This window comes from Mya arenaria, chromosome 8, assembly GCF_026914265.1.
Source record: "Mya arenaria isolate MELC-2E11 chromosome 8, ASM2691426v1".
Taxonomy (NCBI): Eukaryota; Metazoa; Mollusca; class Bivalvia; order Myida; family Myidae; genus Mya; species Mya arenaria.
Window position 1 is genome coordinate 30788467 of NC_069129.1, and position 63826 is coordinate 30852292.

General features: G+C 35.3%; 2 protein-coding genes across 2 annotated transcripts; one reads left to right on the forward strand and one right to left on the reverse strand.

The window, feature by feature from the left end:
- The first annotated feature begins 898 nt into the window (after positions 1-898).
- Positions 899-13093, forward strand: LOC128242270 (3-ketodihydrosphingosine reductase-like). Its single transcript, XM_052959361.1, has 9 exons — positions 899-1045; positions 1430-1519; positions 1767-1886; positions 2358-2453; positions 2737-2928; positions 3697-3783; positions 4029-4112; positions 4939-5040; positions 9205-13093. The coding sequence occupies exons 1-9, from the start codon at positions 941-943 to the stop codon at positions 9316-9318; spliced, it is 990 nt and encodes a 329-aa protein (XP_052815321.1). The 5' UTR covers positions 899-940; the 3' UTR covers positions 9319-13093.
- Positions 13094-22275: 9182 nt separating this feature from the next.
- Positions 22276-24216, reverse strand: LOC128244123 (uncharacterized). The gene has a single exon (XM_052962139.1). The coding sequence runs from the start codon at positions 24214-24216 to the stop codon at positions 22276-22278; it is 1941 nt and encodes a 646-aa protein (XP_052818099.1).
- Positions 24217-63826: the final 39610 nt, after the last annotated feature.

Below are 63826 nucleotides of genomic sequence, written 5' to 3' on the forward strand. Positions count from 1 at the left end.
GCCCGGATAAGATCAAAAGGGTTCATTGTCCATGTACTGTGTAACTTAATTCAATTAACGAGATCAATAACTAAATAATTATGGGTGGCCAGGGCGGCGACGGCATTTTCGTTCGTCAATACATTTTTTAGAAGTTTTTTTTTAAATAATAATCGGCACTTTGCTGCGGATAAGTATATTGCTGCACGAGCAACACCTTCGCCGACCACAAAATAAGCATTTTATATAATACCACAAACTACGAAGCCATAAGATCTTTTGAGATTAATCATGTTAACAATCATGCCGCCTTACGAGCTGACTTATCCGCGTGATACTGGACACTCAGCGAACAAGTGGATAAAGAGATGTTACCAACCCCAACATCCCCCGCCCCCTAAGCACCGCTTTATCAGAAACATTGAATGATTGTCTAAATGTGTTTTAAAAACTGGCATGCGCCGCTCCCTGCAACAATATATATATATATAGTCAGTTTACACTTGAACTGCGGATAAATATGAATACAACTGTTGAGTGCGACCTTGACCTTTTTGACGTGCTGACCTCAATAAAACAATGGGTAATCTAATGGTCAATGGTAGCCTTCCACTGAAGTTTCATGGTTTTACTATTTGAAACCCTTCTAGAGTTATTGGGCGAACCGACATTGTCTGCTGGACCCGGACCGACATCCAGATCAACAGACATTTGCATGTCTATGAATTGACCATTTTTTAAAATTATATATAAATATATATCAGTTTAATGTAACAGACGCAAGTTTTTCATTGTGTTAGAGGGAAAATAACAATCGCATATAGTCACAACTGGTCGGAATTTACACAAAATTCTTGGGCGGCTGTCCCCACTTTTTTCTGCGGCAATATTTTCTTTGAGGTAAAATCGTAGATTTTGTAACGAGCACTACTAAATTTGACAACAGGTGTTTGTTTTCAGAATGTTTTGGCTAATTCTCTTTTCTAGTGTGTTTGTTTTTGGCCTTGCAATACTTGCCAAGACATTTGCTTCGAAAACTGCAAAGCTTGACGGACGACATGTTGTTGTAAGTACGGATAATGACATACTCTGTTTTAGAATTACATTCGGATTTGCAATATTTCGGATATAATCATATATTGCTTGCCACAGAGTTAAGATTTTGTAATGGGTGTATGATGAATTATGGTAGTTTATATGACACTTGATAATTTAAATTAGGTGATTTGGAAGCAAATCATTCAGTCGCTGAGTTTATGTTTGCAAAATAAAGTACATTACCTGGAGACGCCCACTAAAGCATCTTGTTAAAAATATATCTTCCCTGAATTATGTGAAAACTCAAAAGTTTACACCATTTGAGAAAAAAAAACAAATCCAATTTATCAATATTGTGTTTTTTATTCTCAATATTGTATTGTAATACTATTTGTGCCGATTTTCCCCTCAGATAACCGGAGGTTCAAGTGGCATTGGGAAATCAATGGCTATACAGGCTGCTCAAATGGGAGCTAGTGTAACAATAATGGCAAGAAATAAGGTAAGTTTTGTTGAAGATAAATTTTGGAAATGTACTTTTTTATTTAAATTAAACATACAAAATTTATACAGCTTAAACCAAGCATGATAAATTACACAATGTTAGTTAGCTTAACTGATAAACTGTTGCCTATTTATAAATGGTGCTTAATCAATTATTTGTTAAGACATTTTATGATATGAGAAAGGTTTTGAATCATAAAAGTATTCTTTTTACATAATTGATCATGTTCTGACATACTTTACAGGAAAAGCTTGATGAAGCTAGGACAGAGATTCAGGGCCACTTGAAGGCAAACATGAAGGTGGAGACTATATCAGTTGATCTGTCCACCAGTTATGATGCTGTCAAGTCCGCAATGCAGCAGGTATACTGTATTTCTTTTCGTGCATAACGTATCTTGGCAGTAATGAGTTTCATATCGCAAACAAACTATTAAGTAGTTCTTTTTCCATCAAAATTAATACTTTGTTTGATGTCAGTACCTCAGAGCTTTTTGAAAAAAAAGATCATAAATTTTATAAAGCAAATTCATCTGCTTCATGTAGTGGACAAACTCAACAGCTCTGTGTTTGTGTTCACAAGGTACATAAAGATATACTTGCCAAGGCTACATGGGAATCATGGGTACCTCATACATGTATATAATGTATTCAGACAAACAATTCATCTTTTTGATAGGGATTATACAACTTGACTCTTTCGTTGTTTGAGACTGAGTGTTTAAATTTTAGTCAGTAAATATAGTTTTATATACATCTACTGATAAGCTATTGAACTTGTTTTATTCCTTGATTTTCATGAAATGTATAAATCAGATGACTGACTTCTTTTTCAGGCTGAGGGAAAATGTGGTCCAGTGTTTATGTTGGTCAATTCAGCTGGTTCATCTGTCAGTGAAGCATTTGTAGATCTCAAACCTGCAGACTTTCCAGTAAGTCATCAATTGTTTATAATTGGATTTCAATATCTAATATAAATATATAATGTTAAAAAGCATGATACATGTGATATTCTCTTTAATGGACTGATATGAGTTGCTTATAGGTTTTGTAAAAAGAAAAAGTATTGTTGAAGGGATTAGTAGATTAACTCAGTTGTGAGTTCAAGCATTACTATTTGAAATCAGTCACCTAAAATATATATTTGCTCTTAACCCATTTAACCCACATAAATAATTCACTATATTAAATGAGTTATTCTTTTGTTCTGTGCAGAAAATGATGGAGATGAACTACTACAGTGCAGTCTACGCCACCAAGGCAGTAGTCGATTCAATGGTTGGGCAGCAAGCTGGGCGTATTGTGTTTCTATCAAGCCAGGCAGGACAGATTGGACTGTTTGGATTCACAGCCTACAGCGGGGCAAAGTTTGCCCTCAGAGGCATGGCAGAGGCTTTACAAATGGAGGTTTGATTTTTAAAGATGCACTCATACTCCCACATAAGATTTACAACAATTAATACTATTGTTTTAATATTCCAAAAAGGATGAATAAATGTCGAAAACAATTGTTTTAATGAAGGATACCTATTTTAATTTGAAAGAAATGTGCATAAAACACGGTAGTTCTACCTTATGAGACTAAAGTAGATCACACTAAATCTTTTAGCAATCACAAATCATTTAATATTTTTGCGTTTTCATCTATTAAATACACAGTCTTGTTATCAGTAATTAATATTTTCCATATACGCATGATTTAGTAAGTAGTTAAAGGTTTGTCAGTTAAAATTTATGTTTGTGTATGTATTGAAGAGAATTTGCATTGAGTTGTCTATTAATGAAAAGAATATAACCCATATGTAAGGCACTTTGTATGGTTTCCTATGTCCTCAAATGGACTTTGGCATGTATTTGGTATACCTGGTAACTAAAAATTGTTATAGCTTATTGTGCAAGGTATTGTCATAGCCTTGTAGTGTTTGGCGTCACAAGTGTGCAAAATCTTGGCCATGACTCATAAATATTTCAGGATATTTAAATGAATTTTGGTACACGTGTCCTAAGACAAAATGCACATGTATAACAAGGTCCACTACTAGTGCTTAAAGAATTGTTGATTTGTGCCTCTTATTCAACAGAAAGCAACAATGGGTGAGCATAGACAATATGCTGTCACTCCGGATCTAGGCACAGTTATTGTTACAAGTATTATTAAACAAATAACATTTTCAGTTGAGGCCCCACAACATATTTGTCACAGTGTCCTTCCCACCTGACACAGATACTCCAGGATTTCAGAAAGAACTGCAGGCAGGAAAGGTAACAAGTCATTAAAAGGACCATTCATTTATCAGCTTTTATAGGGTCAAACATAAATATTTTGATTAATGTGGAAAAAGTACTCGTAACAATTGTAAGTTTAGAAATTGTCTACTTTTTATGTTTGGAATAGAAACAGCAAAACAATCGTCCTTTAGGATAATTTATGTGATTTGCTTATTACATCATTTTAATATGATTATGTGCAAATAGGATCAATATTCTTATGTTGTTTGTATTTTCAGCCAAAAGAGACAGTTTTGATATCTGAAACGGCTGGGCTGTTCAAAGCTGATGAAGTTGCTCGCACAATATTGACTGACTCTCTGGTATGGGTAAAGGGAGATAATATGATTTGTTTTCTTAATCATTTAAAAATGATTATTACCCTTGATCTGATTTTCAAACTTTTGAATGATTTTAAAGGCTAAAATTTGCATCTCCGGGTGGTGTGTAAAATATTGATTTTGTCTTAGCCTTTGGGATTTTTTGCATTGTCAATGGCAGCTGTGGCAGTCATGACCCATCCTTGGCCATTACTTAACATACTGTAAAGATTCACAAACTTAGAATACATATGGCCTGTGAAATAGCGATTTGTGTTGCAAGGCTCATAACTCCTACTATAGTTGACTTTTATAGACTTGTTGAGTTGTGCCCCCTCAGGTGAACTGAGGACAATGGACAAGTTTTGATGTCAGCTATCTCGTTGTTATTTACATTTTCCAAATGTTACAAAATCACCAGTTGACCAATAAAAGGATTATAATTATTTCGTAAATATATAATAGTATATGGTTGCATTCTCTAAATAGTTTACAGAAAAACCTCTCAAAAACCTAGAGAATATGAAGAATTCTGATCACTACATTTTTTAAGCTATATCTTAAACGACCTTGCTAATTGATACTCTTAAATCATTTAAAAGTGTGTGTCTATTACCTTAAAGTTTCATTTTTCAGTCAGTTTGCATTTGATTTTCCAGGGGTATTATTACATGACTTGTAAATCTCTCCATTGCTCATAAATATTTTTATCAAAGTGGTTTGGGGTCTGTGGTTTGTCAGTTTGATTTGATTTTTTTATTTAACTTGATATATATTCATGATTGCTTCCCATGACCTGTAAGTAAACATGATAGTCTGTGTATTTCAGCATGGGAAGTTTATGAGCTATGTTGGTCTGGATGGCTGGATGTTAGCCAGTATCACTGCTGGAATGTCTCAAGCTTCTTCATTGGTTGAAGTCATTACCCAGGTAAACTATAATAGATATCTCTATTAAAGATAAATCATTGATGGAAATTGTGATAATGTGAAAAGTATTTTTAGCTCGACTATTCGAAGAATTAGGAGAGCTATACTACTCATCCAAGCGTCGGCGTCACACCTTGGTTAAGGTTTTGCATATAAGCACCTTTAAGTCATTATCTCATTAAATACATGATGTATTGCATTGAAACTTAAGATATGTATTCCCAACTATCTAACCTACTAAATTAATGAAGTTAGATAACACTTATTTGAATTTAATGCAAATAATGGTCTTTATTATTTGGCTTAGAAATTCTGGTTAATGTTTTGCATGTAAGCACACATAGGTTAATAACTCAGCAACTACTTGATATATTGCATTGAGACTTTATACAATGGTACTCAACCATCCAACTTACTTAATTACCCAAGTAAGATAACTCTAGTTTGCATTTATTGCAAATAATTGCCTTTTATTATTCAACTTAGAAATTCTGGTTAAGGTTTTGCATTTTACCACATTTTAGTCAATATCTCAGCAAATACATCATGTATTGCATTGAAACTTTAGATATGTATTCCCAACTATCTAACCTACTTAATTAATGAAGTAAGATAACACTTTATGAATATAATGCAAATTATGGGCCTTTATTATTTGACTTTGAAATTCTGGTTAAGGTTTTGCGTGTAAGCACACATAGGTTAATATCTCAGCAACTACTGGATGTATTGCACTGAGACTTTATACAATGGTACTCAACTATCCAATCTACTCAAATAACCAAGTGAGATAACTCTTGTTTGCATTAAATTCAAATTATGGCCCTTTTTTATTCAACATAGAAATTCAAATACATCATGTATTGCATTGAAACTTAATACACAGGCTCCCAACCATTTAACCTTCTTAATAAATCAGGAAAGATAACTCCATCTTGCATATTATATAATTTTGCCCCTTATTATGCGACTTAGGAATTCTGGTTAAGGTTTTGCATGTATGCACACATAGTCTAATATATCAACAACTACTTCATGTATTGCATTGAGACTTTATGCAATGGTACTCAACCACCCAATCTACTTGAATGACCAAGTTAGATAACTGTATTTTGCAAATAATGACCCTTTATGATTGGACTTAAAAATTCTGGTTAAAATTTTGCATGTAACAACATTTATGTTAATATCTCGGCAAATACATCATGTATAACATTGAAATCTATCTAATCTAACATTGATCCATGTTTCGCCAAAACTTTTTAATCCACTGAAAAGTGGCGGAATAGTCGAGCGCGCTGTCTCTGTGACAGCTCTTATTTATATGAAAATTGATTAAAGTAAACCTTGAGTGAATTCAAATGTGAAAGCCTGTTACAGGGGTTGCTGGTGCAAGAATCTTCATTACAAGATATAAGATTCTTTATTACAAGATATAAGAATCTTTATTACATGATATAAGAATCTTTTTTACAAGATACAAGAATCTTTATTACAAGATATGAGATTTTTTATTACAAGATATAAGAATCTTTTTACAAGATACACTAATCTTTATTACAAGATATAAGAATCTTTATTACAAGATATAAGAATCTTTATTACAAGATATAAGAATATTTTTGACAAGATACAAGAATATTTTTGACAAGATACAAGAATCTTTATTACAAGATATAAGAATCTTTATTACAAGATATAAGAATCCTTATTACAATATATAAGAATCTTTATTACAAGATATAAGAATATTTATTACAGGATATAAGAATCTTTATTACAAGATATGAGAATCTTTATTACAAGATAAAAGAATCTGTATTACAAGATTTAAGAATCTGTATTACAATATATAAGAATCTTTATCACAAGATTCAAGAATCTTTATTTAAAGTCAGGTATATGTTAACAAGAAACATTAGCTCAACGAGCTATTTTCCGACATAAATAACAAACATAAATAACACATCAAAACAAAACAAAGAGCTGGTGACATATCTGTAAGATCTGAACTGAGTAATTAGTACCTAATGCAAAAATGAGAGTCCAATTTACCCGATTGAAATTCCATTGATTCTCAAGATTGATACATTTTCCTGCTGACTGCAAACCTTCATGTTTCATTTGATTTTCAAGTGATTTAATCGTATTAAAAATCTATATATAAACATGACATAACATAAATATGAGTGATAAACCTTAAACTTGTAACTAAATAAAGCATTTATGGAAAATATTGATTACTGATTTATAACAAGATTGTAACCATGTATTTAATATCCGAAAACACACAAATATTAAATTACTGGTGGGTCCTAAAAGATTTACAATGATCAACTATGGTCTCATAAGGTAGAAATTCCATGTTTTCTGCACCTTTCTTTCAAATTAAACACGGTATTCTTCATAAGAACCATTGTTAGCTCACCTGAGCACATTTATGACTGTATCTTTATGAAACTTAGTCAGAATGTTAATATTAATGATCTCTAGGTCAAGGTTGAATCTGGGTCATGTGCGGTCAAAAACAAGGTCACGAGGTCAAATCGAAGGAAAAGCTTGTTAACAATCTAGAGGTCACATTTATAACTGTATCTTCATGAAAGTTGGTCAGAATGTCTATATTGATAAGCTTTAGGCCAAGTTCGAATCTGGGTCATGTGCGGTCAAAAACTAGGTCACCAGGTCAAATAATAAAAAAGCATGTTAACACTCTAGATGACCATATGTTCATGGAACTTGATCAGAATATTATTTTTGATGATCTTTAGGTAGAGTTTGAAACTGGGTAATCAGAGGTCAAAAACCAGGCCACTAGGTCAAATCATAGAAAAACTTTGAAAACACTGTAGAGGTTACATTCTCTCTTTGATCACCATGAAACTATGCCAGAATGTTTGTGTTTAACGAAGTCTGTCAAGTTTGAAACTGGGTAACCTGAGTTCAAAAACTAGGTCACAAAGTCAAATCATAGAAAACATTGTTAAAACACTGTTGAGGCCATATTTTCTACTTTATCTGTATGAAACCTGGTCAGAATGTACTGTGACAGCAAGGTAAGGTTTGCAACTGGGTCATCCGTGATATTAAAAAAAAATCTGTGATAATAAAGAAAAAACTTGGTCACTAGGAAGGATCTAAGTAATAGATTTTTTTAATTCCAGCAGGTATAAATGTTTTGATTCCATACCTCATGATTATATGCAGATTTATTGAAAATATACTCTGTAATTTAATAAAAAAGTCCTTCCATGATGTAGTCAAAAGTATGTATAATAAGTATTCAATGTTTCGTGCATTTTCATGTAGAACAAGTGTTTTAATCACACTCACTGCTAAAATACATTCTGAATTAAATGAAACAATTTTCATGTTTATACTCCAACCATAACAAGAACAGAAAATAAAAAATGTACAAACAAAGACAAGTATGCAACCTTTCTAAGGTAGCAGACCACCAGACTGACATTTCAAATTCTCTAAAACTGTAATATCCTCAACTTTAATATTTAACATGTAGCATTGAAAACTAGTCCTAAATTTGTTTTAATTAAGTCCCCTCTCATTGCACTTTCCATCTCCCTGAAAAAAAAAACAATTATTCCCTCCCCCTGTCACAACTGGCCTCGCCCTGAAAACACTTATTTCACCTGAATTGGATCAGGTGAGCGATACAGGGCCTTCAGGGCCCTCTTGTTTTTGATATTTTTTCATCCTTCTTGGTAAATTAAAACAATTGTATTATTGTGGTACTGTTATTTAGGAGTAAGAGTGCTTAAATGTTAAGATTTAATTTATTCACAGTTTTATTCAGTCACCTAATATGGCGTGATTAAAAGGAATATGATACAATTTGTTCAGCAATATTAAAATCATTAGGTGGAATATACCTTAAGATAGATGTAAATAATATGTTTAAGTATAATGGGGTCATTTTATCAATGATCGTACAACAAAATATCATAAGTTTAGTTTATTATTTAGTGGTTGTCACAATTGGAATTGAATATTTTAATTGCTAAAACATATACACTTTGCACAAACTTACATATCAAGCTTTTAATTCTTAAAATATATTGTACACCTACTCAGATATAATAATTCGAAAAAGTGATCGTACGGTACATGTCTTGATAAGCTCATTGCTATTATAAATATATTTCAGGTGCTGTTGATGGGGATACTGCGCCTAGTCGGGCTGTTCTACCTTTCCAGTTTTGATAAGATTGTGCTGCGCTGTAAACAAGAAAAAGATGCGGGCAAACAGAAGTCCTCATAGCTGAGACAAATTTTAGAATATTCTTAATTTTAGTTTATACTTATTTATATTTACTTTAGTTGTGTCTTCATATATGTTTGTATCAAAATTAGAATTTCTTAAGAGTATTTTCATTAAAGATGTAATGTCCAGTAAATGGTGTTACTTTAAGATATATTTATTTATAAGTTGAAAAAAGTATAGTTCAAGGAATCCTATCAACATTGTTAAGCTAGTTATTTTGTTGCCACAATGGTGCACGTTAGGGGTACTTTTTTAACATTTGGACATAAAAGGGTGAAGGTATTTGAGTTCATGTTCTTTTATGTTTGTGTGTGTTTCTTATTATTTATCATCGTTACTTTTATTATCCCCCGCCTATGAAATAGGGAGGGGGATATTGAAATGGCGTTGTCCTTCCGTCCTTCCTTCCGTCCTTCCTTCCGTCTGTCCGTCCGTCCGTCCGTCACCTGCGTTTTCTCAGTAACTAGCCGGTATAATTTCATGAAACTTAAAATAAATATGAACCACTATACTGGAATGATGCCCGTCCAAAAAAAAATTTGATTGGTCAATTGTCCTTGGAGTTATGCCATTTCTCAGTCACTAGCTGGCAGAATTTCATGAAACTTAAAATAAATATGAATTACTATACTGGGATGATGCCTGTTCATTTTTTTTTTGATTGGTCAATTGTACTTGGAGTTATTGCCCTTGGTTTTTTGAAAAACTTTCATTTACAGCCATTTCTCAGTAACTAGTTGGTAGAAATTCTTGAAACTTGAAATAAATATGAACCAACATACTGCGATGATGCCTGTTTATTTATATTTTGGATTGTGTAATTTCTATATGAATTATTTTCCCTTGATTTATTAAAAGATCCATGTTTGCAGCCTTTTCTATGCAACTAGCTGGTAGAATTTCATGACACTTGGAATAAATAAGAACCAACATACTGTGATGATGCCTGTCTATTTTTCTTTTGGATTGGTCAATTTTCCTTAGAGTTATTGCCCTTGATTTAATTTTATAAAAAATGATTGTTTGCAGCCGTTTCTCAGTAAAACCAATGTGCTTATCTTATTCTTTCTGAGATTTTTTTTAACCTTCAAGCACAAACAAGCCATCAAGCACAAACAAGCCATCGTTGGCGGGGGATATCTTTTCACTGAAAATGCTTGTTTAGCATTTGGACATTCATTTTGTTCCCCTTAACGCCACAAATACACTGAAGCATACCAATGTAAAACAATATTAGTTGGGCAATAACTCCAAAGTAACAATAAGTTGTTCAATAATTGAACAAAAGTTACATATAAATGATTTAGTAGCCAATTCCTTTAAATATTAATAACACTATTTTTCCACGAAACACTGATGCAGATCGACTTCTGTCAATTTTCATCGCCATTTTGGTTTACAGATAGATAGTGACATTTTTTTTTTTGATTAGTAGCTTGTGTGTTATCTTTTTGCAAGATACTTTTAGCGCTAGAATTTTTGTTTATATGGACTAGTTCTCTTATAGATACATTTACCTAAAAGTAAAATGTTGATGCCTGGTGATTATTTATAAGGTACTTGCTTGCGGTTTATGGAAATGCCAAATATATGACCCAAAGTTAATCATGTTATAACATAACAATTTGTATATTTGCTTTTTATTTCAAGGGAAATCAGACATATTTTGCAATTTTTTAAGGATTTTTTTTTTTGAAATATTTAGTTTTTCTGCACAAAACTCTGCATCAAAAATTAACTTCGAATACCTCAAAGTGTTTTAAACAGTTTAAAAAACAACATGTGTCAGTATAAATGTTCAGTGACTGTTAAGGATGTACGGGGAAATGGAAACCATATCGTTTCCTGCGCCCCGTATGTCCCATTTCAGGTCACCTTCTAACCCCTTAACGTATATATCATGTTGACAACCTGTTTCCATGTTAAAATGTTTCATTTATTCATCGGAATCTGAAAATAGACATCGATTTGGGTTATTCAATATGGAAAATCTTGCGTCACCACGAGACCAGTCCTGGACCAATGGCGTCATTTATGTTGGAGGCTTGATATTAAACACTACGCATAGTCTTCTTTGTTAGGAATCATGATCGATGGACCCTAATACTGTTAATTATTTGTGCCTTGCAAATTTGCATGTTGTATTGTTGAACACAAAAATAATATTCAAATGCATTAAGAAGTATGCTTATATATATCAGTGTTTAATTTTTTGCTTCCTTATATATAGTTTTAAATAAATGCCAAAAATGTACAAATATTAAGCTTGTCTGTTTTTTAAAGAGTAATAGTGAAGGCATTGCCCTAGCCCTGGTGTCCATTTCTTTGGCGGCAAAAACTTGAACCTTGGCCTTTAATAAAAAAACATTCAAGACATTCAAATGAAACTTGGTACACATGTTGCCAAACACAAAGTGCACATGTTCACCAAGGCCTATTACTCTGGCTTAAGTAAATAATAAAGTTATGTCTCTAATTGACTGAAAAGCCTCAAAAACAGACGAGCATTGATGTTGGCTCTGCAGTGCTCTTGTTATAGCTATACATGTTTGCCATTTAAGTTCTTTTCTTTTAAAATAGCCTCATTATGCCCCCCTTCAAAGAAGAGGGGTATATTGCTTTGCACATGTCGGTTGGTCTGTCGTTAGACCAAAGCTTGTCCGACTGATAACTCAACAATTCCTGGACGTATGGTCATCAAACTTAACCTGAAGGTTGGGTCTGACCAGTAGATGACCCCTATTGTTTTGGGGGGTCATCGGGCCAAAGGTTAAGGTCACAGTGACCTTGAATGGTAAAAGGTTGTAATTGTGATAACTCGACAATGCCTGCACCCATGGCCCTCAAACTTGATTTGGAGGTTGGGTCTGACCAGTAGATGACCCCTATTGTTTTTGGGGGTCATAGGGCCAAAGGTCAAGGTCGCAGTGACCTTGAATGGTAAAAGGTTGTGCGAGTGATAACTCGACAATGCCTGCACCCATGGCCCTCAAACTTGACTTGGAGATTGGGCCTGGCCAGTAGATGGCCCCTTTTGATTTTAAGGGTCATTGGGCCAAAGGTCAAGGTCACAGTGATCTTGAAAGCAAACTCGACCATTCCTGGACCTATGGTCATCAAACTTGAACTGAAGGTTGGGCCTGGCCAGTAGATGACCCCTCTTGACATTGGGGTTATTGGGCCAAGGTCAAACTCACAGTAACCTTTAACACAAAAAAGTTAACAAATCTTCTCCCAGTGATATCTCAACAATGACTGAACCTATGATCATCAAACTTGACATGGAAGTTGGGCCTGACCAGGAAATGACCCTTATTGATTTTAGGAGTCATTGGGTCAAAGGCCAAGTTCACAGTGACCTTGAATGCGAAAATGTTTCAAGTGATAACTCGACAATGACTGCACCCATGGCCCTCAAACCTGACTTGGAGTTGTGTCTGACCTGTAGATGACCCCTTATGATTTTAGGGGTCAAAAGTCAAGGTCACAGTGACCTTGAATGAAAAAAGCTCGTCTGTGTGATAACTTGTCAATGCCTGCACCCATGGCCCTCAAACTTGACATTTAGATTTTTGGTGACCAGCTGATGACTCCTATGGATTTTGAGGTCATAGAGTCAAAAGTCATGGTCATAACACTCTCTATCCTCACACTTTGAATGGTCATAATCTTAAAACTGCCTCAACGGCATCCAATGTCAGTGACAAATCAGCTGTCATTTCGGTCCAAGCATATTTCATACCATTGTTCATATTATCCCAACAACATGGTGCTCGGGGGGGGGGGGGGGTTATTATGCATTTCTTTGTCTCATATACTCATGCTGTCATGTTATCATGAATTCGGTTCTAAGAAATTAACTTGTTGTTAACTACTGTTCAGGTTTTGACAATAACTAAATTTTCCATGGATACCGAAGGGACACCACCAGTAGAAATCTAGTGTCCCTTCAAACAAGTGTCTTTGTTTGTTTGTACATTCGTATGGGCTTTTGCATGCCAATTTTACAAAGAATTTCACATGACGTATTGTATAGTAGGGCTCTTCAATTCTTCAATAGTGCATGTAAAGGTGCTTCAAGCATTAGAAAAATCACAAAAAGTTTACAATCCTAATTTATAAAATGCTAGGAGTTGAATCATCTCTATGAAACTCATTGAGTAGCAATAGGGTTTCAGTGTTTCTGCTTGAAATTGACTCATATTTTGGGAAACTATTTTACTGGGAACAAAGTACATTGTAAGGTCAGGACACTTCTGATTTGGGAGGTTTTGGAGTCCCTCAATGAAATTTAGTGTCCTCAGGATCCTGATACACTGTAAGTGTCAAAAGCTGCTGTTTAATTAAGTCTTTATGTACTTCAAGTTTTATTTTTTAAATAAATATACATACTTTTTTTAAAAGGGACTAGACACCAGATGCCAAAACTGCAGGAAAAAAAGAAAATAGTTATATAATATTTATTGCCTATAAAAATGAAAATAATGTGTACTATGCCTTTGATCAAATTGCAATGTCATTTTTGAACTGGGCTTGTCCCTGTAGTTTTCAATGTATTTTTGAAGGAATGTGAAACTAAACTTCACGATAACATTTTGGAGATATCTTTAAGCTATTCATTGAAAAATAGGCGAGCTATTTTCATTGCCTTGGTGTTGTCCGCTCCCTCATTGGCTGGGGCATGCGAATAACATGAACATCGGCTTAAGCGAAAAATGTTTCAAGATATTCACATGAAACTTAGAACACATGTTGCCTGAGACAATATGCACATGCATAACAATGCCCATAGCTCTGTTTTGAATGATTATTGAGTTATCTCCCTTTTTTGACATAAAACAGACAAGTGTGGGCGTTCCTGCAAGGCGCTCTTGTTAAAATAATGAAGTCCCAGTGAATGTTTTTTCAGATCATTAAATTTACATTTTAATGCAGGTCCAATTTTCTGGTACATTAATGACATGGGAACATTCATTATTTGTATGCATGAATATAATACGAAACCATGTCATATATGCAGGATTATCCGAGTGTGAAAGAATTTGGAAGGATGAATGATTTTGTTATGGATGATGCACATGTGAACTTCTCATAATAATATAACTCATCATAATATTTTGTTGGTTATAGAAACTAGTATGAACTGCTTTCTTGATGTTATTTAAAGGGCTTACCACAATTTTGATGCAATGCCTTCTATTTTTATATCAAGTCTTTAGCAGACTTCTTTGAAGGGACTAGACACCACATGATACAATTGCAAGAAAAAAAGAAAATTGTCAAAAACTTACATTAATTTGATATTGTGGTGTACATCACATTGAATCTTACTTACTGATGTATCACATCGCTTACGACACATGTATCTTTTACAGCCGAGACAGATATTATTTTAATCATATAAAGTGATATATTTTCGACCTCATACTAGCTCGAATTGACAATTCTAGGCTTGTTTTTAGAATAAAACTACTTGTCGATTTTGAGACCATCTGGTGTCTATTCCCTTTAACAGTAGTGTACATGTTTTTTGAATGTTATAGATTATAAGTATCTTCCATGGCCAAGAGTTTAAGATAGGTTCATCCCGATTTGAGCGTAGGTTGTTTTGCGGAAACGAGGTTTACCGAGTTTCCGCAAAACACCCTGCGCGAGGGATGGGATGAACCAATCTCACACGAGCGGCTATAGCAGATGCTTTTTCTCCCACCTCAGTTCAACAAAATTAAGTAAAAATGTATTTATTTTTGCTGGAACTCTTTTGTGCGTAGTGAAAATAAATGCGTATGTATATGTGATAATTCCTGGTTTTCATGGATATGCGCGCAGTGATTCAGATTATGTTAATAGTCAAATCGGTCTTTAAATAGTTCTTAGGAGAGTGAAGCATTATTTCTTGAAAGGTGCGTGAAAACTTTTTTATGGTGATAGTCGAAGCGAAAAATAATTAATAAGCATTCTAAATATTGCAACAAGACAAGGTTTCTATGATGCTACAGACGACAATCTTCAACAAGGGAGGTAATTACACTGTGATGACCATTAAAAAGGAGTTCCATACGGGCGTTTAATCTTTGCCCGTGGGCAAGATGAGAATTTATAGCATGGTTAAATTTTTGGATCTACTTATCTGAGGTATAGAGTATAGAGTAGTAATGAAAGGAACACATTAATGTCCCCATTCTGGGGGTTTAACCTTTTAGAACATAGTCAAGTGGCTAGATAAGACCTCCCAGTCAATAGCCAACTTTCTGATAAGCAGTCCTTATTTGTATAGGCCCATTTAAGGAGCATTGGAAAAATGCAAAAATATACACCAGTATGACCTTTAGGTCAATATAAGGAGCATTAGTGGTGGCCAAATATGTTTTATGTGAATATCTTTTTTACAGATAATTGAATTATTATGATTCCTCGTGAAATCAGGATTGAGAGCTTTTAACTTCAAACTATTGTACACATGTACAGATTGCTTTTATAGCTTTTACATTTTCACCCAAAGCAATAGGTATTTGTGTCCTTAAATGAATATAAATGACTACAAAAATAATTTCGAAGTTAAAGCCATTTTACCCTTTCTTTAGGCATGAATCCCTTGTACTCCCCCCACCCCCGTTTTTTTCAGGATTTATAATTACCAGCTGTTAAAAACCCTGATACTTTTACATGGTTTTATAAGAGAAAATAACAAATTTCTCATTAGTCTTCAGCAGTGATTTATTACTTCTTTTTTTACATAATGCATGTAATAAATTTATAATACTGATAATGTGATGATTTTTATATTTATATGATATATTGTGATAATTAAAAATATTTACCAATAATATCAAAAAGCGTTATTTAATGTTGCGTTTATATGCCAAGCATTTGCTCAAGGGAAACCTAGGCCCAGGGGGACAATTATATACCAATGTGGGCAACTTTGCTCATGTGGTATTTTTTGGATGTGTATATATGGTTAAATGAGACAAATAAATAATATGAATAACCTACAAATAGTTTCAGTTGAAAAGTATATTTTACATAATGGTAATGCTAATATTTCTTAAATATAGTATACATGTCTGTTTTAAAAACCTCTCTTAGCGATATTATGTTGCAGAAATGTAGGGGAAAATGATCGGTGTGACTTAAAAAAACACATGTTTTTTGTCAGAAAAGATTTAAACAGTATGTCTTCAGGTTTTATTTTAAAAATAGATTGACATTCACGGTTGTGTTTACAATTGAAACTGACTTCTAAAGTACGGACAACCCCCGTATAAGCAGAAATAGAAATGTTATAAATGCTATATATTTATTCATTTCCATCTGTCAATGAAGAGTTTTATATATGTACATACAAAATCATACAAACTATAGAACATATGTAAATAAATAAATTTAATGTACAGTCGAACACCGTTGGCTCGAACTCGCTTGGCTCGAATTCCTTTTTGGCTCGAACTGCGTGTAAAGGACTGATTACTTTTTTCCGAGAGTTGAGGTATTTTTGCCGGTCCCTGGGAGTTCGAGCATATAGGGTTCGACTGCAGTTGAATAAAATGCGAAACGCAATGGATAAAAAGACAAATGAAATACATCTACCAACACTTAAATTCATATGTTTAAGCTCATAACATACTCTTATATACTTATTCTGTAGCAGAAAACAATGTGGTGTATCAAGTTATAACTTTATATGTATGTTTTTTTGAATATATGTATAATATTGAGCTGACTTCATAAGAGCATTTATACTGATTTGAGATACAAAAATTCTAAGACAAGATGTGAAGAGGTATTAATTCATATCCATATTCCGATAGGTATATGGGCCACCTTAAGTTTAATAGATTAGTTTACCTATGCTTAAAATACTTACGAACATCGTATTTAAAATGCAGCGCTGACATGGAAATGGCTTTTTCTGGTGGTCATATAGCATAAATGAAAAACGTCGATGGAGTAGTATTTTGGAAGATGCTTTGTGTTTCAATTGAGTTTATCAATTTCCATCGAAACGGTGGGAAACTTAATTGATGATTCAAACATAAACATGGTTTTTCCAACATTTCAATCCTTGTCATAAACATAAAAAAGAATTTTCCCTATTAATTAAAGGGACTATTTCAAGGTCTGTAAAGTTGATTTTTTTATGGTTTTCTTTTACGAAATAAAGTGTGATAAATTATAAGGAGTGTTAAAACAAAGATACTTTCGGCTGGAACCATAAAACAAAATGTTGATATATGCTCAAATATTGTCATTGAGTCCACCATTTTCAAAAAAATAGTACTAGTATTACGATTGGTTGACTGACATCACCACGTAATGGTACCGATGTATTTAATAACGGTTAAAATATCCATCAGCTCGTGGCGGATCCGTGGTCTAGTGGTAACACACTTGACTGTCAATCCGGGGGTCGCAGGTTCGATTTCCCGCCGCACCACTGAAAAATACTAATCGTCTTCCGGAGAGACGTTAAATGGGGGATGCCGTGTGCCCAGTGCTATACACTGGTGCACGTTAAATAACCAGGGTTACTTTCTGTCCTTGTACTATGCCCCCAAATCCTAAAATGACTAACAATTTTATCGCAGCACTCGCCGAAGGGGCCTTGCCCCGAGTGCAAGTATTAATAAGCTTACACACACCCCATCAGCTTACTATCAGTCCTTATGGGTGAGTGGATAAAGTAAGGGTTTTCCTATATTTCATTGACACCACCGGCCTGCGTTTGCTCCCCACTACAGCCCTTTTATACTTTAATTGTAATTGTTTTCTGTCAGTGAGCTTGAATGCGAAAAGCTTGTCCGAGTGATTACAATGACTACATTTGGTCTTCAAACTAGACATGGAGGCTGGGCCTGGCCAGTAAATGACCCCTATTGATGCTGAGGGCATCAGGTCAAAGGTCAAGGTCTTAGTGACATTGAACGCGAAAAGCTTGTCCAAGTGTTAACTTGACAGTGCCTGCATCCATGACCCTCAAACTTGACATGAAGGATGGGCGAGACCAGTAGATGACTCTATTGATTTTGAGGTCATCATGTCAAGATCAAGGTCACAGTGACCTTTAACGCAAAAAGCTTCTCCGAGTTATAACTTGATAATGCCTGCACCCATGTCTCTCAAACTTGACGTGAAGTATGTGCGTGTCCAGTAGATGAACGTTATTGATTTTGAGGTCACCAGATCAAAGGTCACTGTCACAGCGACCTTCATTGTGAAAAGCTGGTACGAGTGATAGTAGACAATACATTTTTGCAGGGGCCCGTTTCAATAAAGACGTGATTCGTATGCTTAAATGATCTTGGTGTCATGGTTTTTGCTACAAATTTGATTGGACGGAACTTTTAACAAGTTAAAGTATTAAAAATGAACACAAGTAAGGAAATAAAACAAAAACAACGTGTTGGCACTTGGGGCGTTTATACAGATTGAATAAGCCCTTGATCCATATAGATACAATCCGAGCTCCATTCCATCCATGAAACTGGATTATAATGATGTTTTAGTGCGGCTTAACTGCGGCATTTTATTTGAGTCATTTTGATTTATCATGTACTTGGGTAACTACCTTGTGAGTCCACGTGATACTTTTTTAAAGGGACTCGCTCATGTTTTTGAACTAACAATTAGTTTTCTTCCGGTAATTTGTCTGAAAACACTTATTTTATCATTATTTTAATAAATTAATTTCATCATGTACAATTAAAGTATGAAAAAAGTATTTTGGTTTTAGTGGGGTGCTAACCCACGACGGTAAAATAAAGAAGAAGAAAAAGAAAACCGATGCCTTATCCACTAGGCCACGAGGGGTGGTATTCAATATTGGTCTTAATTTGATGTAAAAACGATGCAGCTAATCGGATAACTTGTTATTAATAACTGGCCAATAGAGTGAATGAAGTCAATGATGTTTGACCATAAGATTGACTTAATTTTAATTTTGAACACCATCCCTGGACTTCTACAAAAGTGATGTCGATTTTTGACATTTTCAGAATAGATTGATAAGATCACGTTATAATTTCAACCATCAAATCACGCAAAACAAAGCCGTTATTAACGCTAATGAAAATTGCGGTCTTCGTAGACGATATTTGAGCAAATATCAACATTTGCTGAAGGGTTCCAGCTTTTGAAACCTTAGTTTTAACACTACTAATAATTTGCCACAATTTATTGAACGTCATACAAAAAAGCGCAAAACACATGAGCGAGTCCCTTTAAAGCTGCACTCTCACAGATTTACCATTTTGACGACTTTTTTATTTTTGTCTGGGAATGAGCCAATTTTTGCAAAAATATCTGCCAACCAGTGATATAAAACAAAGGTCAGATCGCAGTGTTTCATATTTCCTTTCGAAAATTAATGTTTTATGGCTAAAAGCGTTACTAGCGGTAAAAGAAAAATGCATTTAACATCCATTTTTGAACTTAAATATGAAAATCTGCGAGAATAAGTTGGCTCGTTCTAAAAGAAAAAAGTTGTCAAAACGTTCGATCTGTGAGAGTGCAGCTTTAAGATGGCTGTATATATTTATGAACTAGAATTTCATTTTCTTACGCGACAATTCGAATTGTCAATGAAAAAATGGGATCTTCTTTGAATACATGTAGCTACAATTCAGTCCTGAACACGAACTACTGAAATTTTAATAACATGTCATTTATACGTATGTTTTTTTGCAAATCATAAACAGACAGATAGGACAGATAAAACAAATGCGCTTGTTAGATTGTATTGCCTGAATCATACCGCCCTAATTTGTAGAATTTAAAAAAAATCAGGAGTGTAACACAATTACTCTGAAAACAACATATAGAGGGCAAAAGTGTAAGATGTTAGCAGACGACATCAAACGCCGAGAAAATGTTCAAACTGAGATTCAAAGTAGTACATGTATTATTAAAGCTGAACTGTCACAGATTGGCCGATTTGACACCTTTTTTTCATAATCAGCCGATTTGGGCATCAGTGCTTCCAAATCAGTCATAAAGAATAAAACAAAAAGAGCAGATCTTAATTGTTTGGAACTATGCCGAAATTTTCATTTTTCTTAAAGCGTTCGGTACGCTTTTAGCCATAAAACATCAATTTTTGAGCGTAAATATGAAAACTGCGATCTCATCTTTAATCAGCATTCTTATTTCACCGGTTTTCAGACAGAATTTAGCTCAAGTAATTTTTTTTTATAAATTTGTCAAAACGGCCAATCTGTGAGAGTGCAGCTTTAAGATAAGCCTGAAAAACGACATCGAAATGTCGCGGAAAGGTTAAGACTGAAATACAAACTAGCTGAAGTATTAGAAAACGTCATTTAATGCCGAACAGATGTTAGAACTGAAATACATATGAGCTGAAGTATCATGGACTTTATATGATAATGAATACTAGCTTAAAGGGGAAAAAAGCCATAGCTTATAAAACAAGAGCGATATTTATTTTTTAGCCAAAGTAATATTTTAAGAGACGTAATTTTGAGTATAAAGAAATTTGTTTTCGACAAAATATAAAGAAGGAAGTGAATTCGAGCCACGGTCCATAAGTTTATAATAGCTGGTTCGAATGAAAATAAATCGCAATTTCAAAAAAAACAACAGATTAATAGACGATCAGCACGCAACTAGACGTGCACCTTCATCAAATCTAAATTATTAACATATTTCGACATCTTCGTAAAAAATATAACTTCAATATAATAACTGAAAGGCAGAATTAATGTGGATACCTCTACGCTTGAATCGTTATCTAATTATATATTTATAAGTGTATTACAACTAATTTTGCAATCTGATGTTTGATATATATGTTGAATAAAATCATTTTAAGCTAAACTAAATAATTTCAAGGATAAACCATATTTATCATTTGGTGTACTATGATTTTATAAGATACACATATTAACAAATATTAAGCACGTATATATTACAGGATCAAAATACAATTATTTTATATATAAAATGATGCACACACTATGTTCATAGGAAGGATCCAAATAACTATTTTCTGTACCCTAGTAAGTGAACAATGTTATTTCATTTCGCTCGTTTTGCATCAATTTTTGAGCGTAAATATTAAAAACTGCGAAGTCATCTTTTATCAGTAGTCTTATATCAATAGTATTCAGAAAACTACGCCGAATTTGGCTTATTCCAAGACAAAATATTCAAAAGTTGTCAAAATAGTCAATCTATGAGAGTGCAGCTTTAAGATGAGCTTGAAAAACGATATCGAAATGTCGCGCAAATGTAAAGACAAACTAGCTGAAGTATTAGAAAACGTCATTTAATGCCGAACAGATGTTAGAACTGAAATATCAATTGTATGATAATGAAGAGTTTAGAGGGAATTAAAAGCCATAGCTTATAAAAGCAAGAGCCATATTTATTTTTTTTAGCCCAAATAATATTTTAAGAGACGTAATTTTGAGTATAAAGAAATATGTTTTTGACAAAATATAATCTAAAGAAGGAAGAGAAATCGAGCCACGGCCCATAAATTTATGATAGCTTGGTAGAATGATAAAAATAAATCACAATTTCAAAAATCAGTTTTATAGACAAACAGCACGCAAAAATATAACTTCAATATATTTGCTATTGGGAAAAGTTAATGTTGACACCTCCACGCTTGAATCGTTATCTAATTATATGTTTTTATAAGTGTACAACAAATAATGTTGCAATCTGATGTTTGATATATATGCTGATAAAAATAATTTTAAACATAGTTTACAATCAGTGCTCTATGATTTGTATTAGATGCACATATAAATATATATAATTAACATATATTAAGCACGTGTATATTACAGCATCAAAATACAATTATTTTATATATAAAATAATTCACAATCAATGTTCATGGTAAAAAACCCGAATAACGCTTTTCTGTACCCTAGTAAGTGAACAATGTTATTTCATTTCGCCCGTTTGGCACAACAACATGTAGTTTATCTAGCATTTTGGCAAGAGCGTGAACAATTTCACGGTGTTTTCTTTATACTCCGACACAAGCAAAATATTTCGTTGTTTACAATAGGCCAAACAGTGTGCGACGCCCAGTCCATCTCCTCTCGTTAAACTCTCGCACACTTTGGTCCCTTCTCGCGTGATCTGGTGAACACTACTGCCGCTCGAAACGAAGACATTATCGTCGGTGTCGGCAACTATTGCGCTCCGGAGCTCAAGACTGCGGTCTGTGTAGTTAAACACTGGTTCTTCGTTTTTTCTCCCGTTGTCTAGTACAAGGTCGAAGCCCACCACACAATTCCGTCCGCTGTCGCTAACGTATAACATGTCGCATTCAGGGTCAATGTGAACCGCTGTAGGTCGCACTAGGTAGTTGTCAATGGTACGTACGATGTTTCCGGTTAGATCTATTACGTGTATTTGTCCTGACCCGTCCTCTTTAGGGTAAGAAGCGAATATTTCATCACTGTGGGGCGAAAAATCAAACCCTGAATATTGATAGTTTGTTGGGATCTTAGTCTCTAAGTTCAAACGGTTTTGAGTGACACTCATCACTTGAAAACATTGCTCCTCGATCAACATTGTAGCGAATTTCGGCGTATCCTTGTTAGAATCTAAAACGGCTATTTCGGAGGGTCGGGATTTCAGAGGAAAATGATCGAGAAGCCGAATCTTTTCATCAAAAAGTTTAATTCGGTGGTTGTTGTAGTCAGCACATACCAATCTCCTTCCGGGGAGAAACTTACAACCGGAAATGCAACACGTTGTTTTGTCATCAGTCAAGCGAATCGAGTGACCTCCGATCGGTTGCGCCCACTTGCGGACTTGTTTCACGTCGCATAAGCGCTTCCGGAGCGATGAAGCGGATGACGATTGGCTTGAGGGAAGCGAAGCCATGGAATAAACGTCGTCTTGAACAATTGATCCAATGGATGTCACACTTTGAAGCATGGCCTCGAACCTTTTATTGGTGTAGAATTTGATTTCCGCTTCATGCGTCGTCTCCGACGACGTCTCAAGAAAACTTGCATACTTCTTACACTGTCCCAACGATTCTTTCAGAGTAATAAAAATCTGCGCATTATTGGCGGATTTCAAAATCATGGTCATTTTTCTTTCAACTCGGTTTAAAGCCTTTTTAGCTTCCTCCAAAGTGTCTAGCTCGTTAGACGTTTGTAGGGCGACGTTTTGCTTAAAACCACGAACTTCATCTTCGGCGTCCTTAGCCAACCTATTAATCACTTCCGTCGCTACATTTGTCAACCCGTTGATTCTTGTGATAGCTTCTTGTTCTTGCTTTTCAATTCTATTCATGTAATTGTTTTTCCTCCTCATAGTGTCTTCAACACGGGCCTTGAGGGAAGAAATGTTAGTTTGATAAGCGTTAATCTCATCGCCCGCACGGACATTTCCGGCTTCATCGGGAATGAACTTGACGTAGATACACTGGCTATGGCTAATATCCTTACACGATTTGCAACAAAGCTCCCCATGATAGTCACAAAAGTATTCCACGAATTTATCGGCATGTTCTTTACATCGTTCCGTTTCCGCGGTTTTTGGAATGGTTTCCTCGTTTCCGGCGATTGGATATAGTTGATGGCCGCGCGTTAAACGGAAGCGACGATGGTGTTTCCGGCAATCCCGACACAGATTCTCGCCGCATTCGCGACAGAAGACAATAGCTTCGACCGTCCTCGGATCATCAATGTCTGCGAGACACGCGTCACACTGAACGTCGACGTTACTCTTTTGAAACAAACTGTCCGACTCAAATCCAAGAGACTTCCACTCGTATTCGACGGCTCCACGACCGCCTAGCTCCCTACTCTCATTAACAGCGTTTTCTGCTTCCGTCACGTCCCCTGTACTTTCTCCTCGGTCATCAGCATCGCAATCCAATGTTAGCCCCACCCTAGCGCTCATGGTTTCGTTTTAAAAAAACATTTTAATATTAGAAGAAACTATCGAAAACTCTTTATAAGTCTCGCTCGATTCAAAATAACTTGATAAAATATAATATTTTTTATCTCTCATCCGAACGAGGAAGACGCAGGTAAGGGCACACGGAATATGATCATCGTAATCTTACACGCACGATTACTTTAGTTAGACCCATGACGATAAAGCTATTTTATTGACATTAAAATTACGCATGACATTACGATGTCAAGGGCACTTCGGGGATGCGTTTTTCTTACATAATTTTTTCTTTGAACCCAACTGGATAAAAATTGGGATAAACCTATTTTTTGTAGGTTATTTCATCATCTTGGGCTGTTTTTTTCCGTTGGATGTTAGCCTTTCCCAGACTACATGGTATTAAAGCAAGTGGAACCATTACTCACAATTGACAAAGATGAAGTTCATCTTCTCTTGAAAATTTGACTGATATGCTATATATAATACCATAAGTATGCGGTTTTATAAAACGCTTGCCGCCAATCAGCATCTAGATTGATTTGTTGTTTCTATTGGTTATTTGGCCAGGGGCGAGTCCAGGAGTTGATGTCAGTGTCAGAGGGGGCGTAACTTAGTCTTAGGGTCGTAACTTTTTGACATCGCTCTTCCCTGAGATCCGAAATTTATTTGTTTTAAAGTGTTAGCATGGGTGTTGTTTGTTTTTTTTGGAGGGGGGGGGGGGAGGCGCAGATTTTTTTTATCAATTTCTGGTCCCAAATGGTGCACTTTGGGCGTATTTAATTACGTTTTGTCTCCCATGTTTAATTTTATGGGGGGGGCAGGATGCGCCCCTCCCCCTGACCTGCTAGTGTTGGCTATTGGTTTCATGGGTTGTTACCCATATCTCGTCATTACAAATGATCTACCTACATGTAAGAAAACTGACATAGATCCGTAAGATAAACTACCCTAGTAAACCAGTGTGTGTATGCCATGTGATAAATTACGTCATATATGCTACGTTGGAAGGCAACATTTTGCTTAAAAGGAAGACTTAAATCAAAGATAACTTTTCTTTTACAACCCCATTTTAAATGAAACAAAGGGCAGTCTAAAAAGAGTCCCACATTTGTTTCATTACCGAAATTTGATAAGGTCATAAGTTTCATCAAACACTTTGACAAACCTGTTTCCAGAATAATGTATTGACAGTGCTCCGTCAGAAGGCCGTATTGTGAAAAGGTTTTTCGAAGTGTTTTAAGAAACTAAACTCTCAATCAAAATTTGGTAAAAGAACGAAGGCGGGGCTCCGTAAGCTGCATAGACTGCGCTATGTTTCATTTAAAATGGTGAAGAAAATAAAAAGTTATCATTGTTTTAAGTCTTTAATCGAAGCAAAATATTGCCTTCCGACGTAGCATTTATGACACAATTTATCACGTGGTATACACACACTGTAAACGAAATCATGGACATGTTAAACCTGGCGCTGGCTGATGCATAGCGACATAATCTTCTTTAAAATACCTTTAATTAAAGGCACTATTTTATGCGATTCTTTCTAAATCCAATGAAAACCATCATAGTTAACACCATTGGGTGACCCGGTTGAAGTTCCATGATAAAAAATTGAAACAACTGACTTACTGAGTCTATATGTATTTCCTGAAAGGGTGGAATACAGCAGAAAATGTTTGGTGGTCGGTATTCAAGGAGTCCACACGTGGCTTTCACACGTGGTTAAAGCAGTGTTACGACGTATAAACTCAACTTACTAAACACGTAGCAAAATGACCGGGTTCAGTAAAAACATATCATTGCTTTCCAATACAAATTATTTCATAAAATAATCAACAAACGAGTATGTTTTCTTTACCAAAAGTACGCACATGCAGGCCACTGATATTTGTAAAAGTACAGCTCCTGTTTGGTCGGTTCCAACATTGGTCTAGTATATTCAATACTAGGGCGTAGCTATTCATGTGGATTCATAATTGTGCTAGGGGTCTCCGGGCGCATGCCCCCTGTGATTTTTTTGAAAACCATGGTGCAAATATGAACATTCCGGGTGTTCTGAGGTGTTTTATTTAGTACTGGAAAATGGACAGTTTTAGGATCATGCAGTGAGGTCAAATACGCATACTGCAACTTGGGCTCATTATTTTCAGAATCATTTGTATTTAGCCATGTACTCGCGTATAGGTAGCTACGTGCCTGCTGAAGATAATCTACAACTACTTTTTTTTGAAAGAGACAAAGAAACACCCTTTGCATAAATACACTTCAAGTGCTTCCTAATTTAAAAACACCTGGACCTGGAAGTTCACATTCAACAACATTAAAAACGCCCTTGAAATAAAAGGGGAACTTCGTAAATAAACTCATTCAAAAACCGATGGTAATTTATCTGCATACATCCCGGACTATACCGTACCATAACCTCTGCTGTTTATTGGTTATCATTTGGTATTCTTCAAATGCGGAAATGGCTAAAACTGATATCACAGTCCAAACAAATATCACTCCGTGTCACCTGTGTCACTGTGCCACTTTACTCATCCTTCGAAACTAAAAGTGATGACTCAATACTTTTGGCTTCTTCTTTTTTTTAGTTTATTATTGCTGCATTATTGCTTCACCCAATCAAATCCCCTAAAAATGAAGTCAAAGGAGAAATTCCCCAACTCCAATCGGTTGGTAGGGTATTCGCCAAAGAAGTGATTTCGACTGAAAAAGCGTCGAGACCTCCGATGAATGATATCAAGAGTGGTCTTCATACTTTTTGATAGCAGTTAATGGAAGCACAAACATTTACATTCAGTTACGGACTGCTTGACTAGAGGATCCAGGGGATGCCCCCCCCCCCCGCCCCCCCCCCCCCAAAAAAAAGAAGAAATTCGCCCAACTTTTCTTTCAATATATGAGAAAAAATATCAAATACGCTCAAAAAGCGGGCAAGAAATCAGTTGGAATTTTCTAAGAGGGGTGCCCTTAAATCCCATGCCTACACTACCAACCAAATAAATTTCGGTTCTGAGTGAGGGGCGCATGTCAAAAAGTTACGCCCCTTAGTAACGCCCCCTCTAACGTCAAATTCTGGATTCGCCACTGTGCATGATCACGGACCAAATCAAAACTGTGATTCATATTCTTTATGTGTATGCAGCTTCTAAAAGATTTGTTAAGAAATTATTAAAAAAATAAAAGAAGAAGGAATTACAGACTTAAATGCAGATTATCGCCATCTTCCCTCTTGCCCACCCGACTCCTTCCAATAATTACAGGATGCAGTCTTCTAGTTAATTTCCCTATGCATTTCAATGTAAATAGGCAAACTTCAGATTTGAAGAAATTGCCCATTTCTAGCATTTCAAGTACTTAGTGTATATAACAACCATAGTTTCCTTAAAATTCAGTCAAAACCCAGACGATAAAAAAGTTATTGAGTTTCCCCCTAAGCAAATTCACTAATTAAAGTCAGGCAGCGCTTATTTTTTAAATGAATATATATTGCATCATTTAAAGGGGTTGTACACTAGATTGGCACCAAAAAAGTATTTTTCCGATACGAATTCAGGACAATTATCTTATAAAATGTGTTACGTCATAATTGTAAAAAAAAGTACTAAAATGTAAAAAAAGTGTCGGAGACCGGGTTCGAACCCGTATCGCCAAAATTGCAGTCCAGCGTCGTATTCATAAAGCTATGAAACATACTCTAATCGGGTGACATAATTAAGCTATACACCTACCTCGGTAATATCACGTGTTGACACCGACTAGCCAATCACGCATAAGAAATGAATTCTACGTAGTAGACATACCCAGTAATCTTTTTTAATGGAAAAATACGAAATTACTGCTAGACTAAATAAATTGTAAACTATGTGGTACTTCAGTTAGTAAGTTTCAATGCATTGTACAAATCGATGCCAAGTTTATGTAAGTTTTCGACAATTTTCTTTTTTTTATCATTTTATCATACTGAGAACAGCCCCTTTAAGATTAGCAAAGATCTAGTCCACTACATAAAGTAATTAATCTCAAAGATATTCATGACTTTTTTCATCTGATTGCGGGAATTGGACTAAATTAAAGCTATGACACCTATAAATTACGTGCATTACTGAAACAAACTACCAATCAGATAGCATTCTCAACTCTAACATACATGTACATGTATTATAGATAATTCATCCTGGGCCATATCCTGGTACTTGGTATTTAGGGTTAGGCACATACATGGGTCTAAGTGCTCTGCACCTAAACCAGTCGACGCTATTACGTCAATGACCGGGCCCCTTTATCACAAAATTACTCAAGCCAAATGTCATTCTTAATCTCAACTCAATTTACCAGATAAAAGCATAGAATTTTCAAAATTCTTACATGTTTTTATAATTTTGGAAAAAATAATCTCAAAGAATGCGATGATAAATCATTTTACCTTTTGTGTTATGGCGACTATAAATTAATTGCTGGATTTTCATCCCCGCTTGCCCCCCTTTTCCGCCCCAGCTTTTATTAGTGATTGTGTCAATATTTGGTCTGGAAATGACTTTCGTATATAATTTCAGACCAAACAATAATAAGACAAATTCCAGCGTTCCCAAAGAGCAAATCCCTCTATATCCCTCTTTCTTCTCCAGCTGATAATTTGGCATATAAAATACATAAATATGTTTGAGGTTCTGCCCTTCGGCATATCTAAAATACCGATGGCGTTTTTTCGAACACTTTGTTTCAAGTTAACATTAACATCTAACTATTTTGACACGTATATCATCAAACTGTAAATCGAACATCATTGCCACGGTATTTAAGACACTATATATGCACCACGGTCACGACCGAAGTTCATTGCGACGAAAACCGGCCAAGGAAGTGTTTTTGATGTTGGCGGAAAGTACTCGCCTATGCACCAATCAACTGTAACCACGCCCCCACCAGGACTGGGGAATAGCGGGGACTTTGACTTTCGGTCCAGCCAAACCCGGGTAAAATACCGCCCTGCGAGGACGAACTGATCCCCGTAAAAATCCCCGCCAATTGCCCGCGAACCAAAGGGACCCTAGGTAAGGCCCATTCCCCGCTATATTTTGCGCGAAGACAAAACCATCGCATTTACCCCTCACTGCGGGGCCACCTGAAAGGTAAAGCCACGTCCCATTTCCCCGGGTATCCCCGGTATACCCCCGGACCTGGAGGGGGGCGTGGTTACAATTGACTGGTGCATTACGTCAAAAGCCGTTTTGTACATTGAAAGAAGCTACCTCAAGTGCATCTTTAACACTGAGACGCTTCGTTCTAAAGGACGTCACTATCGTAGGTAGCAGTTTTCCAGTTCGCTTTATGGTTAAGGTTGTGATTATCGAGAAGACTGATAAATGCGGAAGAACTATTAGAAACATACCCACGAGTTTCAAGCTTTTAGTCAGACTACTCTCCCTTTATACAAATATTTATCGCCCGCCATAAAATCAGACTTAACAGATATGTTATACTATCAAATATCATGAAAATAATCATCAATACGGTATTTTTGGACACTGGTCAACATTGGTTTACTTTCTCCGTGTTTTTTTATCAAATGAGGAAGGATGTTATGTTTTCTAATATCCATTGCTGGACACAATGGCGGAATTCTTGCAAGCAGTGACAACATCGCTTCATCCGTATTGAATATCGTCAACGAACAATATTGTGCATAGGGTATCGGAAAGATGCTGCACCGAAAATTGGAGGATTTATGGAAATGCTTTCGCATTTTTAAACGATAAAGTGGATTCAAAACTAACCCTTACCCTTACTAACCTTTAGCCTAGCCTTTGACGCTATTCCAAATTCTAGACCTCTAAATGCTCCATTTTGTTTCCCATCTAACAATTTCGGATCCGAAATGTAATCGCCGTTTTGAAAGACCGAAACGTCGGTGGCACCTCTTTTAGCAATCGCATCAGATTTTATTCTTGTTACATACCGTTCCGCACGCCGTTTAAATAACAAACTGACCCTTTTGAGTTTGAACGAAAACTACTTTTTTTGTCTTGGCAAGAGCAAAGTTTTGCGTAAATATCTTCAAACCAGTGATATAAGATTGCTGACAAAAAATCAGGTCTTAGATTGTCATATTTCCGTTCGAAAGTTAATGTTAATTAATATCAATTTTTGATCTTAAATAGAAAAATCTGCGATCTAATTTTTTGTCAGCAGTCTTATATAACTGGTTTCCACTCTTTTTCGCAAAAATTGTCTCTTTCCAAGACAAAAAATAAAAAAAAAGTTGTCAAAACGTTCAATCTGTGAGAATGCAGCTTTAAAAACGGAATGATTTGAGGATGCTTCGTTTTGCGCAATTCGGACGTCTGGCATCGCATACATGAACAGGGGAGTATCACGTGATCGCTATAGTACATCGGCCGAACAAGACAGCGAATAATTCGCCCGCTTCAACCTATAATTTAGCGATCACGTGATACTCCTCTGTGACATGTTTCCACACAGTGGCTTGATGATTGGAGCTAATCTCATAAAACGAGACAAATCATCCAGCCCAAATTCCTGTTTGTACACTTCCTATTCATCTCTTTGATAACAATATAGGGTATACTTGAATTTAGTCATATCGCATTTAATGTTAATCGGAAGGTTTTATAGAGATGAGTTGTGAAAGGGTATATACAAAAGGGATTTTGTGCTGGATGGATTCTTTCGTTTTATGAGTTTAGCTACTATCATCAAGCCACTGTGTCGTTCGGAACTCCTCGGTCATTTTTATCGAAAACAATCTCGGATGTATGCCGGTACATCAGTAGAAATAGTTCGTATTTTTTTTGAATGATATTAGTAATTAAATGTAGTGTAATAGCTTGTTTGTGTAGATCTAAGTTTAAATTGATTGCCAGTGGAGTTTATTATTGCAAACATAATTAAGATTTCCAAGAGTTAAGTCATTAAGTTTAATTAACTGCTAAATTGAAATTACTACGCGATCTACTTGCAGCGTAGATAAAGAGTACCAATTTCTGACATTGTAAACCGTCCATATACATCCGAGGTTGTTTTCGATGAAAAAAAATGGCCGAGGAGTTCCGAATGGCCTCTATGCAGACGGCTAGCATATCGTGCATGCGCTTCCAAGTCGATCAACTTGTAGAACACGTACCGATGATAATAAATGCGCAAGTGGGACATGTCTATTGATATAAATAGGATGTACTCTGTCTCATCGACCGAACATGGCATTGTAAAGTCGCGCCTTTAACAGAGGCCGATATATACATGCAATTCCAAATATTTTTATTCCGAATATAGCTGTTGTATTGAAAATAAGAAGTATACCATTGAATTAAAACTACATTGGTTAATTAAATCATAACATCGTTTTGTAAAACATTGTATAACACAAAGTATTAACATAAGACCCTTTTAATCCATACAATAAATTGATTTAAATATATATATTTAAATAACATGTTTAATCGAGGCCGTTCTCCATTTAAGTCACATTTATTTATTTGGTCATTTTGTGTCAGAGTAATTTTTTAAAATACAGTCGAACCCCGTTGGCTCGAACTCCCAGGGATCGGCGAAAATACCTCGAGCCTCGGAAGATTCGAGCCAAGCGGGATTGCTAACCTTCAGTTGATAGAAATCGGTCCTTTACATCCAGTTCGAGCCACCGAGAAATTCGAGTCATGCGAGTTCGAGCAAACGGGGTTCGACTGTACGTTTGTGTCAAGCTTTATCTGAAATTCATACTGCAAAAATAATACATTACTTTTTTTTTAATTAACACCTGATAATTTTTTATCTTCACTAAAAAAGTAAAATCATATATATATAAGCGCATATTTATAATTACGAAATGTCGTTATTAACATTATTATTAATAATTTGCTCTAACCGCTTAACATTTTGGCGCATGAATTCTTTGACACTTAGACTTCGTATTCCACAATAATAGTAAAACAGTATATGGTATGTACGCTGTCCATAAATATCTATCAAATATCAATGAAGGAGTTTTAACATTGCGTTCCATTCAAATAAACCAATATGCGGTAAGAATGGCTATATCTTTAGCTCAGACTCAATTAAAAATATGCAATTAACAACAAAGTCATTTAAAGTATGAGTATTTTCTTTGTACCTGCACATGTTCAAATCGTTCTACTTAATGAGAGACAAGCGGGTGAACTGAGTCTTTGACTTTAAAACGGGAGCTGAAAGGTTATCTTTGATATGCCTATTTGCATTTCGCTGTTGATTAAATACAATAAAACACACAAATAAGAAGCTGTTTTTGTGTATTTGTTTACATATATGCCATAAATAACGTTTAACACTTTTAACTGTTTGTGATAGCTTACATATGATATGGTATTTATTTCGTTGACCAAGGTCGAGTTAAAGAAAAGTTTCGCTACACTAACTGCTTATACTTATATACTTATACGCAAAAATACAAAGCTTCTAATGATGGTCGGATAGTGGTGATAATGTCGAATGAATCTCATTTTCCGTTGATGGGGGAAATTACCAGGGCTAGTAAAATACCCGTGAAAAGGAGTCAAAATTCGCGAGATGATTCAAAAAGTGTGTTTTTTACGGCATTGCCTTGTTTGGACGATGGTGTTCACGACATAACACGTCAAGGGAATTGTTCTTTCATTGCCAACCACAAGACGTATTTGAGACTGAAAGGTTACGACGTCTCCGGAATTTATTCTTTAAACCGCAATCGGAGCTTCGTTGGCACAGAACAGCGACCGAGGAAACAATCGCTACGATCAAAGACTGATTCGGACATGACGTCGTTACCACATTTCAAGAAAACCTACAAACACTTGCAAACGTTGGAAAATTGTAGTCAAAAGTCCAACTCCTCCGATAAAAGTATGTGGCGTCCAAAGGCTTCGACAAAGTCAACGGAACACTATTTGGACAAATATATCAACGCATTAGACGGTGAGACCCACATAGAAGGCCATATACGGGCGGACGCCGCGAAAAATAAACGTCTCGGGAAGGTCATGACAAAAGCCCATCTCCGGAAGATGCTAACCCAGGATGAGATGGCGATATTCCCAAGGAAGCATCAAGACAAGTTCGATCTGTTTATGTCCTTTGAAATGGGACCAGATACTTACAAGAGTGTCTTAAATGAAAGAACTGGACCTATTGATTCGGGAAGCAATTGCGTCCGCGAACTTACTGATGCCAAGGATAATAGCGACTTAAATCATGCCAAGGAAGGTGAAATCGGGCTTTAAATCGCTAAAGCGTAATATTTTACTATTGACTAGGAATCTACAAATGAACAGTAATATGTCAGTCTATCATTTATGCGTGCCCACTCATTTCTCTTGGATGTTTTTGAAGCTTTATAAATGTGATTTATATTTTAAACTGGATATCTAGAGTATTTTCATCGTCGTTGTCAACACCAAAATCAACAGATGAACAAAACCGAAGACAACGCTTCTAACTTCATGACAGTGGGCTTTAACTTGCATTGTGTTTCATTTTATCAGCAATTAAATTGGTGTCCTATAACTTTATTTACATTTAATTATTGCAAATAGAGATCACGAGCTTATGATATAAACTTGAACGCGATCAATGTTGGTAATACAGATTCGTGTTAGCGCATTAACTAAAACGAATTCAATTATATTCGATTGTTTGATTACATGCACTTAAATTGCATGGAGCCTATGCATGTAAAAATTGCATGCAAGGCATCTGCCGAAGGATTATTCAAACTGAATATCTACTTTTGATATATAAACTTAGTAGTGATAAATGCAGTTTTTTATTGTCCAAATGATCGTTGTTTTAAATCATCCTAGATTAAATAAAATTGCATCGGTGTATAATAGAAATAAAAATGAGATATATTTCCTTTGTTGAACATCATGTACTGTATGAATTCAACTGAGAGAAAGATTTAAGGTGCGATAAAATCTTTTATATAGATTACTGCAGTATATTAAACCATTGATGACCTTAGATAAAACGAAATATATTCCCGTCCGCCACTTTCCCCATTGTTGGCACTTTTATTGAGAAGACCTCTTTCTGCCGCCTATTTCTGTCAAGTACTTAATTGTGGAAAGAAGGGTACTCAAAACATTCATTCCGTGAGCCTTTCAGTGCGGGGAGTAATTGTTGCATCGCTTTTTAAATTCACCAAGAGAAATCAATCTTGTATTGTGCTCGAAACGCGAAGCGCTTAGTTCTATCTATTGATGGTGCGAAATCCATATAAATCAAGCATTTAAAAGATGGTCATTAAATATAAGCATAATGTATCTGTCATGGATTAATGTTAAATAACGGCTAATTGATTTTTTTCATGTGCCAGCGACAAGTGTAAGCTATGGCATTTAAGGGATATAAATACCAGCAAGAAACACTTTTTCGGATATTCAATTTTCTACCTAATTTGGACTGAAATCCGTTTTTAATGGAATGTAGTTTTCTTTAATACAGTAATTTGAAATAGACTTTGGTAAATAAGCCCAAAGCAATAAATGGATTTAAATATTGTTTGAATGTGTGCACTTGCAGTGGAAAACAACTAGTCAAACAAGATTTTCATTTGATCTGAAATACGTTATCTCTGAGAGAATTATTTGCATTTGTTAAAAGCTCCAACACAATAAAGTATAAGTAAAGCTCTTATATTGAAGTTATCATTGCAAAACGGTGCAATAAATTTCAGCTTTACCATATTGTTAATGACATTGTCACGAACAATGTAGTGACTTAATAGATCGGTGCCAACTCAAGACAATCTGATAGCAAAAACCAATAGATGATTTAAGTTTATTTGAAAGTAATGCCGAAAAGAGATGGCAACAATTCTGGCAACGGAGATACTAATCAGCACCAACGACTTCCGAACATAGATGACAAGCGAAAAGAGATGCTTCGAAAATCAAAGACAAAACAACGCAATACGAGAGAAATGGATTTGGTATTACCAGAAATTAACGACCCGTCGAGATGGAATAATTTTCGTCGTGGGAACAACTCTTACGTGAATAATCATATATCGTATCTGAAATTGAAAGGGTTCGATATAAGTGGTGTTTATTCTCGGCATCGGGACAGTATTGATAACAAACAAACTTTAGTTCAACAGTCACATCTTTCAATCAGTGATTCGGATCTTAGCACTATAACAAAAAACAATTTCAGTCAGAGAAAATCTATCGGCACTCCGAGAAAAAGTAATTTTCTTTCAAGTTCTATAGAATCAAATGTCTGGCGACCAAATGACTCGACGAAACTAGTCGACATGAATGTACAGGAGTATATTCGGGATTTAGAAAATGAGGCCCGGACAGCGGGACATATCCGCGCGGACGCCGCGAGAGGACACCGTCTCGGAAAGGTATTAACACGGGCGCATCTCCGTAAACTGCTGACGCAAGAACCCATCGTGGTTCCTGGGACTTACAACGAACAAACAGATGATTTACATCCTTACTTTGATCAAGGAAGCTAGTAGCTTTCAAATGTGTTCAGTGAAATGATCGTCGTGATACGTATACATATTTCGAACAACTCAATTTAACTTCGCTAAATAAGGCCTTTTACCCGAATTGTAATTGTTAGTATATATTCATTGTATATGTATAAATGCGGCTAAAGATTTCAGAAACTGGAAATATACACAATGACAAGGGCGACTTCACAGTTGTATTTGAGAAAAATAAATGTATTATTATTATTGTATTACATGTTTTATTGCAGTCCGCACGAGTGCTTTTAAAGTTGAATACGCCTTTTTAATGTTATGTTGAAAATGAAATGTGTATTTCATTTATTTGTTAAAAAATGGTTATCAATAAGTAAGTGTTGAATTATCTTTGTGTGTTTTTCTCATTCATTTGGCCACGTGTTTTAAAGCTACACTCTCACAGATATACCATTTTACAACTTTTTTTATTTTTCGTCTTTGAAAGAGCAATTGTTTTTGGTAAATATCTAGAAACAAATGATAAAAGATTGCCGACAAAAATCAGTTCACAGATTTTCATATTTCCGTTCGAAAATTAATGTTTTATACTAACGGTTTAAGAAAAATGCATAAAACATTAATTTTTTGACTAAAATATAAAAATCTGCGATCTATTTTTGTCCGCAATCTTATGTAATTTGGTTCCATGGATTTTCGCAAAAATTGGCTCGTTCCAAGACAATAAAATAAAAAAAGTTGTCAAAACGTTCAATCAGTGAGAGTGCAGCTTTAATTGCTTGGATGCAATACTGTTGAAAGGGATCGTCAAAGTTCAAAACGTTGTTCCAATCACCTAGGTCATTGAATCATCTATTGTTAAGGCTTTAGCATGTGTACATTGCTTTCCAACCATTTCAAAATGAAATCAATTCTGTGAGTTCAAGAGTTTAGATGTTGAATGATCAATATGCAAGCATTTCCTTCAGTCCTCTGGTAATGCATGAGCTTTGATTAATTTATGGGCGTATGTTGCTATATATATATATACTTGAATATCAATTTTCGCCACTCTACAGTTCTGCTTTTTTCCACCAACAGCAAACATATGAATGATTTGTCAAGCTTGAAATGTTTAAAGAAAGTGCGATTTTCTCTGGCAAATATGCCATAAGTAGTAAATACTTCCATAGTCAGGCAATACTGTTTGCGAGTAATATTGAACACGTCAATGTACTGAACATTTATTAAGTATCGCATATTATATCATGGCAACGAAAAACTGTATGCACGATTTTGAAAACCAACGACGACACATTCAAGCCGATGAGTACAGGGTTACAACAGTATGTCGATATTTCTTCGGAAAATGATGACACGAGTTTCAAATACGATCCAAAACATTTTAACAATATACATATACATTACTGTTTAAATACGGCATTTAAAAAGTGTGACATAATTTTAAAATAATACATATTTTAATCATAACAAATCGGTTTCTAACAAAGTAAGTATTTGAATAATCTTTATTATTATCATCATATTGTGGAACTCAACCTAGTTTTTGCCTAAGCCTTGACAAGCTTTGTAATTGCAACTTCCTATTCGTTCTGTAGAGCTCGGCTCGGGTGACGGAAAAAACGCGATAGCATTGTGGCATCTTCTGTAACTTTGTGTAGTTGTACACGTCGATTAGTGTCACATGTTCGACGATTATCTCCCGTTTGATGTGACTAACTTCATCGAAACTGTTTTACCGGAATCCGGTCGGAAATAAGAAAGAAATATCGTAGTGGCATAGTGTTGACACTGAACGATTCAAGCGTAGGATAGAATATTGTATTGTATTATCGACACAACGGTTTCATAAGTATAATGGAGTTACTGCTGCATTCATAATGGTATATTTACAAATACCGATATATCATTTAAACGTTTGTATACAATTGTGACAAACATACATTGGTTAATTAAATCATAACATCATTTTGTTGTACTTTGTATAATACAATGAATCAACATAAGAAAATAATTATCAAGCTGTTTACAATAACTTTATTTAAAACGAAAATGTAATGTTTGACTAAATACATAATATAAATAAATAACATAATTAAGACGAGGCCATTTTCTATTTAAGTCACCTTTACTTAAAGCTTTGGTATAGGTATATTGTTAAATTGATATCATCCCTCTTAACATTACAATTGATAATACAGTTCTTAGCCAGAAGTAAATCTTACAGCCACAAGGAAGACAACAATAACTTTGGTCTTCAGTTTACTAACCAACATGAACTTTTTGCACCCGCTACTTATGTTTTTATTGTCAACAGTAATTTTAACGCTTTTTTTCCAACATTTCAAAAAGATTTTCGGTTGTTTCTTGCACGGGAAACTGATCCCGTTGTTATACGCAAATAAAATGGCGACGGCTTTAAGAGTAAACATGATACTAAGAAACAACATCACTAAAAAGAAAAACAAAAATCCTGGCCTACCATATTTTTTTTGCATGAAATCGGCAACAAACAAAAACTTTATCGCCTTAACAATTTATCTATGAATCAGAATAAAATACTTCTTTAAGTAAAGCTGTCATAAACCTATACCCCAACAAGCCGTTTTGACACAGGAATTGTAAATTATTTATTTGAAAAAGGACTCATAACTTCGTCAAGTATTGGTTGATTGTATCCAGGGTCAAACTTGCCGGGTATCTCAGTGTTAAACATGCTAACATTTTTAATCGATTGTACCGGTCATAAGTTATCGCTCGGACAACTCATTTGGGCTACTTCTAAGTAGAAAAATAGTCGATGGTGTTCACGGCATAATACGTCTGGATTTCTTTCTTTTGTTGCCAACCACAATTGTAGTTGAAAATGAAAGTTATTACCTCTTAATTCGCCTTCGGAGATTCTGTGGCACAGAGTAGGAGCCGAGAAAATAATAACCCGGATAAAAGACTGATTTGAACTTGACGTCGATGGCAAATTTCATGAAAACTATCAAAAACTTGAAATCGTTGGGAAATTGTAGTTTGAAGTCCAACTCACTCGACATTAGTATGTGGCGTTCAAAGGATTTGACAAAGTTAACGTATCACAATTTAGATAAACCTACGATCGCGTTAAGTTGTGATACCCATTTAAAAGGGCATATAGGCGCCGGCGCAGCAAAAAAAAAATCAGTTTCTTGGAACCGTCTGGAATTGTTAGCGCATGATGAGACGGCGATATTTCCAAGAAGGCCTCTAAGAAGTTGTATCTGTTTTTGTCACCGGACACTTTTAAGCGTGTTTTAAATATAAAAAAACACTTGATCTATGAGAGCTCAAAGCAATGCACGTCCGTGTAAATAATGAGGCCGTGGATAAAGACGTAAAACGACCATGAAGTCGGTTTTTTAATCCCTAAAGCCTGAGAGGTTTAGAAACATAAAATCTCCTTATATTCAGAAGTATTTCGGATCCGCATTTATACATATGCTTTGGTAACATATTTTTCTTGGATGTTTTGGAACCTTTAAAAATGTAGCTATTAAATTGGCTATCTAGAGTATTCTCAGCGTCTTTGTCAACAACAGAATCAACAGCAGTAACAACACCAGGCCAGCGCTTCTCATTTTAACTCGTTAAGAGTTAAACAAATAACCATTTCACTTATATGTATATAACGAACTTATGGTGAAAGTTCAGCGATCAGTTTCCGTAACAAAACTTCGTGCACGTGCATTAAGTTATATGAATTCAATTAAAGATACTGTTTAATTGTTTGATTGCTTAAAATTAAACTTCAATGTACCTATGTACCCAAAATATGCCTGCAAGAGTTTTGGATAAAATCTCGCGAAGGATTTTCCAAACGGAGTTTCTACTTTTGTCAAATAAACTTGATAGATATTACTGCGGGTTATTTATTGTCACAATAAGTAAACCCAATCCATTAGTGGTTTGAAAAATTACGCGGTCTTAAATCGTCCAGATTAATTTAAACTGTCTCGATGTATAAAAGAAAAGTAAATGAAACGCTCTTCATTTGTTGGACATCTTGTGTTGTATGAATTGCATTGAGAAAAAGATTCCATTAAAGGTGCGATAAAATCTTGTATATAGATTACTGCAGTATATTAAACCACTGATACCCTCAGACTAAAAGAAATATATTCTCGTTCGACGTCTTCAATTATTGGCATTTTTATTGTCTCCTTTTGCCACCTATTTTTGTCAAGTTCGGGTACTCCGCGAGAGTTTCAATGCTTTCTGTAATTGTTGCATCGCTATTTAAATCAAGAGAAATCAATCTTGTATTGTGCTCGACGGGCGAATCCTTATTTTTGTCTATTGATGGTGCTATATCCATAGATAGTAATGACTTCATTTACTTTGAGCATAATGTATCTGTCATGGATAAAAGTTATATAAAGCCCGATAAAAAATTCATTTGGGAGCAACAAGCATAGGCCAAGCACATACGGAATATAACACCAGCAAGAATATTTGTTTTCGGACTTTCAGAGTTCGATATAATTTGGACTTAAATCTATTTTCATGGATTTGAAATAAATGGATTTAAATACTGTTTGAATGTGTGCACTTGCAGTAAAAAGCTACTAGTCAAACAATACGCTCGTATTTTCATTTGATCTGAAATGAAATGGAGGCTTCTCTCGTTATCTTTGACAAAACTCTATGCGTTTACCCAATACAATACAAGTGAAGCTCTTAATACGGATGTTACCGTACAAAACGATGCATTAAATGTCAATTTTACCATCCTGTCTGATAATGTCATTGTTTATACATACAATGTAATAACCTAACATATCGGCGCCATATAAAAATATTCGGATAGCACGAAACAGAAGATGATTTGAGTTTAATTGAACGTAATGCCGAAAAGAGATGGCAGTAAATGTGATGGAGATTTAAATCATCACCAAAGATTTCCAAACAAAGATGACAAGCGAAAAGACATGCGTCAAAAATGTAACGCTCAATTGCAAAACAATACGAGAGAAGTGGATTTAGTTTTTCCACCAATGGACGAACCGTCGCGATGGAATAATTTTCGACGCGGGAACTGCTCGTTTGTAAACAATCACAAATCATATTTGAAACAAAAAGGATACGATATAAGTGATGTTTATTCTCTTAATCGGCATCGGGACACGATGGTTACAAAACCAACTTTAATTCAACAGTCACACATTTCTTTCAGTGATTTGGATCTAAGCCCAATAGCGAAAAACAACCTTGGTCAAAGAAAACCTATTGGCACTCCGAGAAAACGTCACTTTCTATCAAGTTCCATAAAAACAAATGTGTGGCGACCAAGTGACTCGACGAAACTAGTCGACATGAATGTACAGGAGTATATTCGGGATTTAGACAACGAGGCCCGGACAGCGGGACATATCCGCGCGGACGCCGCGAGAGGACACCGTCTCGGAAAGGTATTAACTCGGGCGCATCTCCGTAAACTGCTGACGCAAGAACCCATCGTGGTTCCTGGGACGTACAACGACCATACAGACGCGTTACATTACTTTAACAATGACAGCTCGTAGCTTGGAAAGGTTTTGAAAATGTGCGACAAATGTTGTTCTGAGTATGCGGTAAATGTTAATTTTGATACGTATATCCAGTTTGAACAATTGCAATATAACTCCGCTAATGAAGGTTTTTACGCGAGTAGCTATCTGATGCCTTCGTTGTATATGCATATGTAAATTCAGTTCAAGATGTTCCGAATACTAGTAATATACGCAACTACTTGGATTGGTTTTGGTTGCGACTTCACAGTTGTAGTCCGCTTTTGCCTGGTGCTTTTAAAGGCCATTTATTCTCTGTAATGTAATGTTGAAAATGAAATATTGAGCTCATTAAATGTTGATAATCGGTTATCAGTAAATAAGTGTGTAAATATCTTTGTGGTTTTTTTCTTGCATTCGCTCGTCGTTTAAGTACTTGGATGCAATTTCGTTGTACGCGATCACCAAAGTTCAAAACGTCGTTCCAAATCACCTGACTGATGTATTGTTAATGCTTAAGGATGTGTACATTGCATTTGAAACATTTCAAAAATGAAATATATTCTTGAAGTTCAAGAGTCTTTATGTTGAATGATCAGTGATTCACGCACTTCCTTTAGTCCACGAGCAATGCATGAAGCTTAAAAGGGACTCGCTCATGTCAAATGCACTTTTTTGTATAACGAAATTAAGTGTTGCAAAATCATTAGGAGTGTTAAGATTAAGATACTGACCGCTGAAACCCTTCAAAATATATTGATAATCAGATATATGCTCAACTTTTGTCTCTGAAGTCCACGATTTTAAATAGCGTTAGTAAAGCGGTTCAACAAAATGCTTAAAGTTTAAGTTATCCTTCAATTTGTATATGCGTACTTGTGTGCGAGAGGTTTTGTTGTAAAAGCAGAATATTTTTAAACTTTAAATGTAATTTATTCCTGCAATTTCGGTATCATATATAGTAAAACAGTTATGGTGTTTTCATATGCATTACCTGAAAGACTTGGTGCCAAAACATGAGCTATTTCCTTGAAATCAAATATGTTAAGGACATATGCTACTACTGTGCTCCGTTTGTGTCCATGGCCAGAAAAACTCCCAGTTTGAATATATCATAAACAAGGGCTTTAGCCAGGTCTTAATAAGGTTAGGTGCTGCCGAAAAGCGGCAGGGTGCTTAGAAGGGATTCAAAAGGACTCAATGTATCGAGCTATGCAGAACTTAAACATTATGAATTAAATAAAGAAATATTGGGTTTCAACTGCCTAATATGTACAAATTGTATGTATTTATGATAATAATTTAAATTTTAATAAAATAATATTTGATATCTTAAGCGTTTAACTCTTTGCAGGCAGGATAGTAGACTTGTTGGACTCCAAGAAGGCAGAATGGTACTAGTCAATAGTTACTTCTTCAGATTGAGACAAAACTCCTTGCGAATCAATATTTTGATCAAAAACAATTTTTCTAAATCTTTCTACATCGTATTTTATATCAATTATGTTTATAATTTATACATAACTATAAGTACTCAAAAGAAGTTTGTAAAAAGAGCACCACCTGCTGATGCCATTTACTAGACAAATGTTCTCGCCAGTTTTTCATCGAACTCAATTTGAACTGATTTTAGTATTGTTTCGATAGCGTTCGAGGTTTGTGAAAGTACTTAAATGTTGGCCATATTTTAACATGAACACAGAGATATTTATAGTAAATTTGATGAGCGTGCATATGTTTATGTGGAACACTGATATAGATACCTCCTTATGTTTTTGCTTTGCAATTCTTACTTGTAAGTATCAATAATTTGTCATTTCATTTTTTATAACAAATGTTTAACCTTTTAACGCCCGAACAGCATCCCAAGATCACACTTATTTATATTAAACAATAACAGTAATACAGTACATGGCACTCAGGCGTAACATTTTTTTCCGGTATCCCAATCTATCCTTATTTTTACACCCGATCCTAAGTAATTTTTGCTATTGCCAAAAAACATTTTTATGTGACAGTTACTTTTCTTCTCCTTTTGCAATATATATTCGGTACTTTCCTTGAGTGGATGATCCGTAAATGTACCCAGACAAAATGGCGACTGTTTTTAGTTTGAACAAATGATATTAGGACACAGCTACACTAACAAAAAAAAGATAATCCGGCCGACGCTGTATTTTTTTCATTGTCCCGGAAACATACACTTCATGTTACTAGGCTTAAACAACGTTTTAAACGCCATCGAAGATTATTAGGCAGAGAGCAGGAGCCGAGAAAAAAATCACTCCGACTAAAGGCTGATTCGGAAATGGCGTCGTTGGTACATTTCAAGAAAACGAAATCACTCCGACTAAAGGCTGATTCGGAAATGGCGTCGTTGGTACATTTCAAGAAAACGTATATTTTTTGTAAACGTTTGGAAATTGTAGCCTAAATTTCAACTCACCGACAAAGGAATGTGGCGTCCAAAGGATTCGAAAAAGTTAACGGAGCACAATTTAGACAAAAATGTAGACGCATGACGCATTGGACGGCAAGGCAAATATTAAGGTGTGCTAAAAGTGTTATATTTCTGTATAATAAATAAGGCGACTACAAATTAATTGCATATTTTTTATCATCGCCCGCCCCCCCCCCCCTTATTTCCGCCGCCACTTAAACTCTATTGATGCATCATTTGCGTATCGGTCCGGTACAGTCCGGGAACGACATTTAATCCTACCTACGATGTAGGTCTGTAACATTCACATTTAAAAAAGGAGAATTGTTACGACCATGATCGTTGCTCGTCTAGAAAAACACTTATATGTAAGCCTCCTATATGTTTCCTTATGCATTTTAGAAAAAAGGAACTCATATTCAACGGTGAAACAGTCAACTAAGAAAAATAAAAAAAGTGTTACCCCCGCTCCCATTAAGAAAACAGTGGATGAAAATCTAGCAATTAACTTATATTAGCCTTATTGCAAATATAAAACACGAGTTAAGGATATAAGTTTGAAGGCGATCAACGTGGCTAATAAAGCTTCGTGAAATATGCGATCTAGTGTAGTTCCACCGTCGTTGTTAACATCAGAATCAGCGAGGCCAATGCTGTTTAGTCCGTAAAACTTGGTTAGCTCGCATTAAATTCCATTTAATCAGCAAGTGTCTTATATGTTTATTTGCTATTTATCATTGTAACGAGCTTACGATTGAAGTTTTAAAGCGATATATGTGGTTTACAAAATTTCGTGTAAGTGCATTAAGTTCAAAAATTTATCTTTAACTCCTCAGATTCAATTGTGTGATTGCATAAAATTAAATGCCTATTTACATATAATGGCTATATATAAGAAAATTTAGCAGTCAGAGCATTCGAAACAAATATCGCGAAGGTATTCAAACATGTCAAGAAAACTCAATAGTGATAACTGCATGTTGTTTATTGTCGCAACAAGTAAACAAATTCCATTAGCTTTGAAAAATTACGCGCTATTAAATCATTCTAGATTAAATAAAACTGTCTCGATGTATAAAAGAAAAGAAAATGAAATACATTTCCTTTGTTGAACATCTTGTGTTGTATGAATTGAACTGAGAGAAAGATTCCATTAAAGGTGCGATAAAATCTTGCATATAGATTACTGCAGTATATTAAACCATTGATGCCCTCAGATTAAAAGAAATATATTCTCGTTCGACATCTTCCAGTATTGGCTCTTTTTGCCGCCTGATGTTGTCAAGTACTAAATAAGGGTACGCCATTCGACTTTCAATACTTTGAGTAATTGCTGCATCGCTATTTAATTTCACCAAGAGAATTCAATCTTGTATTGTGCTCGTAGGGCGATGCCTTATTTATGTCTATTTATGGTGCCAAATCCATAGAAATTAGATATTTCAAAGATGGTCGTTTACTTTAAAGCGTTATGGATTAAAGTAATAAAAGGCCCAACTGATTTTTCATTTGCCAGCCGCGAGTGTAAGCCAAGCATGTTTGGAATATAATACCAGCAAAACAGTTTGTTTTCGGACATTCAATTTTCTTCCTACTTTAGATTGAAATCCATTTTAACGCAATGATTTGAAATAAATGGATTTAAATATTGTTTGAATGTGTGCACTTGCAATGAAGACAGACTAGTCAAACAATACGCTCGTATTTTCATTTGATCTGAAATGGAGTCTTCTCTCGTTATCAGACAGAACTATGCGATTACCCAATACAATACAAGTAAAGCTCATAATATGAAAGTTACCCTACAAAACGATTCATTAAATGTCTAATTTACCATGTTGATAATGTCATTGTTTAAATTATAACCTAACACATCGGCGCCATATGAAAATTATACGGATAGCACAAAACAGACGATGATTTGAGTTAAATTGAACGTAATGCCGAAAAGAGATGACAATACATGTGATGGAGATTTAAATCATCACCAAAGATTTCCAAACATAGATAGATTTCCAAACATAGATGACAGGAAAGAAGACATGCGTCAAAAAGCTAAGGATCAATTGCAACACAATACGAGAGAAGTGGATTTAGTTTTACCACCAATGGACGAACCGTCGCGATGGAATAATTTTCGACGCGGGAACTGCTCGTTTGTGAACAATCATAAATCATATTTGAAACAAAAGGGATACGATATAAGTGATGTTTATTCTCTTAATCGGCATCGGGACGCGATGGATACAAAACCAACTTTAATTCAACATTCACACCTTTCTTTCAGTGATTCGGACCTAAACACAATAGCGAAAAGCAACCTGGGTCAAAGAAAACCTACTGGCACTCCGAGAAAACGTCACTTTCTATCAAGTTCCATAGAAACAAATGTATGGCGGCCAAATGACTCGACGAAACTAGTCGACATGAATGTACAGGAGTACATTCGGGATTTAGACAACGAGGCCCGCACAGCGGGACATATCCACGCGGAGGCCGTGAGAGGACACCGTCTCGGAAAGGTATTAACCCGAGCGCATCTCGGTAAACTGCTGATGCAAGAACCCATCGTGGTTCCTGGGACGTACAGCGAGCATACAGACGCGTTACATTACTTTGGCAATGACAGCTTGGAAAGGTGCTGATAATGTGCGACAAATGTTGTTCAGAGTATGCGGTAAATGTTAATTGTGATACGTATATCCAGTTTGAACAATTGCAATATAACTCCGCTAATGAAGGTTTTTACGCGAATAGTTATCTGATGCATTCGTTGTATATGCATAAACTTGATTCAAAATGTTCCGAATACTAGTAATATACGCAACGACATGGGTTGGTTTTGGTTGCGACTTCACAGTTGTAGTCCGCTTTTGCCTGTTGCTTTTAAAGGTCATTTATTCTCTGTAATGTTATGCTTTTGAAACAATTAAAAAATGAAATCAATTATTTTAGTTCAACAGCCTTTATGTTGAATGATCAATATTCACTTTTTGTATAACGAAATAATGTGTTGCAAAATCATATGGAGTGTTAACACTTAGATACTGCCGGATGGAACCCTTCAACAAATGTTGATAATCAGATATATGCTCAGATACTGTCTTTGAAGTCCAGGAGTCTGAATAGCGCTAGTAATGCAATTCAACAAAAGGCTTAACGTTTAATTTATCCTTCAATTTGTTTGTGAGTCCGTGTGGGCGCGAGGTTTCGTTCTTAAAACAGAATCTGTTTGTTTCTATGAACAGAAAACAAATAGATTTATTGCCAAGCTGGAAACATTCAAAGAATGTTCGATTCCTTCTCGCAAATACCAGTTTGAATATATTATATTAAGGGCTTCAGCCAGGTTTTAAAAGGTGAGGGTGCTGCAGACAAGGGACAGGATGCTATGGGATAAAGGACTCATTGTATAGAGCTATGCAGAACTTAACATTATGAATTAATTAACAAAAATAGTGGGTTTCAACTGCCAAAAAGGTAATAAATGTATGTATTTATGATAATAATGAAAAGTTTTAATAAAAAAATGAGTATCTTAAGCATTTAACTCTATGCAGACAGGATAGTAGACTTGTTGGACTCCATGAAGACAGAAATGTACTAATAAATAATAAATAGTAACTACTTCCGAGTGAGACAAAACTTCTTGCGAGTCCATGTTTTTAACAATTTTTTTTTTTCTAAATCTTCCTTATTTTTATCAGTTGAATTCGTTAATAATACCCAACTTTAAGCACTAAAAAGAAATTTGTAAAAAGAGCACCACCAGCTAATGCCAACGGTCGCCAATATTTCTCAATCAAGGCATTCACTTGTCAAATGTTCTCGCCAGTTTTTTATCGAACTCAATTTTAACTGATATTAGTATTGTTTCGATAGCGTTCGACGTTTGTGAAAGTACTTAAATGTTGGCCATATTTCAACATGAACACAGAGATATTTATAGCAAATTTGATGAGCGTGCATATGATTATGTGGAACACTGATTTAGATACATCCTTATTTTTGTTTTGTTTTGCTATTCTTTCTTGTATGTATCAATAATTTTTATTTCATTTTTTTCCAACAAATGTTTGACCTTTTAACGCCCGAACATCATTCCAATATCACACTTTGTTATATTAAACAATAACAGTAATACAGTAGATGGCACTCAGGCGTAACTTTTTTCCGGTTTCCCGACCTACCCTTAATGTTTTGCACCCGATCCTAAGTAACTTTTGTTATTGCCAAGATAAATTTTTATGTGACAGTTACTTTTCTTCTCCTTTTGCAATATATATTCGGTACTTTCCTTGAACGGATGATCGGTAAATGTACCCAGACAAAATAGCGACTGTTTTAAGTTTGAACAAATGATACAAGGACACAGCTATTTAAAAAAAAGGATATCTCGGCCAATATACGCTGTATTTTTTCGTTGGGCCCGGAAACATACACTATATGTTACTAGGCTTTTACAATGTATCTAAGAATCAAATAAAATATTGATTCGATTTTAACAAGAGCTGTCACAGGAGTGACGAATACTCCTAAACACCGCCTGGACACAGTAATTGTGAACTATTTATTTGAAAATGGGTCATAACTCCGTCAAACATTCATGGATTGTATCCAGGGTCGAACTTGACCTGCATTTAAACGTGTTTAAACACGCGATTATTTTTAGTTCATTCTTCCTGTTTTAAGTTAACGTCCGGACAACATATTTGGGCATATTGTACATTTCAAAAGCAAATGATGGTGTTCACGGCATAACACTTCAATGAAATTGTACTTTTATTGCCAACCACAAGACGTTTTTGAAACTGAAGGTTATGTCGTCTCCGGATGTAATTCTTTATACGCCACCGAAGCTTCTTAAGCAGAGAGCAGGAGTCGAGAAAAAAAATCACTCCCTCCAAGAAAACGCAAAAAAAATGTGAACGTTTGAAAATTTTAGCCTAAATTACAACTCATCCGAAAAAGGCATGTTGCGTCAAAAGGAAAAAGTTAACGGAGCACAATTTAGACAAATATGTAAACGCATTTGACGGCGAACATGAAGGCTAAATACGCGCGGAAAAGGGGAAAATCTACGCCTTTGAAATAAAATTACAAAACTCCATGTTTGGAAATTAAACAAGGATGATAGGGTGAGATTACCGACAGGGCATCAAGACAAGTTCCATCTATTTGAAAGAGAATTAACGCATACACAAACACCCGCGCCCATTAAAATAAGAATGGATGAAAATCTAATACTTAACTTATGTTGGCCGTATTGCAAATATAGATCACGAGTATATGACAGAAGTTTGAAAGCGATCAACGTGGCTAACCAAGCTTCGTAAAATATGCGATCTAGAGTAATCCCACCGTCGTTGTTTACAGAATCAGCGACACCAACGCTGGTTAATCCGTGAAACTTGGTATTAGCTCGCATTGAGTTCCATTTGATCAGCAAGTGTCTTTTATTTTTATTTTCAAGTAATCATTGTAATTATAGATACATGTAACGAGCTTACGATTGAAGTTTTAAAGCGACATATGTGGTTTACAAAATTTCGTGTTAGTGCATTAAGTTCACAAATTCAATTTGATTTATCTTTAACTCTTCAGATTCAATTGTGTGATTGCATAAATTAAACGGCAATGTATCTTAAACGGCTATATATCAGAAATTTTGCAGCCAAACCATTCGAAATAAATATCGCGAAGGTATTCAAAGATGTCAAGTAAACTCAATAGTGATAACTGCATGTTGTTTATTGTCGTAACAAGTAAACAAATTCCATTAGTTTTGAAAGATTACGCGTTATTAAATCATCCAAGATTAAATAAAACTGTCTCGATGTATAAAAGAAATGAAAATGAAATACATTTCCTTTGTTGAACATCTTGTGTTGTATGAATTCAAATGAGAGAAAGATTCCATTAAAGGTGCGATAAAATCTTGTATATAGATTACTGCTGTATATTAAACCATTGATGCCCTCAGATTAAAAGAAATATATTCTCGTTCGACATCTTCCAGTATTGGCTCTTTTTGCCGCCTGATGTTGTCAAGTACTAAATAAGGGTACGCCATTCGACTTTCAATACTTTGAGTAATTGCTGCATCGCTATTTAATATCACCAAGAGAATTTAATCTTCGATTGTGCTCGTAGGGCGATGCCTTATTTATGTCTATTTATGGTGCCAAATCCATAGAAATGAGATATTTCAAAGACAGTCATATACTTAAAGCGTTATGGATTAAAGTTATAAAAGGCCCAACTGATTTTTCATTTGCCAGCCGCGAGTGTAAGCCAAGCTAGTTTGGAATATAATACCAGCAAAAATGTTTGTTTTCGGACATTCCATTTTCTACCTTCTTTGTGTGCACTTGCAGTGAAAACAAACTAGTCAAACAATACTCTCGTATTTTCATTTGATCTGAAATGGAGTCTTCTCTCGTTATCTTTGACAAAACTCTATGCGTTTACCCAATACAATACAAGTGAAGCTCTTAATATGAAAGTTGCCGTACAAAACGATGCATTAAATGTCAAATTTACCATTGTGATAATGTCATTGTTTATACATACAATGTAATAACCTAACATATCGGCGCCATATAAAAATATTCGGATAGCACAAAACAGAAGATGATTTGAGTTTAATTGAAAGTAATGCCGAAAAGAGATGACAGTACATGTGATGGAGATTTTAATCATCACCAAAGGTTTCCATATATAGAAGACAGGCGAAAGGACATGCGTCAAAAATCTAAGGCTCAATTGCAACAAAATACGAGAGAAGCGGATTTAGTTTTACCACCCATGGACGACCCGTCGCGATGGAATAATTCTCGTCGTGGGAACTGCTCGTATGTGAACAATCATAAATCATATTTGAAACAAAAAGGATACGATATAAGTGATGTTTATTCTCTTTATCGGTATCGGGACACGATGGAGGATACAAAACAAATTTTAATTCAACAGTCACACCTTTCTTTCAGTGATTCGGATCTAATCACTATAGCGAAAAACAATCTCAGTCAGAGAAAACCTATCAGCACTCCGAGAAAACGTCACTTTCTATCAAGTTCGATTGAAACAAATGTCTGGCGACCAAATGACTCGACGAAACTAGTCGACATGAATGTACAGGAGTATATTCGGGATTTAGACAATGAGGCCCGGACAGCGGGACATATCCGTGCGGACGCCGCGAGAGGACACCGTCTCGGAAAGGTATTTACCCGGGTGCATCTCCGTAAACTGCTGACGCAAGAACCCATCGTGGTTCCTGGGATGTACAACGAACATACAGACGCTCTACACTACTTTGACAATGACAGCTAGTAGCTTGAAAAGGTGTTCAGTGTATGCGGTAAATTTGTGATACAAACATCCATTTTGAATAAATGAAATTGAACTTCGCTAATGAATGTTTTACCTAAATTGTTATTTTACCCTTTCATTGTATATACATGAATTCGGTCCAAGATTTTCCCAATAGTAGTAATATGCGCAACGACATGAGACTGGCATTGTTTGTGACTTAACAGTTGCTTTTGCCTGGTGCTTTTAAAGTTGATTTGTTGTCTCAACTGTCATGTTGAAAATGAAATATAGAATCATTAGATGTCGATTAACGGTATCAGTAAATAAGTGTGTAAATATCTTGTGTTTTTTCTCTTTCATTCGCTCGTCGTTTAAGTACTTGGATGCAATTTCGTTGTACGCGATTATCAAAGTTCAAAACGTCGTTCCAAATCACCTTCATGTTGGTCATGAATAATTTATTGTTAATGCTTAAAGATGTGTACATTGCTTTTAAAACAATTCAAAAATGAAATCAATCATTTTAGTTCAAAAGCCTTTATGTTGAATGATCAATATTCACTTTTTTTGTATAACGAAATAATGTGTTGCAAAATCATATTGAGTGTTAACACTTAGATACTGCCGGATGGAACCCTTCAACAAATGTTGATAATCAGATATATGCTCAGATACTGTCTTTGAAGTCCAGGATTCTGAATAGCGCTAGTAATGCAATTCAACAAAAGGCTTAACGTTTAATTTATCCTTCAATTTGTTTGTGAGTCCTTGTGGGCGCGAGGTTTTGTTCTTAAAGCAGGATTTGTTTGTTTCTATGAACAGAAAACAAATAGATGTATTGCCAAGCTGGAAACATTCAAAGAATGTTCGATTCCTTCTGACAAATACCAGTTTGAATGTATTATATTAAGGGCTTAAGCAAGGTTTTAAAAAGGTAAGGTGCTGCAGACAAGGGTCAGGATGCCAAGGGATAAAGGACTCATTGTATAGAGCTATGCAGAACTTTAACATTATAAATTAATTAAAAAAATAGTGGGTTCAACTGCCCAAAAGGTAATAAATGTATGTATTTATGATAATAATGAAAAGTTTTAATAAAAAATGAGTATCTTAAGCATTTAACTCTATGCAGACAGGATAGTAGACTTGTTGGACTCCATGAAGACAGAAATGTACTAATAAATAATAAATAGTAACTACTTCCGAGTGAGACAAAACTTCTTGCGAGTCCATGTTTTTAACAATATTTTTTTTTCTAAATCTTCCTTATTTTTATCAGTTGAATTCGTTAATAATACCCAACTTTAAGCACTAAAAAGAAATTTGTAAAAAGAGCACCACCAGCTAATGCCAACGGTCGCCCATATTTCTCAATCAAGGCATTCACTTGTCAAATGTTCTCGCCAGTTTTTTATCGAACTCAATTTGTACTGATATTAGTATTGTTTCGATAGCGTTCGACGTTTGTGAAAGTACTTAAATGTTGGCCGTATTTCAACATGAACACAGAGATATTTATAGCAAATTTGATGAGCGTGCATATGACTATGTGGAACACTGATATAGATACATCCTTATTTTTGTTTTGTTTTGCTATTCTTACTTGTATGTATCAATAATTTTTATTTCATTTTTTTCCAACAAATGTTTGACCTTTTAACACCCGAACATGATCCCAAGATCACACTTTGTTATATTAAACAATAACAGTAATACAGTAGATGGCACTCAGGCGTAACTTTTTTCCGGTTTCCCGACCTACCCTTAATGTTTTGCACCCGATCCTAAGTAACTTTTGTTATTGCCAAGATAAATTTTTATGTGACAGTTACTTTTCTTCTCCTTTTGCAATATATATTCGGTACTTTCCTTGAACGGATGATCGGTAAATGTACCAAGACAAAATGGCGACTGTTTTAAGTTTGAACAAATGATATAAGGACACAGCTACACTTACAAAAAAGATAATCCGGCCGACGCTGTATTTTTTTCATTGGACCCGGAAACATACACTTCATGTTACTAGGCTTAAACAGCTATTTAAAAAAAAGATATCTCGGCCAATATACGCTGTAGTTTTTCGTTGGACCCGGAAACATACACTTCATGTTACTAGGCTTAAACAGCTATTTAAAAAAAAGGATATCTCGGCCAATATACGCTGTATTTTTTCGTTGGACCCGGAAACATACACTATATGTTACTAGGCTTTTACAATGTATCTAAGAATCAAATAAAATATTGATTCGATTTTAACAAGAGCTGTCACAGGAGTGACGAATACTCCTAAACACCGCCTGGACACAGTAATTGTGAACTATTTATTTGAAAATGGGTCATAACTCCGTCAAACATTCATGGATTGTATCCAGGGTCGAACTTGACCTGCATTTAAAAGTGTTTAACACGCGATTATTTTTTAGTTCATTCTTCCTGTTATAAGTTAACGTCCGGACAACATATTTGGGCATATTGTACATTTCAAAAGCAAATGATGGTGTTCACGGCATGACACGTCAATGAAATTGTACTTTTATTGCCAACCACAAGACATTTTTGAAACTGAAGGTTATGTCGTCTCCGGATGTAATTCTTTATACGCCACCGAAGCTTCTTAAGCAGAGAGCAGGAGTCGAGAAAAAAATCACTCCCTCCAAGAAAACGTAAAAAAATGTGAACGTTTGAAAATTGTAGCCTAAATTACAACTCATCCGAAAAAGGCATGTTGTGTCCAAAGGAAAAAAGTTAACGGAGCACAATTTAGACAAATATGTAAACGCATTTGACGGCGAACATGAAGGCTAAATACGCGCGGAAAAGGGGAAAAACTACGCCTTTGAAATAAAATGACAAAACTCCATATTTGGAAGTTAAACAAGGATGATAGGGTGAGATTTCCGACAGGGCATCAAGACAAGTTCCATCTATTTGAAAGAGAATGAACTCATACACAAACACCCGCGCCCATTAAAAAAAAGAATGGATAGAAATCTAACACTTAACTTATGTTGGCAGTATTGCAAATATAGATCACGTGCATATGATAGAAGTTTGAAAGCGATCAACGTGGCTAACAAAGCTTTGTGAAATATGTTATCCAGAGTAGCACCACCGTCGTTGTTTACATCAGAATCAGCGACACCAACGCTGGTTAGTCAGTGAAACTTGGTATCAGCTCGCATTGAGTTCCATTTGATCAGCAAGTGTCGTTTATTTTTATTTTCAAGTATAAATCATTTTAATTATAGATACATGTAACGAGCTTACGATTGAAGTTTTAAAGCGACATATGTGGTTTACAAAATTTCGTGTTAGTGCATTAAGTTCACAAATTCAATTTCATTTATCTTTAACTCTTCAGATTCAATTGTGTGATTGCATAAATTAAACGGCAATGTATCTTTAACGGCTATATATCAGAAATTTTGCAGCCAAACCATTCGAAATAAATATCGCGAAGGTATTCAAAGATGTCAAGTAAACTCAATTTTCATAACTGCATGTTGTTTATTGTCGTAACAAGTAAACCAATTCCATTAGTTTTGAAAAATTACGCGTTATTAAATCATTCTAGATTAAATAAAACTGTCTCGATGTATAAAAGAAATGAAAATGAAATACATTTCCTTTGTGGAACATCTTGTGTTGTATGAATTGAACTGAGAGAAAGATTCCATTAAAGGTGCGATAAAATATTGTATATAGATTACTGCAGTATATTAGACCATTGATGCCCTCAGATTAAAAGAAATATATTCTCGTTCGACATCTTCCAGTATTGACTCTTTTTGCCGCCTGATGTTGTCAAGTACTAAATAAGGGTACGCCATTCGACATTCAATACTTTGAGTAATTGCTGCATCGCTATTTAATTTCACCAAGAGAATTCAATCTTGTATTGTGCTCGTAGGGCGATGCCTTATTTATATTTATTTATGGTGCCAAATCCATAGAAATTAGATATTTCAAAGATGGTCATTTACTGAAAGCGTTATGGGTTATAAAAGCCCCAACTGATTTTTCATTTGCCAGCCGCAAGTGTAAGCCTAGCATGTTGGGAAAAAGTTTGTTTTCGGATATTCAATTTTTGTACTTACTTTGGATTGAAATCCATTTTTAACGCAATAATTTGAAATAAATGGATTTAAATACTGTTTGAATGTGTGTCCTTACAGTAAAAAGCTACTAGTCAAACAATTCGCTCGTATTTTCATTTGATCTGAAATGGAGTCTTCTCTCGTTATCTTTGACAGAACTCTATGCGTTTACCCAATACAATACAAGTGAAGCTCTTAATATGAAAGTTACCGTACAAAACGATGCATTAAATGTCAAATTTACCATCCTGATAATGTCATTGTTTATACATACAATGTAATAACCTAACATATAGGCGCCATATAAAATATTCGGATAGCACAAAACAGAAGATGGTTTGAGTTTAATTGAAAGTAATGCCGAAAAGAGATGGCAGTACATGTGATGGAGAGTTTAATCATCACCAAAGATTTCCAAACATAGAAGAAAGGCGAAAGGACATGCGTCAAAAATCTAAGGATCAATTGCAACAGAATACGAGAGAAGCGGATTTAGTTTTCCCACCCATAGACGACCCGTCGCGATGGAATAATTTTCGTCGCGGGAACTGCTCGTATGTGAACAATCATAAATCATATTTGAAACAAAAAGGATACGATATAAGTGATGTTTATTCTCTTAATCGGCATCGGGACGCGAAAGATACAAAACAAACTTTAATTCAACAGTCACACCTTTCTTTTAGTGATTCGGATCTAAACACAATAGCGAAAAACAACCTGGGTCAAAGAAAACCTACTGGCACTCGGAGAAAACGTCACTTTCTATCAAGCTCCATAGAAACAAATGTGTGGCGACCAAATGACTCGACGAAACTAGTCGACATGAATGTACAGGAGTATATTCGGGATTTAGACAATGAGGCCCGGACAGCGGGACATATCCGCGCGGACGCCGCGAGAGGACACCGTCTCGGAAAGGTATTAACTCGGGCGCATCTCCGTAAACTGCTGACGCAAGAACCCATCGTGGTTCCTGGGAAGTACAACGACCATACAGACGCGTTACATTACTTTGACAATGACAGCTCGTAGCTTGGAAAGGTTTTGAAAATGTGCGACAAATGTTGTTCTGAGTATGCGGTAAATTTTAATTTTGATACGTATATCCAGTTTGAACAATTGTAATATAACTCCGCTAATGAAGGTTTTTACGCGAGTAGCTATCTGATACATTCGTTGTATATGCATATGTAAATTCAGTTCAAGATGTTCCGAATACTAGTAATATACGCAACTACTTGGTTTGGTTTTGGTTGCGACTTCACTGTTGTAGTCCGCTTTTGCCTGGTGCTTTTAAAGGCCATTTATTCTCTGTAATGTAATGTTAAAAATGAAATATTGAGCTCATTAAATGTTGATAATCGGTTATCAGTAAATAAGTGTGTAAATATCTTTGTGGTTTTTCTCTTGCATTCGCTCGTCGTTTAAGTACTTGGATGCAATTTCGTTGTACGCGATCACCAAAGTTCAAAACGTCGTTCCAAATCACTTGACTGATGTATTGTTAATGCTTAAGGATGTGTACATTGCATTTGAAACATTTCAAAAATGAAATAAATTCTTGAAGTTCAAGAGTCTTTATGTTGAATGATCAGTGATTCACGCACTTCCTTTAGTCCACGAGCAATGCATGAAGCTTAGAAGGGACTCCCTCATGTTAAATGCACTTTTTTGTATAACGAAATTAAGTGTTGCAAAATCATTAGGAGAGTTAAGATTAAGATACTGACCGCTGAAACCCTTCAAAATATATTGATAATCAGATATATGATCAACTTTTGTCTCTGAAGTCCACGATTTTGAATAGCGTTAGTAAAGCGGTTCAACAAAATGCTTAAAGTTTAAGTTATCCTTCAATTTGTATATGCGTACTTGTGTGCGAGAGGTTTTGTTGTAAAAGCAGAATATTTTTAAACTTTAAATGTAATTTATTCCTGCAATTTCGGTATCATATATAGTAAAACAGTTATGGTGTTTTCATATGCATTACCTGAAAGACTTGGTGCCAAAACATGAGCTATTTCCTTGAAATCAAATATGTTTAGGACGTATGCTACTACTGTGCTCCGTTTGTGTCCATGGCCAGAAAAACTCCCAGTTTGAATATATCATAAACAAGGGCTTTAGCCAGGTTTTAATAAGGTTAGGTGCTGCCGAAAAGCGGCAGGGTGCTTAGAAGGGATTCAAAAGGACTCAATGTATAGAGCTATGCAGAACTTAAACATTATGAATTAATTAAAGAAATATTGGGTTTCAACTGTCTAATATGTACAAATTGTATGTATTTATGATAATAATTTAAATTTTAATAAAATAATATTTGATTATCTTAAGCGTTTAACTCTTTGCAGGCAGGATAGTACACTTGTTGGACTCCAAGAAGGCAGAATGGTACTAGTCAATAGTTACTTCTTCAGATTGAGACAAAACTCCTTGCGAATCAATATTTTGATAAAAAACAATTTTTCTAAATCTTTCTACATCGTATTTTATATCAACTATAAGTACTCCAAAGTAGTTTGTAAAAAGAGCACCACCTGCTGATGCCATTTACTAGACAAATGTTCTCGCCAGTTTTTCATCGAACTCAATTTGAACTGATTTTAGTATTGTTTCGATAGCGTTCGACGTTTGTGAAAGTACTTAAATGTTGGCCGTATTTTAACATGAACACAGAGTTATTTATAGTAAATTTGATGAGCGTGCATATGTTTATGTGGAACACTGATATAGATACCTCCTTATGTTTTTGCTTTGCAATTCTTACTTGTAAGTATCAATAATTTGTCATTTCATTTTTTATAACAAATGTTTAACCTTTTAACGCCCGAACAGCATCCCAAGATCACACTTAGTTATATTAAACAATAACAGTAATACAGTAGATGGCACTCAGGCGTAACATTTTTTTCCGGTATCCCAATCTATCCTTATTTTTACACCCGATCCTAAGTAATTTTTGCTATTGCCAAAAAAAATTTTTATGTGACAGTTACTTTTCTTCTCCTTTTGCAATATATATTCGGTACTTTCCTTGAGTGGATGATCCGTAAATGTACCCAGACAAAATGGCGACTGTTTTTAGTTTGAACAAATGATATTAGGACACAGCTACACTAACAAAAAAAAGATAATCCGGCCGACGCTGTATTTTTTTCATTGTCCCGGAAACATACACTTCATGTTACTAGGCTTAAACAACGTTTTAAACGCCATCGAAGATTCTTAGGCAGAGAGCAGGAGCCGAGAAAAAAATCACTCCGACTAAAGGCTGATTCGGAAATGGCGTCGTTGGTACATTTCAAGAAAACGAAATCACTCCGACTAAAGGCTGATTCGGAAATGGCGTCGTTGGTACATTTCAAGAAAACGTATATTTTTTGTAAACGTTTGGAAATTGTAGCCTAAATTTCAACTCACCGACAAAGGAATGTGGCGTCCAAAGGATTCGAAAAAGTTAACGGAGCACAATTTAGACAAAAATGTAGACGCATGACGCATTGGACGGCAAGGCGAATATTAAGGTGTGCTAAAAGTGTTATATTTCTGTATATTAAATAAGGCGACTACAAATTAATTGCATATTTTTTATCATCGCCCGCCCCCCCCCCCTTATTTCCGCCGCCACTTAAACTCTATTGATGCATCATTTGCGTATCGGTCCGGTACAGTCCGGGAACGACATTTAATCTTACCTACGATGTAGGTCTGTAACATTCAGATTTAAAAAAGGAGAATTGTTACGACCATGATCGTTGCTCGTCTAGAAAAACACTTATATGTAAGCCTCCTATATGTTTCCTTATGCATTTTAGAAAAAAGGAACTCATATTCAACGGTGAAACAGTCAACTAAGAAAAATAAAAAAGTGTTACCCCCGCTCCCATTAAGAAAACAGTGGATGAAAATCTAGCAATTAACTTATATTAGCCTTATTGCAAATATAAAACACGAGTTAAGGATAGAAGTTTGAAGGCGATCAACGTGGCTAATAAAGCTTCGTGAAATATGCGATCTAGTGTAGTTCCACCGTCGTTGTTAACATCAGAATCAGCGAAGCCAATGCTGTTTAGTCCGTAAAACTTGGTTAGCTCGCATTAAATTCCATTTAATCAGCAAGTGTCTTATATGTTTATTTGCTATTTATCATTGTAACGAGCTTACGATTGAAGTTTTAAAGCGATATATGTGGTTTACAAAATTTCGTGTAAGTGCATTAAGTTCAAAAATTTATCTTTAACTCCTCAGATTCAATTGTGTGATTGCATAAAATTAAATGCCTATTTACATATAATGGCTTTATATAAGAAAATTTAGCAGCCAGAGCATTCGAAACAAATATCGCGAAGGTATTCAAACATGTCAAGAAAACTCAATAGTGATAACTGCATGTTGTTTATTGTCGCAACAAGTAAACCAATTCCATTAGCTTTAAAAAATTACGCGCTATTAAATCATTCTAGATTAAATAAAACTGTCTCGATGTATAAAAGAAAAGAAAATGAAATACATTTTCTTTGTTGAACATCTTGTGTTGTATGAATTGAACTGAGAGAAAGATTCCATTAAAGGTGCGATAAAATCTTGCATATAGATTACTGCAGTATATTAAACCATTGATGCCCTCAGATTAAAAGAAATATATTCTCGTTCGACATCTTCCAGTATTGGCTCTTTTTGCCGCCTGATGTTGTCAAGTACTAAATAAGGGTACGCCATTCGACTTTCAATACTTTGAGTAATTGCTGCATCGCTATTTAATTTCACCAAGAGAATTCAATCTTGTATTGTGCTCGTAGGGCGATGCCTTATTTATGTCTATTTATGGTGCCAAATCCATAGAAATTAGATATTTCAAAGATGGTCGTTTACTTTAAAGCGTTATGGATTAAAGTAATAAAAGGCCCAACTGATTTTTGATTTGCCAGCCGCGAGTGTAAGCCAAGCATGTTTGGAATATAATACCAGCAAAACAGTTTGTTTTCGGACATTCAATTTTCTTCCTACTTTAGATTGAAATCCATTTTAACGCAATGATTTGAAATAAATGGATTTAAATATTGTTTGAATGTGTGCACTTGCAATGAAGACAGACTAGTCAAACAATACGCTCGTATTTTCATTTGATCTGAAATGGAGTCTTCTCTCGTTATCAGACAGAACTATGCGATTACCCAATACAATACAAGTAAAGCTCATAATATGAAAGTTACCCTACAAAACGATTCATTAAATGTCTAATTTACCATGTTGATAATGTCATTGTTTAAATAATAACCTAACACATCGGCGCCATATGAAAATTATACGGATAGCACAAAACAGACGATGATTTGAGTTAAATTGAACGTAATGCCGAAAAGAGATGACAATACATGTGATGGAGATTTAAATCATCACCAAAGATTTCCAAACATAGATAGATTTCCAAACATAGATGACAGGAAAGAAGACATGCGTCAAAAAGCTAAGGATCAATTGCAACACAATACGAGAGAAGTGGATTTAGTTTTACCACCAATGGACGAACCGTCGCGATGGAATAATTTTCGACGCGGGAACTGCTCGTTTGTGAACAATCATAAATCATATTTGAAACAAAAGGGATACGATATAAGTGATGTTTATTCTCTTAATCGGCATCGGGACGCGATGGATACAAAACCAACTTTAATTCAACATTCACACCTTTCTTTCAGTGATTCGGACCTAAACACAATAGCGAAAAGCAACCTGGGTCAAAGAAAACCTACTGGCACTCCGAGAAAACGTCACTTTCTATCAAGTTCCATAGAAACAAATGTATGGCGGCCAAATGACTCGACGAAACTAGTCGACATGAATGTACAGGAGTACATTCGGGATTTAGACAACGAGGCCCGCACAGCGGGACATATCCACGCGGAGGCCGTGAGAGGACACCGTCTCGGAAAGGTATTAACCCGAGCGCATCTCGGTAAACTGCTGATGCAAGAACCCATCGTGGTTCCTGGGACGTACAGCGAGCATACAGACGCGTTACATTACTTTGGCAATGACAGCTTGGAAAGGTGCTGATAATGTGCGACAAATGTTGTTCAGAGTATGCGGTAAATGTTAATTGTGATACGTATATCCAGTTTGAACAATTGCAATATAACTCCGCTAATGAAGGTTTTTACGCGAATAGTTATCTGATGCATTCGTTGTATATGCATAAACTTGATTCAAAATGTTCCGAATACTAGTAATATACGCAACGACTTGGGTTGGTTTTGGTTGCGACTTCACAGTTGTAGTCCGCTTTTGCCTGTTGCTTTTAAAGGTCATTTATTCTCTGTAATGTTATGCTTTTGAAACAATTAAAAAATGAAATCAATTATTTTAGTTCAACAGCCTTTATGTTGAATGATCAATATTCACTTTTTGTAAAACGAAATAATGTGTTGCAAAATCATATGGAGTGTTAACACTTAGATACTGCCGGATGGAACCCTTCAACAAATGTTGATAATCAGATATATGCTCAGATACTGTCTTTGAAGTCCAGGAGTCTGAATAGCGCTAGTAATGCAATTCAACAAAAGGCTTAACGTTTAATTTATCCTTCAATTTGTTTGTGAGTCCTTGTGGGCGCGAGGTTTCGTTCTTAAAACAGAATCTGTTTGTTTCTATGAACAGAAAACAAATAGATTTATTGCCAAGCTGGAAACATTCAAAGAATGTTCGATTCCTTCTGGCAAATACCAGTTTGAATATATTATATTAAAGGCTTCAGCCAGGTTTTAAAAGGTGAGGGTGCTGCAGACAAGGGACAGGATGCTATGGGATAAAGGACTCATTGTATAGAGCTATGCAGAACTTAACATTATGAATTAATTAACAAAAATAGTGGGTTTCAACTGCCAAAAAGGCAATAAATGTATGTATTTATGATAATAATGAAAAGTTTTAATAAAAAAATGAGTATCTTAAGCATTTTACTCTATGCAGACAGGATAGTAGACTTGTTGGACTCCATGAAGACAGAAATGTACTAATAAATAATAAATAGTAACTACTTCCGAGTGAGACAAAACTTATTGCGAGTCCATGTTTTTAACAATATTTTTTTTTTCTAAATCTTCCTTATTTTTATCAGTTGTATTCGTTAATAATACCCAACTTTAAGCACTAAAAAGAAATTTGTAAAAAGAGCACCACCAGCTAATGCCAACGGTCGCCAATATTTCTCAATCAAGGCATTCACTTGTCAAATGTTCTCGCCAGTTTTTTATCGAACTCAATTTTAACTGATATTAGTATTGTTTCGATAGCGTTCGACGTTTGTGAAAGTACTTAAATGTTGGCCATATTTCAACATGAACACAGAGATATTTATAGCAAATTTGATGAGCGTGCATATGATTATGTGGAACACTGATTTAGATACATCCTTATTTTTGTTTTGTTTTGCTATTCTTTCTTGTATGTATCAATAATTTTTATTTCATTTTTTTCCAACAAATGTTTGACCTTTTAACGCCCGAACATCATCCCAAGATCACACTTTGTTATATTAAACAATAACAGTAATACAGTACATGGCACTCAGGCGTAACATTTTTTTCCGGTTTCCCGACCTACCCTTAATGTTTTGCACCCGATCCTAAGTAACTTTTGTTATTGCCAAGATAAATTTTTATGTGACAGTTACTTTTCTTCTCCTTTTGCAATATATATTCGGTACTTTCCTTGAATGGATGATCGGTCAATGTACCAAGACAAAATGGCGACTGTTTTAAGTTTGAACAAATGATATAAGGACACAGCTATTTAAAAAGAAGGATATCCCGGCCAATATACGCTGTATTTTTTCGTTGGACCCGGAAACATACACTATATGTTACTAGGCTTTTACAATGTATCAAAGAATCAAATAAAATATTGATTCGATTTTAACAAGAGCTGTCACAGGAGTGACGAATACTCCTAAACACCGCCTGGACACAGTAATTGTGAACTATTTATTTGAAAATGGGTCATAACTCCGTCAAACATTCATGGATTGTATCCAGGGTCGAACTTGACCTGCATTTAAAAGTGTTTAACACGCGATTATTTTTTAGTTCATTCTTCCTGTTATAAGTTATTGCATATTTGGGCATATTGTACATTTCAAAAGGAAATGATGGTGTTCACGGCATAACACGTCAATGAAATTGTACTTTTATTGCCAACCACAAGACGTTTTTGAAACTGAAGGTTATGTCTTCAGGAGTCGAGAAAAAAAATCACTCCCTCCAAGAAAACGTAAAAAAAATGTGAACGTTTGAAAATTGTAGCCTTAATTACAACTCATCCGAAAAAGGCATGCTGCGTCCAAAGGAAAAAGTTAACGGAGCACAATTTAGACAAATATGTAAACGCATTTGACGGCGAACATGAAGGCTAAATACGCGCGGAAAAGGGGGAAAATCTACGCCTTTGAAATAAAATGACAAAACTCCATGTTTGGAAGTTAAACAAGGATGATAGGGTGAGATTACCGACAGGGCATCAAGACAAGTCCCATCTATTTGAAAGAGAATGAACTCATACACAAACACCCGCGCCCATTAAAAAAAGAATGAATGAAAATCTAACACTTAACTTATGTTGGCCGTATTGCAAATATAGATCACGAGTATATGAAGAAGTTTGAAAGCGATCAAAGTGGCTAACAAAGCTTCGTAAAGTATGCGATCTAGAGTAATCCCACCGTCGTTGTTTACAGAATCAGCGACACCAACGCTGGTTAGTCCGTGAAACT

Excerpts from the sequence above, each read along its gene's own strand:
- LOC128242270 (XM_052959361.1), top strand. The coding sequence starts at position 941 with ATGTTTTGGCTAATTCTCTTTTCTAGTGTGTTTGTTTTTGGCCTTGCA. Across the intron at positions 1,887-2,357 it reads TCAAGTCCGCAATGCAGCAG|GCTGAGGGAAAATGTGGTCC; the intron begins GTATACTGTATT and ends CTTCTTTTTCAG. Across the intron at positions 2,454-2,736 it reads TCAAACCTGCAGACTTTCCA|AAAATGATGGAGATGAACTA; the intron begins GTAAGTCATCAA and ends TGTTCTGTGCAG.
- LOC128244123 (XM_052962139.1), bottom strand. The coding sequence starts at position 24,216 with ATGAGCGCTAGGGTGGGGCTAACATTGGATTGCGATGCTGATGACCGA.